The sequence below is a fragment of the Rhinolophus hipposideros genome, assembly GCF_964194185.1.
Source record: "Rhinolophus hipposideros genome assembly, chromosome: 23".
In the NCBI taxonomy this organism is placed as follows: Eukaryota; Metazoa; Chordata; class Mammalia; order Chiroptera; family Rhinolophidae; genus Rhinolophus; species Rhinolophus hipposideros.
The window spans coordinates 42,405,476-42,474,434 of NC_138069.1; the positions used below are offsets into that span (position 1 = coordinate 42,405,476).

Below are 68,959 nucleotides of genomic sequence, written 5' to 3' on the forward strand. Positions count from 1 at the left end.
AAACCAGCTGCCATCTCAGGAAAGGGCATGCATCATTAGTGTGTCACTATTTGAATTGCCACAAACTGAATACTTACATGTACCCAGCACCCAGATCAAGAGATATTTCCAGCTTCCAGAAGCCCCCGTCATGCCCTCCCTGTCCAGTCACTCCTCCCAGAGGGCACCCACTGTCCTGACTCCTGTCCTTAAACCTTGTGAGCACTGAGTCACCCGGGACGCCTCTCTTCTGTCTGCTTCTTGTGCTCAGCATTACGTCCAGGAGACTCACAGTGCTGTGCGTGGCAGCAGCATATTTCGTTGTATGAATGCACCACAGCGTCTCTGTCTGTCCCGCCGGCCACGTGCCTTGGGGGTGTTCTGAGTTTGGGGCTACGATGAATATAAGACGAACGTACATGACCGTTCCTGTACCTGTTTCCTGGTGGACACATGGACCCATTTTTCTGAACTAAATCCCCAGGAGTACAATTGCTAGGTCGTACTTTGAGAAGGTTAGGAAGTTTCTGCTCCTGCCAGCAGCCTATGGCAGCGGCATGTCCCCTGCATGACACACATGTGGTATCAGCAGTCTTTTTCATTTTATCCACCGGTGGGTATGATGTGTTATCTTAGTGCTGTTAAGTTTGCATGTTCCAGATGACCCATGATGATGAGCATGTTTCTCTCTAAAAAGGTTTGGAGGGGTGACCAGTTAGCTCAGTTGGCTAGAGAGTGGTGCTAATAACACCAAGGTTGCCGGTTCCATCCCTGCATAGACACTGTGAGCTGCGCCCTCCTTAAAAAAAAAAAAAAATTGGAGATTTGGGGGGTTCCCTGTTTACAGCACCTGTTCGAGGCTTTTGCTTATTCCCCTCCCTGACCTTCTTACCCAAATGTGACACCAGTCTTCTCTGGTGGAAACAATCCAGAAGGCCATGAAGGAGAAGGCGGCCATCACCAGCTCCCTGCTCCTCGCCACCCACCCCTCCTGTAGCCCGCCAGCATGTCTGGGGTGGAGCTGAGGTATCGTGACCTTCATGCCACAGACATGGTACACCCAGCCCAAGGTCACCAGCTCATGGCCATCCTGTGCTTGCTCTGGGTGGGCCCAGTCCGAGCATTCTATTCATTCGCCTGCCCCCTCCCTACAGCTCTGCAATGTAGGTGAGCCACTGCCCAAGGCCACCAACCCACAACCAGCTCAACCTTGTCCTCGATAGGGGAGAAGACAGAGCCGGACACTCACCTACTTCTGCAGCCCCACTGCTGCCTACTGTGCCGGGAGCCATGATGAACCAGCCTGGCCCTGCCCTCTGGGCTCCCCTGGCCTACAGAGGCAGCAAGTAGTGGGTGGCAAGGAGGGCACCCCCTACCCCCTTCCTAGCCCGACCCTTTGAGGGTCCCGAAGTCCCTCTGACTTGGGGAGGAGTGAGGAAAGAGGCTGTGCAAGTCAGCAGGGCTAGGTTTAGCCAGGCCTGGAATGCCAGGCCAAGGCACGCAGCTTCCAGCCGGGAGAAGCAGACCCTGCGTGGCTGGCTGCGGAGGCTGTCTGAGCAGGTTACGTTTCAAGTTATCGTCCCTCTTGGCCGAGGAGAGCGGGTCCTGCACCCATCCTGGACAGACCAGCCTGGCTCTCCCAGTGGCACGCAACATGCAAACCCCCAGCCCTCCAGGCCTGGCCACCGGCTTGTCACTGTGCCGTGTGATGCTGGGTGAGCCTCCGCCCAGCTGTGGGCCTCGGCTTCCCCTTTGGTAAGGGGGCAGGCGGGGCGGCTTCCAAGGGGTAGGTCCACCCAGGTGGTGCCGTCCACACATGTTGTTACTGACCCCGATGGGCTCAGAGATGCTGAGTCACTTTCCATGGACATCCAGTGCGTGAGTGACAGAACCAAATCCCACTTAACATGGAGCCTGAAAGTGCTTCTGAGAAAGAAAGACAGGGTAAGTCCGGGGAGGACCCTGCATTCCTTCCTGGGACATCCCCATCTGCTCTGGGGCGCTCTTTACTCTGGCTTCACTGAGAGGGCACAGTGTGATTGCCCACCCCCCAGGCCCGGCATTGTGCACTGTGGGCTCGTTGCTCGTCTTTGCCCTGCAGTCTCGTCATTACATGTTCTGGTACACGTGTCCTCAGGCACATCTGTGTGCCCCCTACACTGTCACCCCCAAAGCTATGGGTCTCAGATGACTCAATTAGACAGCCAAAATCATTCCTTAGTGACCCAGGACATGAGGGGACAGGGAGCCCTGGCTGCTGCCCCCCAGCCCTGAGCAGTGGCCAGTGTGCCAGGGAAAACCCCTCCCCACTTGGCCCATCAAACACAAGCCTGCAAGTTGGGTGCCTTCTCTGGGCTTGCATAGGACCAACGTCACCAACTCAGGACTGTCCCCAGTGGACAATGCAGGCTGTTGGGGAGGGGGAGCCCCTGGTGTCCACAGCAGCGGACACAGGGCCAAGCATGGGGGAGATGTCAGGAAGCACTGGTTCCTGGCGAGCCCAGTGGCAGCTGAGATTTCTGGCTGAGGAGGGCCTGGTTACACAGGAACGTGGCCGTGCCAGATAGGGTTTCTACTTGGATGGGCCCCAGGCCCCACAGCCAGAGGAGTGTCCCACATGGAGCCCCATGTGTGCCCCACAGCCAGGCAGAGTGGCTGGGGAGCATGGCTCTGCCACTGCCGGCTGGCCACTCTGAGCCTCAGTTTGCCCATCAGGAACATGGCTGGAGGCCTCAGGAGGCCCCTTCAAGGCACGCTATGGGCCTTGGCCCCTTGCCAGGCCCTGGGCTCCTAGGTTCCAGTCCATTCCAGTAACAGTGTGCTATTAACTGCAAGGCCAAATCTCTCACTCTCACCTGGTCTCAGTTTGCTTGTCTTAGAAATGGGGAGATTCCAGCTCAGCTGGCAGGGATGCAGTGAGCTTTCTGTGCGGTGACATAGGCCTGGCTCTGGTTATAGCAGGCTCGCAGGGACTCTGCCTTCCTTTGTCCTCTCATGGATTGGGGAGGCCATGCTGTGCCCTGAGATGGGTGAGGCAGTGGCCTCCCTGAGTCAGCCGTGCCCCGCCCACCTGCACTTTCCCAATACCTCCCTTCCCCCTTCCCATTCCCCTTTCACTTCCTTGGCTCCTCCGGACCTCCATGCCCCCAACTCTTGCGGTTCTGAACCCCTGGGCCCAGCAGGGATGAGGCCACCCAGCTAGGAGGGTGCTGAGCTCCTCACACTGACCACATCCCTGGGAGCCCACTCGGGGCCTGGGACTTCAGACCCCATGTCACTGCCTGTCCTGGTCCCCTGCATCCAGTCGCCCCTCTGCCCTTTATCATAGCCCAGGCACAGGTGCCTGAGATGCAGGGTCTGTATGGCAGGGCCTCCTATCTCTGAGATTCCTGCTGGCATGTCTGCTGACACCTGGGGTGTCAGGGCCAAAAGCCTCCAAAACCCCACTTGGCCTGAATCTGAAATTGCTGCTGACCTCACCTGACTTCATCCAACCTGTCGCCCTGCTTCTCAGGCTCCTGTGTGGAAAGCCAGAGGAGCCTGGAGTCTGAGGGCTACCTTGACCTCCAGGTGACTTTGGGCAGGTCCCCACCTGCTCTAGGCCAGTTGCTGTGGGCCCAGGTGACAAATGGGCTTCCAGAACCTCCTGGAACCACAATTTTGGGGAGACCTATGAGGCCAGGATGCCTCAGCCTCCCCACACCCCCCAGACTGCTGGGAGGATCTTTAGGCCCCAGGGATATTCTCCTTCCCAGCACTAGGAGTCTGTCTGAGGCACCTCAGTTTTCTCATGTGGAGAATGGGGACAACTAGCCCCCCTAGGAGGAAGGTTGGGGAGAAGAAAGGGCTAAGATGGTGTGTGTGGGGGGAAGCCCAAGACACCTTGTTTTCTATTTCTGAAAAACTCAATCAAATAAGCAAGGCTGGGAATTCCCCAGGAGGATTGGGCATTTCTCTGACTGCCCTGGGGGACTGGAAGAGAGAGGGTAGTTCTTAAGGATTTTTAAAAACTCTCCCAAGAAGTGTCAGCAGTTCTCAGTTTCTCCAGGCAGGGATCCCCCTTTCATAGATGACTCCATCAGGGAGCAGGGAAGGCCCAGGGCAGGCTGGGCCTGAGGGCCCTGGGAGGGGCTCTGGCTAAAGGCCAGGCCTGGGTGGGGACCATGGCCCTGGCTGCTGCCCAGAAGAGCACACAGGGCCCAGCCCCTCGCTCCTGCCTCTGAGCCTCACTTCAGGGGCTGGTCACCTCGGGCTGGTCACCTCGTGGGGGGACCTTCCCTGACTGCCCTTTAAGGAGCTCCCTCCTTCCTAAGGAAACCTGTTGCTTTCCTTCATAGGCCATCAGACTTTGTTCTCTGCTCTCTTGTTTGAGGTGTGTCTCAGGGATCACACCTGCTTTATTCAGGGTGTTACTCAAAACTGTTCAGTGCTGTTGTGCTCTGGAAGCGTGCCTGACTGGTTGGTGCTGGTGCGTAGGATGCAGGAGCAATGTGATCCAGGAGGTTTGGCTCTTGGCTGTGCCCTTGCTGTGTGATCCTGGCTGGGTTGCCTCCCCTCTCTGAGCAGGAAGGCTACAGCTGTTATGGTAGAGGATGGAGGAAGTCATGGCAGGCTTCCTGGAGAGGGCAGCCTGAGAGCTAGCCTTGAAAGCTGAGGTCAAGTTAGGCAGCAGGCAGAGGAATGGCAAGCCCAGGCCCTCCCAGAACCTCAGGAATCCTGAGATCCAAAATTTCCTCTTGAGACCATCCTGGGAGCAGAGGAGGAAGCAAGGGAAAGAAGTGGCAGAAAAGAACAGGCTTGGAGCCTCAGGACCCATTTCATTACTGACTAAGGGCTGGTGGCTGTTCTCTCTGGGCCTCAGGAGATAAGAGCTGGGGTGGGAGGAATTTAGACTTTGGAGCACCCTTTGGACCCAGTCCCTGGGGGCACTTCAGGGGACACTTTACCCAGGGAGGGGCAGTGTGAGGCCTGGTGGGGGAATGGGGGACTGGGCCTAGAGTCCTTCACACCGGACTCTGGGCCTGGGCGTGTCACCAGTCCTGCCTCAGTTTCCTCATCTGTAAAAAGAGTGTGTTTGCTGGAAATGTTTCATCCCCTCATTCAGTTACCCTTCACTGAGCACCTACTGTGTGTGGGGGGGTCTTTCTTCTACCTCTCAGCCCCACCTCAGTTTCTTTCTCTGAAAAATGGAGCTGGGGGTCCCCACCAGGTGGGGCGGCAAAAGGGCTCCAACACAGGACAAGGGGGCTGTTTTCCGGAAGAGGGTGAGGGAGTGGGCCTTTGGAATGGACTGTAAATGTCCCCTGGCCTGGAGGCCTTTGCAGGGTGGGGGAACCACAAAGAAAAAAATCACCAGAAAGGCAGGTGAAGTCCCCATTGGCTGAGCTAGTGTGGGCTGTGTGCCTGCCCCAGTGACAGCTCTGAAACTCCCTGCAAGGGCAAAGTTCCCAAGCGAAGAACCTGTTCACTTCCTCTCCGGCTGGTCTCCTCCCCCTTCCTCTGGCCTACTCCACTTCCTCTTTTCCTCCTCCCCCTTGCTTTTTCTCTGTAGCTTCTCCCCTCCTCCAAGGCTGTGGCCCAGTGCCTACCGCCAAGTACCCTCCATCTGCCTAGAGTCTTTTGTAAGGGCCGAGGAAGGACACCCAGGCACTCACTCATTCAACAAAGCAGGGCCGTGGGGTGGGTATAGTGGATGTGATGGCGACTCTGGAAGGGTTTGCTGAGGATGGACCCCAAGCTCTGTTTTTCAGAGGAAGGAACTGAGGTGGGGCTGAGAAGGGGAAGAAACCGCACACACAGTAGGTGCTCAGTGAGGGGTAACTGAAAGAGGATGAAACATTCTAACAGAGTCTGGTGGGGTAGGCTGAGTTCTAGATGCTGGCCCAGGGCAGTTGCTTTAAGTGTGTGGGGGGAGGGTGCATGTTGCAGATGCTAAAGGGCTCCCACTGAGGAGGGACCTTGGAGGCGGGGCCTTGAAGGGTGCATAGGAGAGCACCAGGAAACGGCTGCTACAGACTGCCAGGATTGTTCCAGTCTCAGGTCAGGTGGGGCTGGTGCTCCAGCCCCTTAGCCAGGCCCTGGTAGAGAAGAGGTGAGGTGGCAGCACAAGTCCTGCTTGGGGACCAGGCCTGCTCTCCACCTCATGTAGCTGCCTGGAGCCACCTCAGAGTCTCCCATCCCATGCCCTGCAGCCCTGGTCCAGCCTACCCAGCACCCCTCCAGGCTCAGCGAACAGTCAGGAGTAGCCTCATCAACAGGCAGCATAAAGGGTCACCCCCTAGTCCCTGAATCATAAGGTTGGCAGGTCCCAAGGTGGCTGGCCAGATGCCCATGACTGAGAGACACGGGCCAGGGACAGAGCAGTCTGGTCCTTGGGAAGCCGGGAGTGGATGGGCTGGGAATGTCCACCCAGGACTGGGGTGGTGACGGGGGAGCTGCAGTGAGTTTCTTGGCAGTTATCTGGGAATGCTAGCATGTGGCTCTGAGCCTGTGGGTTCTGCTATGCACTAGGCGATGGTCACCCTTCCCACCTGGTTGTGGCCTCCACAACCTTCAGAGACCTGCCACCAGCCTCCTAGGCAGTGGGCTGGACCAAGCCACCTCTTCCCTGGACGCACATTCCACTTCCATATATGGACTAATTGGTCACTGGTTTCAACACACTCTCAGTGAGCACCTATTATGTGCTGCAAAGCCCTGGGCAGGCCTGGCTGGAGACAGACCAGTGGTGACAGGTCAGTGCCCCCACCTAAACCGCCTTTCCCATTCTCATTCATGTAACAATACAGCTTCTTGTCACCACCTCTGAGAAGGTGCATGCTCTTCTAGGCGGAGCCACATAGATGTCCCTCTGGGGTCCCACGGCCCCTGGGCTTCCGTCTGCCATGCCCTGAGCACGTTGGCCACCATCTGGATACAGGCTCTGCCTGCCTAACTGGCAGCGCTCAAACCAGGGAACCACCCAGAACAGGACACCCAAGTCTTGCCTAGTATCTGGAATGTCTCAGGGCAGTAAAGAGTGACAAGGAGAGGGTCTCCTCTGAAGCCAGCTGGCCTTCAGCCACTGTCCCTTCTGCCACGCCCCCCAACCCTAACTCATCTCTGGCTCATTGAGTGTCTTTCCCCAGGCTTCGGGGACCTCCAGATGGTCCAGGAGGGCAGTTCAGCTGTGGCTACACATGACAGAGGATGGATGGTGGGCTCTAGAGCTGTGCTGAGCAGACGTGCCTGCCTACCAGTGCCCACCAGTGTCCGGCAGCTGCCCTGGACACAGGCCTAACCTCTAGGCCTGGCCTTGTCTGGGAGTGACCAGGCAGCCCTGAGAGGTAGCCTGGCTCCATGGGAACAAGTTTCTGTGCTCTATAGAACCCACCTCTTCCCAGGCCTGCAGCAGGGAAGCCTTGGAGGCCTTTTCACAGGCAACTAACTCCCAGCCAGCCACTGGCTCCTGGGGGCCTGCCCTGTCCCTGGGGACGGTGGCCCTGAGGCCCTCGTTAGGTAGCTACAAGCCCCCTGCCTCCCCCATGCCATGTCCTATTTCGCAGCTCTAGGTCTCTGGGTAGAAACGATCCCCATTTAGCAAGGTGAGCACCCCGGGCCGAGGTACCCTAACCCAGGCTTTCTGGGTAGTTGAGCCAACGTGGGGAAGAGTGGATGGCGACTCCCTAACCACCCCTCCCCCACAACTGCTCCTTAAGCGTGCGTCCACAGGGACCCTCACATCTACGTTGACTCTCGTGTCCACGGGGGAGCGGGGAGCTCACGGCACATGTGACATCCACACCCGGAGGGTCCCGAGGTGGGGGATACGGAGAGACCCGCAGGCCGAGTCCAGGCCTGGCTACGCGTGGCCGGACGGAGCACTGCCCAGCGGGGCGGTGGCCCACGGCTTGCACCTTTCAACCGCGGGCCCAGCTCCTAAGAGCGGCCAACGCCAAAACTCTCTCCCTCCTCCTCTTCCTCAATCTCGCTCTCGCTCCGAGTCCATCTCTCTCTCTCTTTTTTTTTTTTTTTTTTTTTTTTTTTGCAAAAGGAGGGGAGAGGGGGTGAAAAAATGCTGCACTGTGCGGCGAGGCCGGTGAGTGAGCGGCGCGGGGCCAATCAGCGCTCGCCGTTCCGAAAGTTGCCTTTTATGGCTCGAGCGGCCGCGGCGCCGCCCTATAAAACCCGGCGGCGCGACGCGCAGCCACTGCCGAGTCCGCGTCCACCCGCCAACACAGGCCTCTCGCCTCCGCCGCTCCGCCGCCGCTGCCAGTCTACACACCCTCCAGGTAAGGCCCCGAGCCGGCAGGGCGACCTGACTGGCGCCGGGCCCCGGCCTTCCCGGGGCAGACAGCGCCTGTCGCCACGGCCCCGAGGACAGCCCTGGAGCTTGGGGAGCAGTGGGGCTCGTGAGCGCCCAGCGCGGGGCCGGGCTGCGCCCGCGCCGTGCTCCCAGGGTGCCACCGTCGGGGCCGCGGGCCTTGGTCGGAACGGACGGCTAGCTCCGTTGGGCCACCGGCTGGTAGGGTGGGTGGGTGGGCGCGGCGGGGCCGCTGCCGGGTGGGGGCTGGGGACACCGCTGCTCCTGCGCCTGCGCTGCAGGGCCGGCCGCCGCGGTCGCCGGAAGGGGTGGGTCGCCGCGGCGCGAAGGCGCATGCGTACATTTCTTTGCCGCGCCGGCGGCTCCCGCGGGTGTGGCCTCCGCGCGCCTGGTCGGCCGGCGCTGTTTGAACGGGGTAGGGGCGGGGCCGGCGGCTGGGGCGGGGCTGGAGGCCTGGCTGGGTGCCGCGCGCCGCGGGGCCGCCTCTAACCAGCGTTTGCCTTTTATGGTAATAACGCGGCCGGCCCGGCTTCCTTTGTCCCCAATCTCGGCGCGCGCCGGCGCCCTCTGGCGGCTCGAAGGCGCGTCCTGCCGGAAGTGGGCAGGGCGGGGGCCGCCCCGCCCGGCGCAGGCTCACGGTCCGGCTTTCCCCGCAGCTCGCCATGGATGACGATATCGCTGCGCTCGTGGTCGACAACGGCTCCGGCATGTGCAAGGCCGGCTTCGCGGGCGACGACGCCCCCCGGGCTGTGTTCCCCTCCATCGTGGGGCGCCCCCGGCACCAGGTAGGACGCCAGCCTCGGGTCTGACTTGGCAGGCGGGGATGCGAGCGGGCGGAAGACGACGTCGGCTCCTCCGCAGGGGAGGCCTTCGCTTCGGGCGCTGGGTCGTGCCCGAGCTGAGGGCGCCTTGCTCCTCCCTCCGCAGGGTGTGATGGTGGGCATGGGCCAGAAGGACTCCTACGTGGGCGACGAGGCCCAGAGTAAGAGAGGCATCCTGACCCTGAAGTACCCCATCGAGCACGGTATCGTCACCAACTGGGACGACATGGAGAAGATCTGGCATCACACCTTCTACAACGAGCTGCGTGTGGCGCCCGAGGAGCACCCTGTGCTGTTGACGGAGGCCCCCCTGAACCCCAAGGCCAACCGCGAGAAGATGACCCAGGTCAGTGCCCTCCTGGCCTCCTCGGAAGCCGCCCCGTCTTTTCCGGCCCTCCTGTGCCACGCCTTTTCTCACTTGTTCTTTCTTCTGCCATTCTCCTAGGGGTTTCTTCTCTGACCTGAGTCTCCTTTGGAACTCTGCAGGTTCTATTTGCTTTTTTCCAGCTGGAATCTTTTCCGTGTTTGGCTTTCTGACTAGTTGTTTAAAGTGTCCAGTGCTGTGGGTGTAGGTACTAACACTGGCTCATGTGGCAAAGCCAATGCGGAGGATGTGACGTGGCCTGGGAGTGTGTATTCAGTAGGTGCACAGTAGACCTGAAAATCCCCGTCTTGGGGTCCCCAGCACACTTAGCAGTGTTCCTTGCACTCTGCATGTTCCCAGTTTGGCCTGACTGTCTGACGGCTTCCTGAGTGTGAAGTGGCCCATCTTTCCCTACAGATCATGTTCGAGACCTTCAACACTCCCGCCATGTACGTGGCCATCCAGGCTGTGCTGTCCCTGTACGCCTCTGGCCGCACCACTGGCATTGTGATGGACTCCGGTGATGGGGTCACCCACACTGTGCCCATCTACGAGGGGTACGCCCTCCCCCACGCCATCCTGCGTCTGGACCTGGCTGGCCGGGACCTGACCGACTACCTCATGAAGATCCTCACAGAGCGTGGCTACAGCTTCACCACCACGGCTGAGCGGGAAATTGTGCGTGACATCAAGGAGAAGCTGTGCTATGTCGCCCTGGACTTCGAGCAGGAGATGGCCACAGCGGCCTCCAGCTCTTCTCTGGAGAAGAGCTACGAGTTGCCTGATGGCCAGGTCATCACCATTGGCAATGAGCGGTTCCGCTGCCCTGAGGCGCTTTTCCAGCCTTCCTTCCTGGGTGAGTAAGGCTTTGACCTTGCCACCACACAGTGGTCACTTTTGTGGCCACACTGGAAGCTAAATCTGGCCTCTGTTCCCCTCAGGCATGGAATCCTGTGGCATCCATGAAACTACCTTCAATTCCATCATGAAGTGTGATGTCGACATCCGCAAAGACCTCTATGCCAACACAGTGCTGTCTGGTGGGACCACCATGTACCCAGGTATCGCCGACAGGATGCAGAAGGAGATTACCGCCTTGGCTCCCAGCACGATGAAGATTAAGGTGAGTGTCCGCCTAGCCTGTGCTGGCCTGGTCACATGGACCGTTAGAGAGCCCCCATTCGGAGTTTACTGTAGGATGCATCCACCTGTGGTTGTCAAGGCAACAACCTTCCTGGGGTAACGCTCAGCCCTTGGGGCTGTTCCATCAGGTCCTTATGCTAACTGTCCTGTTCTCTCCCAGATCATTGCGCCCCCTGAGCGCAAGTACTCAGTGTGGATCGGTGGCTCTATCCTGGCCTCGCTGTCCACCTTCCAGCAGATGTGGATCAGCAAGCAGGAGTACGACGAGTCCGGCCCCTCCATCGTGCACCGCAAATGCTTCTAGGCGGACTGTTACTTAGTTGGTTACACCTTTTCTTGACAACCTAACTTGCGCAGAAAACGAGATGAGATTGGCATGGCTTTATTTGTTTTTTTGTTTTGTTTTTTTTTTTGATTTTTTTTTTTTTTTTTTTTTTTTTTTTGGCGCTTGACTCAGGATTTAAAAACTGGAACGGTGAAGGTGACAGCAGTCGGTTGGAACGAGCATCCCCAAAGTTCTGCAATGTGGCTGAGAACTTTGATTGTACATTGTTCTTTTTTTTAATAGTCATTCCAAATACCGTAAGACGCATTGTTACAGGAAGTCCCTTGCCTGCCCAAAAGCCGCCCCACTTCTCCCTAAGAAGGGCCAGTCCTTGCCCGAGTCCATACCGGGAGGGTGATAGCATTGCTTTTGTGTAAATTATGTAATCCAAATTTTTTTAATCTTCGCCTTAATACTTGTTCTTTTTGTTTTGTTTTATTTGAATGGTCAGGCATCATGGCCTCCCTTTTTGTCCCCCAACTTGATGTATGAAGGCTTTTGGTCTCCCTGGGAGTGGGTTGAGGTGTGGAAGCAGCCAGGGCTTACCTGTACACTGACTTGAGACCAGTTCAATAAAGTGCACACCATAAAGAAACATGTGGCTTCATGGCGTGGATGGGTTTGGGGCAACAGTGCAGCTGGGAGAAGGGTGGGGCTGTGGGTGCCCAGCCATCCCCATCAGCAAGTGGGGGTTGAGGTGTTCTTAACCCTGACATTGAACAGTGAGGACTCGTGGGAAGAATTCAGGATCCTGGCCTCAAGACCTACTTGAATTACCTGGCCTGGCCCTTGCACTTGTCCTCCAGTATCTATTTTCTTCTTGGTGGGTTCTGAGGTCCAGATGTTTTAAGAGGGAGGAGACTGGGCTGTTAGGAGTCAGGTGTCCAGGTAGCACCGCATGGGATTGAGCACCTTTGTACCAGCTGTCAGTGGGGACTCTGCTCCCTCATAGGGTCTGAGCTTGGTGTCTTGGGTTGGGAGGTGCCTGAGGTTACACAGTCCGTGGACTTGGGGGCGCAGGTTGACAGGGTCCCAATCCTACCAGCTCACCTGCAGTGATAACTCCCTGCACAGCGAAAAAGGGACTTCTCTAGGGATCTGTAGCCTGGCACCCTGTGTCCAGGGCTAGCGGTGAGGAGATGTCAGGTTTTCAGAGATGGCTCTTTGGCTCTGGGGAGTTTGGGTTCTGCTTGTGACTCCAGGGTGAGTCCTTTTGCATCATCCAGTGCAGACTTATCCTAGTTCTGAGACCTTAACATCCACCTCCAGCTGCTGCTGCTGCCAGCAAAGAATAAGGGAGAAAAAGCAGGTGAGCCCCGCCCCTCCACCCCATGAGTGATCTTGCCCCATTTCTCCAGAGGGAGTGAGGTAGAGAAACGATCTCCAAGCCAATCCAGATTTGAGGCTTGACTCCAGGACTGGAGGGACTTTTACTTAGTGCAATGTGATAGTCCGTGGTGGTGGGAGGAAGACTGTTCTAAGACCTGGTGATGGCTTCTAAAACCAGGCTTCCAAAACCAAACAGGAGCCTCTAGTCCCCTAGTTCACCCAGGCAGGCTTTCCTAGTTTGGTACCTAAAACACCGCAGCAGATACAAAGTGAGTTCTCCAAAATGGGTCTGGTTCCCGTGGGCCCAGTGGTAGGAGCCCAGAGCACCCAGGATACTCTCTGGCTCTGTCCCCCAACCCCATGCATTCTTAGACGCCCCAGAAGCAGGGTCTGTGAAAGGTAGTCTCCTGGGCCAGTTGCAGCTCTTTGGGCCAATTCAGCGGTAGTAGTGCGCCCTGGGCTCTGTGCTACAAGTAAGTTTCTACCTTGGGCCACTTACTCATTCCGCGGACATTTTTTCATTGAGGGCCCAGTATTTCTGAGCCTGAGGCTACTGAGAAGGCCTGGACACAGACCCTCCCCTGGAGGAGCTGTCAGTCTGGAAAGCGAGACTTCCTTGTTCCAACCACAGTACCAGGCGTGGTGCCAGGGACGGGTGCAGTGGAGAAAAAAGCCAGTGTTTCCTGCCCTCATGAGGTGCCCAGTTTAATGAGGGGAGACATAATAAATATGTAGGCAAAGAAATGAACATACAATTACCAGTTTGATAATGAAGAGTGCAGCAGCGGCTCTGGGAGAGAAAGAAGGATCATGGTGATAGGATGGTCATTGTGTCAATTGTGACTCACGGGCATAGACATAATCAAGTTGTACCTCAACAAAGTGGGGAAAAAATTGAAAAGCAATCATTTTGCCTTTTTTGAACAAAGGAAAGGTAATGGATCATAAATCCAGATGACTGGTGAGTGGGGAGCCGTCACCCTCACAGGCTTCCTGTGGGAAGGATGCCTGAGTTGGCACAAGAGGCCAGGTGGATTAGTGGGCACGTGTGTCTCAGACAGAGGTCTGGATTGACTGGAGACAGAGGCTCAGGGACTGAGGACACAACCCTCAGAGAAGAATGGGAGGGTGGTTGGGGACAGACACCTCGGGAAGTCAAGTCACTGGAAAATGGGACGAAGGGTGGTCCCATTAACAACGAAGGGTGGTTGTGAGCAGGTGCTCCATCGATCTTTTCTTTTGAAAAGCTCCGGAGGTGCAGCTGAGACGCACATTTGAATTTGAGTCCTTTATGCCCACTCCTTCCCTTCCAGGTCTGCAGCTGGGCTGACCACCTACCTGATGCCTGGCTTGGAGCAAAGGCCCAGCATCACCCCTATTCAAGCCAGGCTACTAGAGACTGACTCTCTCTCTTAGCACACATTTTACAGGTTAGGAAAATGAGGCTCAGAGAGGACAGGTGGCTGCTCTGGGTCATACACTTTATAAGAGAGAAAGCTGGACTTTGACACTAACTCCTATCAAGTATGATCACTGCCTGCTTCAAAGCCTTCCCGGACAGATCAACAGACCAGATACACCAAGGTTTACGTCTACATGACTGTTCTGTTTTATAGAAATGTGGACTCGCCTTCTAAACACTGCAGCTTCCTCTGCCCTGTGTTGGTAACCTCTTTCTCAGGTGGCTAGCTCCCCCATGAGGCAGCTCTGATCACCTCAGGTGCACCTTTGCACCTTGTTTTTCCCTTTTTTTTTTTTTTTTTTTAAAGAAACAACTTAGGAATTCTTTTTTATTTTTCAATTGGGGAATATTGGGGAACAGTGTGTTTCTTTCCAGGGCCCCTCAGCTCCAAGTCGTTGTCCTTCAATCTAGTTGTGGAGGGCGCAGCTCAGCTCCAAGTCCAGTCGCCGTTTTCAATCTTAGTTGCAGGGCGTGCAGCCCACCATTCCTTGCACCCATTGAACTGGCAACCTTGTTGAGAGCTCGGTTAAGCCATCAGCCCCCTCAAGGTGCACCTTTCTAATGAGCTGAGACCCTTCTTGCTGGATTCTGTCTCTGCAAAGCAGCCCTGCCTGGACAGAACTGCACCCCAACAAGCCTCTCCGAGTGGAGGGGAGTCCTGGCTAGGCCCAGGGTCATTCCCTACATCCTGACACTTTCCTAGAGCCTGGCGGTGAGGACTCAGGGAGGCTGTTCGTGATCACACTGATGCAGGGCAGTCATCTTTCTAGTGGGGCAACTGAGGCTTGGAGGGTAAGACAGCTCCCGAGGCTTCAGGATTTGGACACATGTTCTGGTTTGGAATCACCCGAGGGAGATAGGGTCTGGAATCAGAGACCGCTGCCAGGGGCTGGTGCTTCCTTCACTCATTCATCATTCAGCTTGTATTTTGAGCAGCCACACAGTGGCCGGGGGTACGGCAGTAACATGGAGACATTGTCCCTGCCCTCATGGAGCTTCACTCTTGCTGCACTGTCCCCATGGGGGGCCACTAGCTACATGTGGCTTTTTAAATTAATTAATTAACAGGTGAGTTTAGTGAGCAAGCGGGAACCCTTAGGAGGTGCTCTCAGGCTCCCAACAGGCCTTAGCGGGGCCTTATGGGCGGCGCCACACCCAACATGGCGGCCGCTCCGGGCAAGCCCGCGAGCGAGCGGAAACGCGTGTCGGAGGGCGCCGGAAGTTCCGGGAGGCCCCGCCCCCTGCCGGGGTCTCTGTGGAGCCGCGGACGCGCTGGCTTTGAGCATCCCTGGCGGGCTAGGCGGGGGACCCTGGCGCCGCGGCTCCCGCGCCCGCGGCTCTGCCCTCCGTGGACATGGCCAGCTCCGGAGAGGTACGGCCGGCGCCTCTGTCCGCTCTCCTACCTGCCCGGCGACCCCGGCCCCGCTTTCTTTCCCATCCCGACTCTGGTCCTCCTGCGTCCTTTTCACGCCACCTCCTACCCACTCCGTCCTTCCGGCCCCGCGTGGCCCTTCCCACCCCGACCCTGGCAGCGCCGGCCTTGGTGTGTCCTGGTCCGACCCTGGCCTTGGCCTGGCCCTGTCGGTCGTATCACGACCCTGGCCGGCCGCGCCCCCCTGCCCCCACCCGCCTCCACCCCGACCTCTGGAGGCACCAGCTCCCTCCGCGTTCGGTTTTCCATGCCTTTCCCAGCCGCACGTTCCAGGTCGCCAGAGGTCTTCCCCGCCTCTCCGCCTCTAGTTCCCAGGCCCCTCTCGGCCCCCAGGCCCTTTTCCCTGTGCCTCTGAGGCGGTGCCGCGCTGTGACCACTTCACAGCCCATCCTCTGTCTCTGGGCCTGCTTGTGGTGTGTCTTGGGGGGTAGTGGAGCAAAAGATATTTCACCGGGGGGACTTAGGACTTCCCCTGGAATTCCTTCCCCAGCCTCCCCAAACCTGGGCTCCATAGAGAATCCCACCCGCTCCCTGTAAAGGAGGACAAGGTATTCTCTCTGCAGACCAGGGTATGGGGGAGTCTGGTCTCCGACTGGTTTCTTCGCTGTCGTTGCTTCCCGCATACCTTTATGGGTACCTGTGTTTATATCTGGCATCCAGGACCCAGAGCCTGGCCGAGCGGCTTGCTGGTAGCTGGGGAACAGGAATGGATGGAATGTGGGTATGTGGAAGGTGGCTGGGGTTGCTGACAGCGCCTCTTCATTCAAAGTGAGTTTGGCTCAGAAGTGGCCCCTGTGGCTCCTGGATTGAGGGAGAGGTTGTGGGACCCACCTGTTGACGGGTGGTAGGGTGGAAGGGCCCGAAAGGCACAGCTCCCCTGAGGAAGAGCCTGGCTACCTTAGCGGATTCTGGTTGAGTGTACTGGGGCGAGCAGTCTGGTACCCTGGTCTTATGGGGTCCTGGCACAAGGGCCCCCCTGCTCCTTGAAGCACATGTTGGGAACCTGGCCAGTGAGGCCTCTTCTTGCATTGTGGGCATCTCTTGGGTTGAGAGGAGAGAGGGGAGTCTTTTTCCCCCCTGGCTGTGGAGATCAAGGTCCCTTTTTTCAGGATGGTCTTTTTTTTTTTTTTATTGATGGAGATATAGTTCACATACTATAAAAATCACACTTTTAGAGTGTACAATTCAGTGGTTTTAAAAAATATATATTCACAAGGTTGTGCAGTCATCCCCACTATCTGATTCCAGAATGGGGTAATCTGATTTTGAAAGTCATTGCTGGCTTCAAAATGCAGGTACCCAGGACTCCTCCCAGAGTTTCTGAGGAGTAGGGCTCCGTTTTTAAGAGCATTTCAAATGATTCTGAAGCAGATGGTCCATTGACTCACATGGTTCAGTGCCTTTCTCTTGGGCATTAAAAAGTGATCCCTGTTCATGAGCCATTCCTGGCCTAGTGAGGAGATAAGCAAGCAAGCAAACCATCGCAGTTCATCTGATGAGATTGGGGTCTGGAGGGGGGAGTGAGTTGTGTGTGTGTGTTTTGGGGGGTGGATGCCGGGAGGGCTTCACTGGGGAGGGAGCATTTGAACTGAAGTTCTGAGAGTAGCAGTTTCCCTTGGGTGGTGGCATGTCTGGTGGAGGGAACAGCTTTTGCAAAGGTTTGGAGGATTGAATGCTGTGTATTAGGGGACATTCCAGAAGATGCCAACTAGACAAGCAAAGACCTAAGAGGAAGTAAAGAGTGGAGTGTAAAAAGACTGGAGACCTTAAAATTGTGTCCTTTCAGATTGTTCCTGTGATTTAAAAAATTTTTATAATGTGAAATTCCACACACTCACAAAAGAATGATGTCATGAGCCTCTGTGTGCCCACTGCCCAGTTTCATAGTTGTGAACACGTGATCAATCTTGTTTCCTCTGTTTCTCCCATTCCCCCTCCCCCCCCATTATTTAGATCACATCCCAGAATCTCATCTGTTCATTCATGAATCCTGTGACTACTTTGGGTGCCTGACTGGTAAACAGTCAGATGGTAAACATCTGGGAGGGGATCTTTATTGGGCAGGTACTGAGGTTTCAGTATTTAATTTTGCTTAACTTAAAAAAAAAAAGTGGGGGGGTGGGAGATGAAGGTAAGGGGGATCAAATATATGGTGATGGAAGGAGAACTGACTGGGTGGTGAACGCACAGTGGGATTTATAGATGATGCAATACAGAATTGTACACCTGAAATCTATGTAATTTTACTAACAGTTGTCACGCCAATAAATTAAAAAAAAATTAGCCACCCAAGGAATTTAAAAAAAAAAGTGAAATATTACACATTCTGAAAAGTACATAAAACACAGAGTTTAATGAATAGCTAAACTCTTTAAACCCTTTCCAGTTATCGTTATCTGGTTCCCACATGTGCCTGATAAAGATCACCTGACTCCAGGAAGTGCCTGGCGGTGATCTTTCAGGAAGCCCATCAGCCCATTTCTGGTGGTGGAGGGAAGGGCAGGTTCGACTCAGCCCTGCCCTAGGTATTACTTGCCTCTGACCTTGGGCTACTTTTTAAAGATGGAGAATGGATTTGCCTCTGTTTCCCCAGTAGCTGAGAACACATTGTCTTCAGTGGCGGAGGGAAGCAAGTGTAAGTGTATTTTGGTGTGTGTGGAGGTGGGCATTCCTTGGGCCACATTTTTGTGTCACAAAGGAAGACACTTGGAGGTCTCCCCACTCCCTCCTGGAGGTCACCTCTGGTTTGCTGTTGCCTCTCCAAAGCTGCCGCCTTTCCTGGGGGAACCACGCACTGACTTACACATGATGGGAACCTTGTCTCAGGAAGCCTTCATTCCAGGAAAAAGACTCAGCGGTTGCAAACTCAACTGCTGCCTCCCAGTGTCGTACCAATATGACCTGCTGCCTGGGCAGCTACTCCTCTAGGCCCACCCTAGCATTAGGGGCACAGCATGATGAGAAAGCCATCTTAGGGGGTGCTGAGGCTGGATAGAGGGAACCAGTCTCAATTATTGACTTTTTAAAAAAAATTCTTGTAATTTCTAGGTGGTTTTAAGAAATTAAGCATTAGTAGTGTGACTGGAAATTATATGATTTGGAATTTTCTGTAGCGTTTTGCCCTATATTTTCACTTTGAGAAGGCATTTACTTTGGTAAATATGCAGATTGGGGATCAAGAGGGGTAAGCCTCAGGCCCCTCCCTCTTGTCCCCAGGCCCTCTCCAGTGCCAGAGCCCTGTTTGCCAAGCGTGCCTGCTAAGGATTATCTCTGTTGGATCCTCTCCCGGGGATGGAGTCCCTAGGTCTAGGGTAGGGTCTGGGAATCAGATTTTCAGCAGGTGCCTGGGTGATCCCAGGTGATTGGTCTGGGAAATTTCTAAGTAAGGTCATTTATGACCTGAAACACTGGACCCAGAATACAGTGACCCAGGGCTGCTGTGAACTTGGGTCTGCTGGCTGTCTTCTGCCCTTGTAAATGGTGGGAATAGGAAGACAGAATTTGGGGCTGGTCAAATAGAAAGGGGAGTGAAGGCACGTCTGGCCTGGCTGCTGCCTCTTATGAAGAAGGGAATGTGGGAAGGGCTGGTCCTGGTGAGCGGGTGGGAATATTCATGGGAACCCTTTCCCAGCCTGGCAAGGGCTTAGCCGGATGCAGAGCCTGTCAGGACAGGGTAGAGAGGTGTCATAGTCAGAGTTCCTGGGAACTCTGCAGTGCCTGCGTGGGGGTGAGGCAGGCTCTTCCTGCCCAGACTTCACAGTTGCCATGGCAGCAGAAGGGCTTTCCAAACCTCAGTGCTTCTATCCATGAAAAATATGGATGGAAAGATGCACGCTGGAGGAGGAGGGGCGTATAGGCAGAATCAGCGGAAAAGGCAGTAGCAGTAATTCTGTGTCCTCTGCTGGGAGGAGAGGTCAAGGAGATGGCCCCTCTGTGAGGACCTTTCAGGAGGACCCCTTTGGGATGCGACGGGAGGTACAGGTGTTGGGATTACTCCCCCCCCCCCCCGCCAGGAACTCCCCTTAGAGCATCCGAATTCCCTTGGCCTTGATTTGGGGATTTCGTGTCACACTAACCGAGGTTGAGCCCCTCTCCCTCTTGGTTGGACCAGTAGGACGGAAGGCCCACATTAGGGAGGAAAACCTTTTGCAGCTGTCTACAAAAGCAACATGAAATGTGTGGACACCTCATTGGAAACGGCAACACGGATTTATAACCAGATGTGTCATAAATGGAGATAAATTGTGCACTCCCTATTATTTATTACTAATCTTAAGATTTAAAAATGCCACTGGTCTAGTCGGTACTGTTCATTATTTGTAAGGATTTTAGAGTTTCTTTCTCAGTGGCGGTTCTTCTCGTTTTACTTGCCCTTAATGACAGTGCAGAAAAGAGCTACCGTCCAACAGCGTTCTGAGGGTTGATAGGCAGTGACTCGTTTGTCCACTCTGTGAGGTGAAGACCCTGTCACTGTCCCCAGTTAGTGTTGTTTCTTGATAGAACTCTCCTACCCAAGGGTTGTAAGAATACAGCTTGACATTTGGGTTAGAAAGGGGTCGGGGTAGCAGCTTTCACAAACGGAGAAAACGGAGAACCTCGGCTAATGGTTCATAAGTTGAGTGTGAAACATGCCAGACTTGACCAGAGACCATGAGCAGGAAGGAAATCTCTTAAATGTCAAAAAAATTTGAAATTTCATTTAGAATCCTTTGCTTTTGGAGAGAGATCCTGGTGTGCAGATTGAAAAGGGGCTTTTGAAGAATGTCATGGGTTCTTGCTCTGTAGTTAAGGTTTTTGGTAAAAGCACCTTCTGACCCCTGGACTGTGGTGAGGGCTTTTCTTGGCGTTCTCTGTCTGGGGAGGCTGGGCTGAGGGCCGCCCTTGGGGATCCCATCGGAATTTGGTGCCCCCCTGTTTTCAGGACATGCCTAGTGATGGCGACGTACCCCCTGCCGCGCTCGCAGTGGCAGGCGGTGCCCACCTGCTGGGCTTCTCCGATGAGATCCTCCTGCACATCCTGACCCACGTCCCCAGCACAGACTTGGTTCTGAACGTCCGGCGCACCTGCCGGAAGCTCGCAGAGCTGTGTCTGGACAAGAGCCTCACCCACACTGTGCTGCTGCAGAAGGACTACGAGGTGAGGGCGCGTTGGGGGCTGGCACTCGTGTGTGGGGGCAGGAGATGGGACCCCAGGACGCCCGTCTGCACAGGGGGCCCTGTGCAGCTGATGGCCAAGGAGGTGGGCGGGCACTCGGAGTCTTGACAGGGTCAGGCTCCAAGGTACATTACGTGACAGAAGCTAGGGGCCGAAAATACAGGCAGCGGCCACCTCACTTTTGGATAGTCCCCACGCGTGGAGTGGCCAGGTCCCATGATAGGTGTGGGACTTTCCGGTAAAGTTACACATCCGCTCTCCAGTGGCACGGGGTTGGGGCAGGGCACCATCCGACACCCCCAGCAGTGTCCGTGGGTTCTGATTGCTCTGCATCCTCGTCAACACTTGGTCTTGTCAGACTTTTAAGTTTTAGCCATTTTTGTGGACGGGACGTGGTAACTCACTGTGGTTTTAACTTGCGTTTCTGTGACGAAGGCTGCTGTCGATTATGTTTCATTACGTGTACGGGCCATTTGTACATCTTCTTTTCAGAAGTGGCTGTGCACGGCTTTTGCCCATTTATGATGGCCTCCCTTTTTCTTAGTGAGTCACAGAAGCTGCGAGAACATGCTGTCTCCTCCCGGTGGGGGCATGGGAGGCACCGGTCGGGCTTCCTGCCCATGAGGGCTCTTTCCTGTGGAGGGAGGGCCAGGTGCTCCAGCTCGGGCTGCAGCACAGGTGACTTGTGGGTTTCGACTGTGTGTGGCCCTCGCCTGCACAGTTCCAGGTGTGAACATTTACCTTAGAGAAATGGTCACGTGCCCGAACGTCACGGACGTGGATGCCCGATGCCGTGGGGTCCGAGGGCCTTGGCTCGCAACACAGCACGGTGTCCAGCTGTTGGCGACCGTCCGCTGGGCCCCTGAGAGGCCACGCCGGGTTTCTGAGGAATATTTAATGCTGTGAAAACGCATGTGTTATGAAGGAAAGCAGCAGCCAGAACAAGCTTCCAGGGCATGATTCCACTGTGTGATTGAAGAGCCCCCACAGAACATGAAATACGCCACCTCGTCCATTGAGTGTACAGTTCCGCAGCGTGACGTGTGAGCACAGTACCGTGCAGTCAGCACCACTATTTGCAAACCTTTTTCACCACCCTGAACGGACACCCTGCGGCCATTTAAGCACTAATTTCCCATTCCTCTTTTCCCCAACCCCTGGTAATCTCCGTTCTGTTTTCCGTTTGTGATGTTACCTTTTCTAGGTATTTCATACAAGTGGAACCCTACAATATGTGATCTTTTGTGACTGGCTGTTTTCACTTAACATTATGTCCCCAAGGTTCATCTCTGTTGTAGCATGTGACAGTTTCCTTCCTTTCTGTGGCTGAATAGTATTCCGTTGTATAGATGGACCCCATTTTGTTCATTATTTGTCCGCTGACAGACACTTGGCGATTGTGAACAGTGCTGCTGTGAATATGGGGATGCGAGTATCTGTTTGAGACCCGGTTTTCAGGTCCCTTGGGTGCACACCTAGGAGTGCAGTTACTGGGTTGTCACATGGTCACTCTGTGTTTTAGCATACTTTCCACAGCGCCACACTGTTTTGCATGCCACCCAGCTGGGGACTCTTGCCTGCAGGCTGAAGGTAAGCGTGTGGGGAGGGAAAGGAGGCAGAGCTCCTCTCCCTGCAGTGTCCCTCCTCAGCTGGAGGAGGGGCCTCCCAGGCCCTCAGGCTCCCTGACTGTCCGGGGTGAGGGCGACCTGAGGGGAGAAGGTGCCTGCAGCCCCTTGCCTTGCTCTCCCCACCCCACCCTGTCCTGCAGGTGAGCGAGGATAAGGTGAGGCAGCTGGTAAAGGCGATCGGCCGGGAGATCCAGCAGCTGAGCCTGGCCGGCTGCTACTGGCTGCCGGGCGCCACCATCGAGCACGTGGCCCGCTGCCACAGCCTGGTGAAGGTGAACCTCTCGGGGTGCCCCCTGACCTCCCTGCGCCTCTCCAAGATGCTGTCGGCCCTGCAGCACCTGCGCTCGCTGGCTATCGACGTGAGCCCCGGCTTTGATGCCAGCCAGCTGAGCGGTGAGTGCAAGGCCACGCTGAGCCGTGTGCAGGAGCTCAAGCAGACGCTGTTCACGCCCTCCTACGGCGTCGTGCCCTGCTGCACCAGCCTCGAGAAGCTGCTGCTCTACTTTGAGATCCTGGACCGCACACGCGAGGGCGCCATCCTGTCCGGCCAGCTCATGGTGGGCCAGAGCAACGTGCCCCACTACCAGCACCTGCGCGTCTTCTACGCCCGCCTGGCTCCTGGCTACATCAACCAGGAGGTGGTGCGGCTGTACCTGGCGGTGCTCAGCGACCGCACGCCCGAGAACCTGCACGCCTTCCTCATCTCTGTCCCCGGCAGCTTTGCGGAGAGCGGGGCAACCAAGAACCTCCTGGACTCCATGGCCCGCAACGTGGCTCTGGATGCCCTGCAGTTGCCCAAGTCCTGGCTCAACGGCTCGTCTCTGCTGCAGCACATGAAGTTCAACAACCCCTTCTACTTCAGCTTCAGCCGCTGCGCCCTGTCCGGCGGCCACCTGATCCAGCGCGTCATTGACGGGGGGAAGGACCTCCGCAGCCTGGCCAGCCTGAACCTCAGCGGCTGCGTCCACTGCCTGTCCCCAGACTCCCTGCTGCGCAAGGCAGAGGACGACATCGATAGCAGCATCCTGGAGACGCTGGTGACGGCCTGCAGCCACCTGCGGCACCTCAACCTCTCAGCTGCCCACCACCACAGCGCCGAGGGCCCGGGCAGGCACCTGTGCCAGCTGCTGGCCCGGCTGCGCCACCTGCGCTCCCTTTCCCTGCCCGTCTGTGCCATCGCTGACTCGGCGCCACGTGCCGACCGTGCACCCGCCCAGCCCGCCATGCACGCCGTGCCCTGCGGCTTTGGCAAGAAGGTCCGAGTTGGCGTGCAGGCGTGTCCCAGCCCCTTCTCGGGGCAGGCGGGCCCTCAGCCTTCCTCTGTGTTCTGGTCTCTGCTGAAGGACGTGCCCTTCCTGGAACGCCTCGAGCTGATCGGGTCCAACTTCTCCTCCGCCATGCCGCGCAACGAGCCCGCCATCCGCAACTCTCTGCCTCCCTGCAGCCGGGCACAGAGCGTCGGGGACTCGGAGGTGGCTGCCATCGGCCAGCTGGCCTTCCTGCGGCACCTGACGCTGGCCCAGCTGCCCAGCATTCTGACGGGCTCCGGGCTGGTCAGCATTGGCCTACAGTGCCAGCAGCTCCAGTCCCTGTCGCTGGCCAACCTGGGCATGATGGGGAAGGTGGTCTACATGTCTGCCCTCTCGGACATGCTGAAGCATTGCAAGCGGCTGAAGGACCTCAGGTGAGGGCGCCCTGGCCACTCCTCCGGCCTCGCCTGGCCCTTTGCAGGTCTTTGCGGCACTGGAAGTGAGTAGTGCGGCCTCTCTTTGGCAAGTGTTGACATCCCTGCTGTGTGCGTGCCCAGATGAACCAGATGAGGCCTGCCCTCCAGGGGCTGAGAGTCTTGGCGTGGGGGCTTGACAAGGGACTTTGCAGTGACAGGGTTCAGGGAGGTGTGGTCGGCAGTGCCTGGGGAGGGTGTGCAGGAGGCCATGATGTCTGAGATCGCCCACCGTCCTCATTTTTGTGGCTGTGTGAGTGATTGCACCATACGGTACGATGTGCTGCTTACGTAATCTTTAGCCAGCAGAGGGAGGGACCCGGTTTCCAGGCATCCCACCGGGACTGGAGGGGCCAGGATGGAAGAGGTAGAGTGCTGGGCCCAGAGTGGGGACCGCACACTACTGAGAGGTGACGGCGGCTTGGGGCAGAATGGTAGAGCTGATCCGAGAGTGGGAGGAGGCAGAACCCACCCCAGGCTGATGACATGCGGCCATTGGCATGATGTGGGTCCCACAAAATCATGCTGTGGAGTGAAGAGTATTCTTGTGAGGGCCCAGCTTTTAAAAGGTAGGTCTTCGTTAACTGGAGACGTATTTGAGCATCTTGACAGATCTGATCTTAAAATATTGCAGCATTTCCCAGAAATTACCCAAATGTAGTGGAGGCAGCAGACCTGAGCCCTACGAGGGCTTTGGGTTTGGGGAGGAGGTGGTGACGGGCTGAAGTCAGTTAGCTGGCTGGTCTCCCCTGAGAGGCCGGTGCTGGAAGGGCACTGAGACTTGTGTGTCATTATCCCCACAATGCTTAGCGCTCACTTTGTGCCATCACTGAGGGCCAGAGCCAACCAAGGGCTTTCCGGCGCTGTCTGGGTAAATCCCCACAGCAGCCATGAGTCAGGGCCTGTCATCATTCCCGTTTCACAGACGACGCCGTGGAGGCTCAGGGGAGGAGCTAAGGTCCACCCAGGTCAGTCTACTCCAGGGCTTGACCTTCGCCCTGAACCATGAAAATGCAGAACTCCGCTCTTCCCCTCGGAAGGCATCGCATGACAGGAAATGAACCAGATTTGAGCTGGAGCCCTCAGAGTTCTTTGCTGCTCAGAGCTCCTCTGCCAGGCCGCATGCCGCCCTCCCTCCACTGCCCATGCGGGCACAGCAGGCACCACCCTAGCCTTCCAGTGGCAGAGCAGGTTGCATGAGCATCAGGGTTTTCCTGCCGTGTTGGGTCAACAGGCCCTGGGTTTGCAGCTTCGGTTCTCAGCCTAAGCGTCCGCAGAGCCCCGTGTCTGGAGGGGGCCATTACTTATGCTGTGTCCTGTGCACCCCAAGTACACTTGCTCTGAGAACCGGAATGCCGTTTTCAGATTCCCCTGGTTTAGAAATCTGAGTCAAAGTTAACTTAATGCAAGTTGTGAGCCCCGTTTGTTGAATAGCCATGTGTATTGTAGCTGTGTGTACCCACAAATACGGGTACTGGGTGTGGCCTCCCAGCCACTCTCGGATCTTGCTGGGAGGGGCTGTAAGATGAGACAGTGAAGCACCGTGCAGGGCCTGATAGTTCAGCTGGTTAGAGCACTGAGCTCTTAACAACAAAGTTGCTGGTTCAATTCCCACATGGACCAGTGAACTGCACCCTCCACAACTAGATTGAAAACAACGGCTTGGAGCTGAACCACCGGCTGGTTGCTCAGTGGTTAGAGCATGTGTAGGAGTGCTCATGACACCAAGGTCTCCGGTTTGAGGCCCACATGGGCCAGTGAGCTGTGCCCTCCAGAACTAGATTGAAAACGACAACTTGACTTGGGGCTGAGCTGTGCCCCCCACAACTAGATGAAAAACGACTTGACATCCTGGAAAAATGCACTGTTCCCCAATATTCCCCAATTAAAAAAAAAGCAAAACTGTGCAGGCAGAGTTGCCGATCCCATCCCAGGGCCCTTTGGGGCCCTCATCCTGCTCCAGGTGCAGGGGTGTCCAGATGGGCTGCTGGACTCCTGGCCGCTGGCTTCCCAGGGCCCAGCAGGGCTGAGGACTGCAGACTGGACCCTTGCTTCCTGACTTTGCCTTATGTCCCTCTCCCTGTTCACCTCTGCCTCATGGTCCAAATCAGGTCCTGTACGTTAATTTCTCTGGCCAGGTTGGGATGGGGCATCACCTGCCTGCCTGGAGTGGAGGAGGGGCTCTGCCCACAGCAGTCAGCCCCTCCCACTCCCTCTGAATGCCAGGCCTGGCCTCCCCTTTGAGAACCTTTCTGACTTGGGAGGAGCGCAGGTGCCTGCCTTCTCACCCATCTCTGTCAGAGCCTCCAAGAATCGACTCCCACTCTTCTCACTGCTTCCTCTCTATACAGAGCCTCCTCCCACCTTTCTCTTCCTGTGCCTTCACTGTCACCTCACTGGCCTTCCCAGAAGGAGCGGTGATTGTGTGGTCAGTGGGCCATGTGTAACTGGAAGCTTAGATGCATCCAGAATAGGTTTACCAAATAAAATACTGCCACTCCTATCGTGTCTCTCTATTGGAGTCTTGTGATCAGGAATTGAATATTTCTTAATTTGGGGAGCCTGAGTGAACATTTTTTTTATTGGGGAATATTGGGGAACAGTGTGTTTCTCCAGGGCCCATCAGCTCCAAGTCGTCCTTCAATCTGGAGGGCGCAGCTCAGCTCCAAGTCCAATCTCCATTTTCAGTCTTTAGTTGCAGAGGGCACAGCCCACCATCGCATGTGGGAATTGAACCGGCGACCTTGTTGAGAGCTCGTGCTCTAACCAACTGAGCCATCCGGCCATCCCCCAGTGAACATTTGAGTTCTAATTTAACTGAACTCAGAGCCACGGTGTTTCTGGATTTTTGGATCTGTCATTTTTGCCAACCTGTTAAACTTTGAACTGCAGTCAAACCATTTGGTCATCATTGGGGAGACTGATAAAAACAGAAATCAATGAAAGTAAAGTAATGCAGTCACATAGTCTAAAAAGTCAGAGTATGGGGTCATCAAAATGGCGGCGTGAGGTTATGCGAGCATGTGAGGTGATTCGTATGCTTCTACTCACTGGAAAAGATTGTGTAAGTTTGGTGATAATATTTCTTTCACTATTTGGAAGACTACATTGATAAAATCAAATTTGGTGTAAAAAAAAAAAAGTCAGAGTACTCCAAGGTGGGCCTTGGAACCCGCCCCTCTCCCCTCGCCTGCCTCGGGGCCAGAGCATTTACTGAATGTCGGCTGCCTGCTCCCCGGGCTGCAGGCCTGGCTCATCACACCAGGCACGTCAGTGCCCTTCAGAGGGGAGTGGGCGTGGCAGCTGAGCTTGTCCTGTGTCCTCGAGCCTCACCTCCCGTCACCCTGCTCAGGGCCCTGTCCCTGGTCCCCTGCCTCCAGGGTAGAGGGAGGTCCCACTGGACAGGACCCGACCCCCCCACCCCAGCAGAGGCCCTGGAGTCAAGACGGCCTGGGCAGGCCTAGGCTTTGTGTGCCCCGCTCCCTCACCTGGAAAGTGGGGCTGTTATGACTACAGGAGCTGGTACTTACAAGGCACTAGGACAGAGCTTGGCACCTGTCATACACATTCTAGTTCTTTATTCACCCAACAAATGTTTGAGCACCTGTGAAGCCAGGTACTGTTTTAGGGCCTGGGACACTGAACAAAACAGATTCCTGTCTTTGGGGATTACGTTCTAGTGGGGAAACAGACCAGCAGTGAACATAAGAAATGAAATGTATGGCGTGTCAGAGGGTAACAAGAGCTGGAAGAAAGGGCAGAGCAGGGTGAGATGCCGGGCGCAGGGCTGGCGTTGGGGTAGATCTCATGGAGAAGGTAAGATTTGAGCAAAGAATTCACGGAGTTGAGTTAGCAGAGCAGAACGGGGGGAAGACCGTTCGGGCCCTCGCAGGCAGGTGGAGCTGCACTGGCCGGCACGGTGCCCACGAGCCACAGGGCAGCTTCCATGTAAATGAAGTGAAATCCAGCATCAGTTCCTTAGCGGCATCGACCATGTCTCAGGTGCTCGGTAACTGCCTGCGCGAGTGGCCGCCATGTAGGACAGGGCACATGTGGAACGTTCCATTTGCATAGGAAGCTTCGCTGGACAGAGCTGAGTTAGCGCCAGGGCCGAGGCAGGGGTGCTGGCGTCTTCCAGGGGCAGCAGGGAGCCTGTGAGGCTGGAATGGTACTTTGGAGGGGAGACAAAGGGCAGGTCACACTGCTGTGTTGAAAAAGACTGAGGTAGGGGTGAGGACAAAAGCGGGGTGACCGGAAATGGCGGGATTCTGACTTTACAGAGAATTTGCTGATTGATGGGATGCACGGGGTGGCTGGGTGGGGTCAGCGTGGGTCAACAGCTGAACCGTAGGAGCTGGTTTCGCTGAGAGGAGGAAGGCCGGGTGGAGTGGCTGTGCACGCATACACGTGAGTTTGAGGTGCCCTGGACCCCGGTAGAGGAGCCACCTCCTAGCCAACACGTGGGCCTGGAGACACGACGGACTGGGGACAAGATTTAGGCAGGAGGAGGGGGAAGAATCAGCACAGGTGACTGAGCAGGAGCCAAAGGAAAAGAGGAGCAGGTGTTCCAGAAGAGATGGTAGTGGCTGCTGGTTGGTACACGTGTTGGCTGCCATGTGCTATTCCTGTGCTTACAGGTATTGACCCCTCTTCACCAACCCCAGTAGTGTAGATTTCATTGACCCATTTTGCAGATGAGGAAAGTGAGGCCCAGAGGTTAATGACCTGGCCCACATGACAGTTGGGAGTATTCCCTGCCTCATGGGCCACTGGGCATTGAACAGGGTAATGTAGCAGCATTTAGTGGTCACCAAGTAGTTTCTGGGGCCGGGACGTGATCCTGGTGGCTAGGGTCTTGCCCAGGAGTTGGGCTCTGCACGCAGCCTAAGTTATGAGGCTGGAAGGCCTGCGGGACACGGATAAATGGGTTTTGTAGGCTGGCCCAAGAATCTGACCGCAGCTCATAATGGTCTCTATGCACGCCGGCCGCTGAGAACCACGTCTGATCGGTGCCAGTACTGCCTGTTCAGAACAAACACTGGTCTCTAGAACGCAGCCAAGTGGCCCCGTTCTTCTGGATCCCTGCCTTGTGTGTGCGTGTGTGTGGCAGGGCCTGGAGTGAAAGGAGCAGGTGGTGCTGTCTGCGTGGGCAGGAGTTGCAGAAAAGAGTTGGTTTCCACACTCAGGAGAGGCTGGCACGTGGGCAGCTCCTGCACTTCCGGTGGGATGTCCCTGAGATGGCAGCCCTGGGGATCCCAGGCTGGCCAGCCACTGCCACCGCTGTTCGCACCCACAAGGCCCTGAATTTTGAGCTTTGTGCCAGCCAGAGCCTCAGGCTGGGAGCTGTCTCTGTGCAGCCAGGGCCGCTCCTGTGGGGAGGTGGTATGGGGACACGTCCTGCTGGGGCTTTGCCCGCTCCAGATTCAAGGCACACCTCGGCAGTGAGAGGATTACAAGTTGGACAGAGAAGGGCACCTTCTTTCCTGAGACTGATTAAGCCCTGCCTTCTGGAGGGGGAGGGAGGAGCCTTACCCTGAGTCACCCTGAGCTGCCGGTCACCTCGGAACCAGGGCAGCGTCTGGGCGGAAGCGAGATGGCCTTTTGGAGCCAAGCCCTGGAGGCTGTCCCAAGATCGTCCCAGAGGCCTGGGTGAAAAAGTGAGGCCCTGAGAGGTAGGTGGGTAAATGAGAGGAGCAGCCTCAAGCCCCTACCTATGCTCTCAGAGCCTCAGGGAGACCAAGCCATCTCTTAGGGAGTGGGCTTTGGAGGCCAGATCTTTACTGGTTGGGAGGTTGGGGCCTGGCTGGGAGGGAGAAGGGCACGCGCCACCCCCCCTGCCCCCAAGGCGAAGCCAAACACGGGGAGACCGTTTTCGCATTCCTTACCCTACCTACAGATCCCGACGGTCTGTTCTGCCAGCCCCCGACTTGGACAAGCAGAGGGGAGGTGAGGTTGTGCCAGCGCCACCTGCCCAGACAGCTGGTGGAGTGGACAGGACAGTCCCGCCAGGCCCGCCCCGTCCCGGACACCTGTGACAGGTGGCTTCCTTCAGGGTGGGGGAATCTGGAAGTGGCTGGCCGGTTGGAAACATGTTCCAAAGTGTACGTACGCAAGGTGCTTGCTCGCCCTCTGCCTACTCGGCGTGTCACCCAGGAGGCTGGCAGGTCCTTGGTAGGTAGCGCAGACCTGTATCGCCACCTAGCGACCGAGGCGCCGCAGGCCTGTCCCTGCTGCTCGTGTCACAGCCTCCTCATTGTGACTTTGCAGCTCAGCAGCCCTGTTTCTGGACTTTTTGCCCCCCTCCAATTTTTCCACTTTTCAAGTCTGTAAAGGGGTGCTTATACTAGGATTTTTTTAAAAAATTGTTTTTAAAAGGGTGAGATGGTGTTTAATCATTTTCTTGAGCAAAATGAAAAACTGCCCAGCCATAGTGGGGAGGACATGTGCTTCCTGTCTGTGCCCTTATCCCTGCTTGGGGTGGATTGGAGCCCTACACGGCCGCCTTCGCCTCTCAGACACTGCTCTGCACTCATGACTGAACCCCCGGTTCTTTCAGGATGAAACTCATTCGGTGGAGTCCACTGAGGCTCGTGCTGCGTGTGACATGGGGCAGTGGCTGCCTGTCCCCTCTGACGGCTGTGGCTGCTCGGGCAGTGCTTTCCCAGTGTTTGTGCCCAGACATCCCTGCTGGGGGGCTTCCTCCCTGCGTGCCCGTGCTATTGGTGGGAAGTGAACGTGAGGCTTTTCAAAATTGCACCCCAGAAGGAGCCGCGTTTCCCCCACAATGTTGTTAGCATCAGGATACATTTCGTTAAAATAAAATTCAAACGCAGTCTCACTGGCCGCATTTCGGTGACTGGCTCCCGGACGGAGGACTCAGAATAGACAGTCTGGGAGCTTCTGTTGGCTGACTGCTCTCGACAATCAGCATCTTTTTCCCTCACACGCCTGATTTTAAAGTCCCTTCTCTTGTCCTGTAACTGATTAGTGTCCCCGGGTGTCAGGGCGATGGAGACTGGAGAACAAGGCCCAGTCTTGTTTGGGGTTGGGGGCTGGGGGGCTCCTGTTGATTGCCCCTTCCCCTCGTCCTGGTTGGGTCAGCCTCTCTCAGGGTGTCACTGTGTTGAGCACTTGGGCTCCACCTGGGGACTCATGGGGTCCTGGAAGAGGACACTGGCCCCAGGGTAGACCTGCTGCCTTTTGGGGGTAGGTGTGGGCATTCCTTGCTCACTCTAGAAGCTTCTCTTCTTTTATGGTGAGAGTCCACAGCCACAAACCACCTTCTCAGGGTCATCCCAGAAAGTCACCAACCTGGCCTTGTCAGTTTACGGTGAGAAACGGGCCTCGCGGGGTTCCCTGCAGGTCTCGCACGCAGACAGAGGTCTTGCTGGCTGCCCTGGTACACCTGGGTGTGTGCGTCTGCTCCGTGGGCAGGGCCGTGGCCCAGAGAGACCCATGGGCCCAGGTCTGACGCAGTGTTTCCACAGGGAGTGATTTGCATAGTACCTGGGCCTTGGGGAGTGGGGTGGCTAGATAGATTTGCTTGGCTAGACAGGGAGAGACTCGGAGCGTCACAGGAAGAGAACAGCATCACCCCAGCCAGCACGTGGCAGTGTCCCCACAGCTGGGCTGCAGCCTGGTCTCAGGGCCTGGTTGCTTGCTAGGGAAGGCGGGTCCCCGCTGTGCTTGGGCGCCCTGGACCACGAAGCCCCCCTCACTACGCACCGTCGCATTGCCCATGAGCAGCAAGGCGCAGGACTCACGCTGCCCTCTCTCTGCAGGCTGGAGCAGCCCTACTTCAGCGCCAATGCCCAGTTCTTCCAGGCGTTGAGCCAGTGCTCCGCGCTTCAGCGGCTGTGCCTCGTCTCTCGCAGCGGTACCCTGCAGCCCGAGGCTGTGCTGGGCTTCATGGCCCGCTGCCTGCATGTCGTTGTGTGCCACATGTTCACCGGGGAGTCCCTCGCCACCTGCAAGAGCCTGCAGCAGTCCCTCCTCCGAAGGTGAGTGGGCGCGGGCCCGGTGGCGCTGGGGGTGGCCGAGGCCTCGGCAGTGGCACCGTCCCCAACGAGGTCCTGGGTGCTGTTTCTCTCTCAGGCTTCGTTGAATGCCCGACAGTTATTTCTTGGAATTGAAAACTGCTGGGCAGAGAAGGAGTGAGAACACAGGGTTGGTTTCCATTCACAGCACGAGCTCATCCCCCTGGGAGTTCTCTCTGTGCCATGTGGTCAACTTTCTGTGCAGTTGAAGCCCCCTTACCCCTGAGTACAAAAGTATTTTCATCTTCCCGTTTCCCATAACATGACCTCGTGTCCCCGCAGCGTGGTCATCGAAATGAGGGGTGAACGATGCCGTACGGTGAGTCCACCTGGGACCTGGGAATTTCACCGTTTCCTCTCTTGTCCTGTTCAGGATTCGATGCAGAACGCTTGTTGGGCTCAGCTGTCGGGTCTCTTTAGCCTACAGTTTGTGACTGTCTCGGTCTTTCCTGGTTTTTTGGGACCTTGACACTTTTGGAGAGCCTCGGCTGGGTATTTGATACCCAGCGCCTCAGCTTGGCTTTGTCTGATGTTCTTTTTGGCCGGCAAACCCGAGGTGACACTGTGTGCTTCTCAGTGTAGCACGTCAGAGACATGGTGTCCCCATGTCTCAGTGCTGGTGAGGTGAACCTTGATCGCTTGGTTAAGGTGGTGTCTGCCAGGTGTTTCCTGTAAAGGCACTGTTGCTCCCTTTCTGATTAATAAATGTGGGGAGATTCTTTGAGAGTCTTCAGATACCCTGTTTCTCAGACTTTGCCCACTAATTGTAGCATCGATTGGTAGAGCTAATAACAGTGTATACTTTGATGTTTGCCCAGTGATGGTTTCCTGCTTCCTTCATCCCTTCTACGTTTGTTACTGGGAACTTCACTGGAAGAAAGACCTGTGCCTTCTCCCATTTATTTCTGTATTCATTCAGTTATTTACTTACATCAGTGTGGGCTCATGGATGTTTGTTTTATTCAATGGGTTCATGTTGTCACTCAGATTGTTGCAGATCCGGCCAGGAGGGTCTTCCTTCAGATGGGGTCCTGTACCTTTCGACATGCCCCTTCCTTTTCTGAGCACTTCTGTACTTTGTCACTTCAGGACATTCCAGGCTCATCTTGTGTGTTTCCTATTCCAGCCCTGGGGTCAACCATTTCTGTAAGGAGCTCTGGTTCCTTGTATGAAAGAGTAGTATTTAGAAACCAATGTCATGGCATGAAGTGTGCTCATTGCTACTGGGGTGTCATCACCTCTAGGCCCTCTCCTGGATGGAGTAGGAAACTGATCTGTGTATGCCACACACACTCACCCACACACGCCTTTATTTATTTCCGTATTATCCGTTTTCCTTTATGTTGAAAACCAGTTCACACTGACACCTCTGATTCCAACCCGGCATCACAGCGTTCCTTGTGGCCTGTCCCTTTCTGACTTGTAACTTCTCCCTCCAGCAGCGAACAGCCCGCTGTCTTTATCCACAGTCTGTTCGCTGATTTGTTCAGTCCTGGCAGACGCGTGAGCACTTCCGGAATTCCTAACTCCCTGCCCTGTGAGAGACAGACCTGCCTTGTGGAGGACAGTGTTTGTGCACGTGCTTCGTCCTAGCTTCGCGCTGTCCAGGCAGAACTCCGCTCTCCCGAGTGGGCAGAGTTGTTCCCTCCCGCCTCCTTCAGTGTAGTCCTGTCACGCAGTCAGGCAAGACACTTGCTGTGTAACATTCCGTTTTGCGTTCACCCCACGTCCTGATTGGTTTGTTTCTTTGGTTTTTGGTTTTGTTTCGGTGTGCGAAGCTTTGCTGTGGTACTCAGTCAGCTCTGTAAAAGGGGGTGCCTGGCGAAGTCCTCCCCTATCCCTCCTGCCGTCCCACCTCTCTCCCCACCTCATAGCACCCACCCCAGAGTCACCTGTTTCACCATTCTCTGTTATCCTTTGGACACGGCCTCACTTCACTGCCTCCCACAAATCGTAGGCAAAACCGAGCTCACCATCTGCTGCTGCAGAGACAGTAAACACATACTTGACCAAAGTTATCTGGCAACTTGTTCAGTTAATACACAAGTGGCATCTGTGTCTGCAGGAGGTCTGAACCTGGAACCGCTGCGTGTGCTGTGTATGCCTTTTGCACAGAGGAGCACGTACGTGAATATTTTCTCCTATCCCCCTCCTCATATGCGCTTTGCTTATTCACCTAATATGTCATGGATACCATTCCTTAGCAGTTCATAGAGCTTTTGCTCATTCTTTTTACAGCTCTGCATTGTTTTTTTATTGTGATACAATGCATATAACAAAATTTACCATCTTAACTGTTTTTAAGTGTGCAGTGGCATTCAGTGCATTCACACTGGTGTGCAGCCATCCCCACCGTCTGTCTCCAGAACTTTCTCATCTTCCCAAACTGAGACTCTGTCCCCATTAAATACTCATCCCCACCGCCTCGGCCAGCCCCTTGGAACCTCTATTCCACTTTCTAGTTCTATGAATTGGTGCAAAGGTCTTTGAATTCTAACATTTTTGTGCCCTTGCACTTTTAGATTTAGGAGCAGTGGTTACTTGGCGATAGATTTACAGACAACCCTCCCTCCCAGGGCAGCATTTCCCCTCCTTGTCCCCTGTCGAGGCCTTTGTGGAAAGTGCGCATTCTCTGCCTGCACTTCTTGGAAACCGGGGCCCAGCTTCCCCTGGTGAGGGTGGCCTTCCTGGAGTTGGACTCTAGGTGAGCACCAGAATTTGAATGCAGGTCAAGAGGAATGCTTCCTGGGAAGACTAGTACCCGAGCAGGTTCAGGAGTGGTGTTTAGGTACCTCTCCTGAGGACTTGCCACGGTGCCCCCTGGTGGAGGTTTGAGTGGATGCCCTCGTTCCAGCCTCCCGAGCGGGTCACAGCTTCCTCCCCCAGCTTTCTGTGTCTCTGCTGCTGGGGGAGGTGACGAGGAGGCCCCAGCTGTTCCCAAAATTTGGAGGAGAGCCACTAGCCAGGAGGTCTCCAGAATCATGGCCCCGGCACAGCCGGCGTGCTGCATGTTGGTCTGTTGTCTTTGTGGTTTGCTGCTGAATTTCCCAGAAGAAATCCTAGCTAAGGTTTTCCCCTCCCCTCCCTGGTTGTAAAAATAATGTGTCTATAATATTTCTAAAAATTTAGACTATGCACTGAGCTATTTTTAAGTGAAAGCTCGCCATGGCTCCACCAGGCAGAGGTCACTGTGGCCCCAGGCCGGGCTGGAACTGTCATATGGTTGCAAGGTGTGGTCCTTTGATTTAACACCACATCGTGGATTTGTTTGGTGTCAGGAAGTTAAAGCTGCAAATGGTGTTTTTAATGCTGTTTGGTATCCATTATGTGGCCATCATGCTGGTTCCCATAGCCGGCCTCGCTGACTCTGGGTCAGTGACTTTCCTTCACGTTAGACCTTGGTCTTCCAGCTGTGGAACCTGGACAGAGGCTGGGTGTCGGGAGGCACACCTGCTGCTCACATCGTGTCCGCGCCCCTCGGCCGCCTGTTCTGTGCGATGGAGCCAATGCCCGCTGGGGGGCCCAGTTTTCAGGGGACTGTGGGAAGGGGGGTGCAGGACAGGTGGTGTGGCCAGTCCACCTTTCTGCCCGCTGGGCTGGTGGCTGGCGTAGGAGACAAAGGCTGTCTTTTTCGAGTGTGGCAATGAAATGCCATCATGCTCAGTTCTGCTGCTGGGAAGAGCGTTGGTTCTTCGTCACCATACGGCCCATTCAGTAGGACCCTGATTCATGGGGCTCCAGCTTTGGGGGGCTGACAGTTCCCTGGGGGAGTGTTCTGTTCAAGGAGCCGGGCAGCTCCCTCCTGTGGTCGAGGACCTGGGCTCTGAGACCCTGTGGGATTCTGCCACATCCCCCCTGAGGGGGACTTCCTGCAGGGATGGGGACCAGACTTGGTCGTTGCTGGTTGTCGCATAGTCTGTGCACATGGGAATCTTCTCCAAAGTGGAGAACATCCGAAGTCACTAAGCAGTTCAGGGAGCTGTGCTTGTGATAAGAGGGTCCGAACATCTCCCTCCGCTCACGGGCATTGCTCGCTGATGACGCTGCTTTGTCCTTGTGGCCCAGAATCCTTCTCAACACCGAGCTCTCGGCCAGTCGATCGGACTGGGCACTAGATGCCAGTCCCTGCCCCAGGCTTCTCTTTCTCACTCTTAGTCTACAAGGTCCCTATTTGTCACACCTCTCCTTGCCTGCAGCCTGCTGCTGTTCTTGTGGCCTGTCCTCATGGCCCGCTCGAGTACGGCCCCCTCACACCCCCCCATGGGCTGTGAGTTCCCTCCTCCATCCTCCTGGACTGCACACCACCTGTCCCTTTCTTAGGGCACATAGCACTTTCCCCCGATGTGGTGCTCTCTGCATCCCCCTGCAGATACTGAGGGTTTTGAGGGCTGGCACACAATAGCTCTTCCTTACTTGTCTCTATAACCTGAGCACAAAACAGGCCCAGGGCTGGGTTGCTGGCGGCCCCGGTAGGTGCTGGTCACGGCTGATACTTGGAGGGCTGTCGATTGCTGACGCTTGGCATATGTGAGACCAGGTTACCCGATGTTGGCCCTGGGTAAGTGGATGTCCTGGGTGGAAGCTGCACCAGTGTCTCTGTCCTGAGTCCCAGCGCCTGGCACAAACCCAGGCCCATGGCAGGGCCCCACTGAGCACCTGGTGCTGCCTGAGGGGCACTGGGGGTGCTCTCTGGCCCATGGTGCCGAGAGCCCCGCGTGATCCCAGTGTGGCCCCCTTGTGTGCTGCCAGCCCCTGCTCTGGGCCCCACCCTGGTTTCGGGGCGGGGGAGCCAGGCTAGCTTCTCTGCACCGAGCACTCCCTCTGTGCTAGCACTGTGTACTGCCTCCGTCGTTCAGACATTGCGAAAGCCCTGTGAGGTACGTGCCCTTTCCCCAGTGTACAGATGGGAAAACCGAGGCTCCGAGAGGCAGTGAGTAGTGCAGCCAGGACCCGAGCACTAGAAGGACGGGCATTTATGTCCAGAGGGAGTAGGGCACCCACACCCTCCAGGGGCTATGCTGGGCGCTGCACGGGGCCCCAGCCCTCACGTCCTGACAGGCCCACAAGCTGCAGAATCTTCCATGCTCACCAGAGCTATGTTCAGACCCAGGTATGCTGAAGCCTATCTCCTCCAGCCTTGCTGCCGGCGGCAGGGCTAAGATGCAGCACGAGTCAGAAGGAAAGGCCCGTTGGCGTACATCTGGTGGCCTCTGCTGCCCAGTCCACAGGTCCGGGCCATCCAGCGTGGCCTGCAGAAGCCTTTCCTGGCTGGGGGACAGTGCAGCGTGGCTCGGGCAGCTGGGGCCCTTACGAAGGACCTGTGGCCCCTGCTTAAGGCCTTGCTGCTGTGCCATGGGGTTCCAGCTGCTTTTCTGCGAGGTCCCAGCAGATGGCGCCATGGCTCACGGTAACCAGTGCTTAACCACAGAGCAACTAGGTTGTCTTCTCCGGGACTGCGGGCCACCAAATGGAAAACAGGAGAAGGAAGAAGCTGGAGTTTGTCATCTCTTCTTCTGATGACTTTCTTTTTTCTCACCCTTTTCCCTGCTTCAAGCTCAGAGAATTACTGAGTGGGAGGAAGCAGCGCCAGACGGCCACTCACCTGCCCGCTCACCTGCCTGCTGTTGAGGTGTCACCTAGTTCTCTGTGACTCAACCCGTGGGACTGATGTCACGTCTGCAGTCCTGTCACTGGCAAAAGTCGCTTCTTTTCATGTCTGACCTACGTGTGGCCATGTCCCAGCATCCTAGTGGGTGTCGTTGCCGTCATCTCTCCTCGGGGCTGTGCCCTTTGCACGTTTGGCACCGGGACCTGGGTTTGAGTCTCTGCCTCTCGTGTAGCTCTGGTCTCAGGTGGCTGCTTCCTCGGATGTCAGGTCGCCTGGCGGTGGGAGGTGCGTGTCCAGCACCAAGCACAGCTCCCTGACTGACGTTCATGCTCTTTGTTTATCTCCCATGTCTTGACTTTGCTCTTTCACGTTTAAAATTTAAAATTCTGGACCTTTCTCTGACCTCTCGTGGCAGGCAGCCTTCACCAGGTTTGGGGGCGGCTTCTTTCTGCGTCTTCCCCCACTTCGGGCCCTTCTGGTGGCCCTGGTGCTGGGTTTGGATTGAGAGTTTGGGCAGTGCCACGGAGAGCAGTGACTCCTGTGGGCGCTGGAGACTCCACACCCCACGTTCATTGGGTTGGAGTGTTTGCCCACACCTGCCTCCTGGCCTCGGGAACAACCTGCCCAGTGGCCAGAGCCAGCCTCTCCGTTTCATTCCCTGTCTCCTGGAAACCGAGTCATCCTGTTCCAGCCAAGTTAATAGCACACAGCCCCCCTGCTGGGCCTGCCCACCGAGGGGCTGGGTGGCCTCTGTCACGGGACTGCTCTTTGATTCTTCTTCTCCGTGCTGTGCCCTGAGCCACCCTTCCACTGTCCACTTTCCCCCAGACATTGCCCTGGCGAAGAGAGCCCTCCTGAGGGCATTTCACAGCTTTTCCAGTTTCCTTTGACTCACCCCCTCCTGAAAGCTTCCTGCAAGGCCTACTGGCATCTGGGGTTGGGTGAGGGCAGTGTCAGCACGCCAGTTCTCACTCGATCTCCTACATGGAGTGACAGCAGTTAGCTTTGGTCCGTGTGGCGTCCTGCTGAGGTCAGACCCACCTTATGCCCTCAGATGGCATGACCCGAGTTCACATTCTGGCCTCTTCACCTACTGGTTCTGTGACTGAGCAGGTCACTTCCCTCTCGGAGCCAAGTTTCTACAACTCTGCTGTAGCCTTCTGGTGGTGGCATCACCACCGGCTGTCTGTGCCCATCCTGGTGAACGATGCATGGGGCCCCTCGACGCTACACCCGCCCTGATGAACCATGCGTGGTGTCTCCCAGCAACTGTGTTGTGGTAGTGCCTTCTCCCCACTTTGCAGATGAGGCAGCCCAGCTTTGTGAGGTGTGTGGATTGCCGTAGTTGTCCTACAAGTAAGTAACCGAGCAGGCATTGGATGCCGGTGTGGCCGCCCACCACCCCTGCTGCCTCCTGACATAGCCCCCAGTGCCCTGTCCCAGTGGCAGAGGCCCTGACTTGAGGCAAGCGGATGGTAGGACAGAAGAGGCTTGTCCCTGACATTTCTCTGCCTGTGGCTGGAGCCGTCTGAGGTGAGGGTGTGCTGGTTCTGAACATGAGCACATCCCGGGGTCCCCCCCAGGGGGCCCTTGTCCCTCCTGGTTGCTGACCGCTGTCAGTCTGTCAGCCTGAGGGGCTTCGGGTCTGCGCGTGACAACCTCTTTTCTCGGGAACGTCTCTGCAGGCAGGTTCTGCTCTTCTTTTTAAAATTTTTATTGTGGTAAAACACTTACAATATAGTAGTTATCTTTTAACCATTCGTAAAAGTTTAACTCAGTGGCTTTAAATGTTTTGTGCCCATCACCACAATCCACACCCAAAACCTCTTTGTCCCCAAAACAAACTCCACGTGCATTAAACAATACGTCCCCTTGTCCCCCCCGCCCCCCCCAGTCCCCACAGCCACCCTCCTGCTTTCTGTCTCTACAAACTTGACTCCTCTAGGGACCTCTCAGAAGTGGATCCACACAGTGTTTGTCCTGTTGTGACTGGCTTATCTCACTTAGCGTAAATCCTCAAGGTCCATCCATGCTGTAGCGAGCGTCACAATGTCCTTTTCTTATGGTTGAATAATATTTCATTATCTGGATAGACTGATTTTGTTTGTCCATTCATCTGTTGATGGATACTTACTATTTTTAGTTTATTTTCTGTGAGTGAACTTGAATATCTGCATGTTTTCAAAGTTTATAAAAAATGAGAAACTAGGAGGAAAAAGATCTGTGAGTCATATCACAGGCAAAGGTCTGATTCTGTCAACAGCCTCCAGCTCAGTGAGGACAAGGCCAGCGCACCATTCAGAGCAGGCAGAGGGTCCGAGGGCGCCATATGGGGGCTCCAGGGGACTCCCAGCCCCAGGAGAAAACACTCAGCCTCACCCATAAGAAAAACGTGGCTCACACTTCACTGAGACTCCACTGAGAACGATTCTGTTCCTGGGACATTCACAAGCAGGTGCTGGTCCACTCGGGCAGAAGTTGCGTGACTGCCTTTGGGGACAGTGAGTGGGGGCTGCCTGAGGGGCTCCTGGGTGCGGCTGGTGTCTGTCTAGCGGTGGGTGCTAGACAGTGGTGTGCTAGACACTGGTGTGCTCCGTCTGTGACATTCACTGCTCACGTCACACTTCAGTGTGGGGTCAACGGCAGCACCCCATCTGGCAAAAATCACTCCGTGTAGTGGCAGGAAGGGACAGGCCCGGTCGTCCACGGTGGGTGGGCTACCTCTGTGGAGCTGAGCCAGCCACCTTTGACCCACACGTGTCCAGCCTCCAGGATCTGGCTCTCCACACAGGCGTGTCCACGTGGTTTGTACAGTTAGTTCTGCATGGCTGTGATGTTGGTTTTAGCAAAAGAGAGAAAACCACCCAGACGTCCATCAGCAGGAGACTGGGAAGGAAATCACGAAGCATCCAGTCAGTGAGATGATACGAGGAAGCTCTTGATGTCTTCCACGGGGGTGTCTTTCAAGTGTGGAAAAGCAAGGTGTGTTTAAAACAAAGTGGGGCTGTAATACATTTCTTTGCTTTTATCTGCATGAAGGGTTTCTGGAAGGAGCTGAGAAATCTGTTGCCCCTTTTGGGGAGGGAAAGAGAAGGAAGCCAAGGGATACCCCAGACCGACTCCTCTGTGTCCTAGTTTGTTTGGGAAGCGTGCTTATTGGTCAGGCCTTTCCAGTCCCAAAGCCTCTCACTCACCTTACCGGTGGATTTATAATCTTGTCTCTCCAAGTGGGACCTGGGGACTGTGCAACGGCCGACACCGAGCATTTCAGAGCCCGGGTCCTTCCCGCCCCTGTCCCCTGTGCGAGGCCCTGCGGGCTGTGAGGGCGGATTGTGGGGCAGAAGCTGGGCCGGCTGAATCCAGCGTGGCTCTGGGTACCCCCAGGTCAGCGTCGGAGTTCTGTGAACCTTTGGTGGATGTTCCCGCGTCAGCTCCAGGTTGGCTGTCATTCTCGGCCCCGTCTCCTTTGTGTCTCTTGAGCATGGTTGTTGCAGTGCGGGTGGCTTTTACAAAATATCTTGTTACTTTGGCTTTTCTATAAGACCTTTGTTTTGGGGGAAGAGGCTGTCAACTTCAATTTTGTTTCTAGTTTCTCAGGCAAAGAAAAACCCCCAGCAGGTGTTTCTTAGGTAAAAAAAATCTTTTCCTGAAATGCTCAGAGGGGCATTGGATAGGTGAGTCTTTAAATGCCCTTGGTGTGTGTTTAAGGGCCTCGGGTAGGACTTTTTCTTTAGTGCAGTGCATCCCTTCCGGCCATTGCAAATGGCAGAGAGTTGGTCTAACTTGTCTTAAGCTGTCTTTTTGAAAGCCCTGAGTGAATGCCCTGAGACCCGACTTGAGGGGCCAGCCTTTCTGTCCAGATGCACGGTGACTACGTGGGGATTCGTTCCTCATGATCTCCTCTCACCTCTCGCTGTCACCTCTTGCTGCCTCATGTGGGAGCCAGGTGGCCGAGTGTGCGGCTGCTGGGTTTCAGAACGAGTGAGCAGACCCTGTGCCCACGTGGGCTTTGTGCCTGGTCTCTGTCGGTCTTGCCTCTTTGGCCCCTAGGTGACAGCCCCTGTAAGCACAGTCCCAGAGAGGCCAGGGCTCTAACCCTCTGCTGCAGGACACGTGTCCCAAACCAGTGCCGCCGCCCACGACATCACGGGGCATAGTCGAGGGCAGAGCCAGGCCGGGGGAGTACACCAAGGGGCCACTGTGGGCGCTGCACGCCAGCGCCTGGAGGCCGCCCTGTCACTGCACAGGCCGGGCCTTTGTCCTGGTGACTCCAGGCCAGAGGCTGTTAGTGATGCCATTAGCCCATCAGCGGAGAGATCCCAAGGGGTGACGTGTCCTGCCATCACTCATAGCCCAGCCTGGCTTCTAAATGCGGATAGCTGGAAGGAGTTTTGTTTTATTTCATCACATTTATGTACTTAAACCTCTGAATATATTTCAATCACACAGAAGCACAGAACATTATAACACACATGCGGGTTACACAGCAGAATACAGGCGGCTCATGGCCCACAGGCGCCCGGCCTGGCCATGAGCACGCCTCCACCATGGGCCCTGCCCTCCTCCAGGGAGCCCCACACCTGCGCTTGGGAGGGAGGGACTTTTTTCTCTGCTTTTTCCGTCTTCCCCACTTTCTTGTTACTGACTCCAGCCTTCGCTCTGGGTAGGGCCCACCTCCGTGTGGGGACAGTGATGGTCCAGCGAGAGTGTGGCAGCACCGGGCGGGGCTTTACAAAGAAAGACGCCTGCGTGTGCTGGCTGGAGCGCTGTCCTGGCCCAGGGTAATCCAGGTGCAAACTGAAGGGAAAGCCTTGAGGAGGAAGTGGGATTACTTCTGGTGGCGGCACCTCCACCTGCTGCCCGGGCCCTTCTGTGCAGCCTCCAGGTGCTGTTCCGGGGCCACCTGGGCAGCTGCAGCCGCCTGGGGCTGGTGGAGGAGCAGACCTGCAGCCGTCGCATTCCTGGCTTTGCTGAGAAATCCGTCCCCTTCAGCACATTGACAGCAGCTTGTTAAGCCTGGGGAGGGAAGGAGGGAGGGAGGCGCCTTTGCACGCACACCCCACATCTGAGAATATTTTGTTTCAAGTCAAGTCGGTGGCGCGGCGGGTGTGCAGGCAGGGACTTGCCTGTGAGGTTCACGGTCACAGGCATCGCTGCCGCGAGCAGAACACTGCGCACAGACTGGAGGCATGTTTCCTCAGCACCTTTATTGCCAAAACATCAAGTTTTATGAGCGCCTTTCTGGCATCTACTTTGCATGTGTCGTTAATCCAGTGCTGGGGCCACAGCGAGAGGCTGCGACGGGGTTTCCTCCTTCCTGTAAGCAGGCGCTGCATGGGGGCACTTGCTTTAGTTTTGGCAGATGCCTGGGTTCCCTATTGTGTGGCACCTTCACGCCTCTTGCCCGCCAAGAGCGATGGGACAGACGTTTCTCCAATGAACAGTCGCTCTGGGTTCTGGACACCTTCTGTTTCGCTCTGTGGGGACCACTGCGTGCCCCCCTGTCCTCGAGCTCCTGGGGAGGTAGTTGGTTTTGTCTCATGGCCACCACATGGGGTGGGCCTGTCCCCTTCTGGCCAGGGAGGGAGGGGCCTCATTCTGCTTCTGACTGGCTTAGGGACCTACTGTGGCCTCATCACCTTCCCAACCCCACTTCCTCAGGGAAGAGGGTGGTCACTGCCGGCCTGCTTTGTGGTGTCTCAGGGAGGGTGACGTGAGGTAATGTCTCTCTGCGCCTAGCGCAGTGTCTGGCCCGCAGACCCTGTGGAAACTGCACACTCAAGCTTCGTGTCCACTGCACGGAGGGGGACTCTGTGGGTGTGTTGGTGGGGAGGTAATCCGACAGCCGTTTGTCACATGTTCAGATGACGGCTCCTGTCCCCCGGCAGCTGCCTGGGTTTTCTTTCCTGGCAGAGTCGCTGCCTCACCTGACTTGGGAGTTTGTACCTCTCCTGAGTGGCCTGTGGGTGTGCAGGTTTGGCCCTGTCCCTTTTCTACACCCCCTGCAGGTGCTATGCTTGGTTCTGCAGCTCCCTGGTATCCCTCTATCCGGGGACATCCCGCCCTCCCACTGCCCAGGAACGCCGGGGCTGTTCTGATAGGGCCTCTCTCCTGCTTCAGGCGTGCTGCCTTGGTCTCCATTCCTCTGCCTGGCACCCTGTGGGTGCCTCCTCTGTGTCTGGACAGAAGCTTGACAGCCCCCAACCCCAGTAGGAAGACGCTGGAGCCCACAGCCCATGCAGTGCCCTCCCCCCTTGGGTGGCCCTCCGGGCCCTGCTAATGGCTTTGCCTCTGGTTCAGTTTCCAGGCCGAGCGGCCCGCGCTGAACGTTGTCATCTTCCCTCTGCTGCACGAGGGCCTGACCGATGTCATCCGGGACGTCCCCATGGTACACCTGGACGAGATCACCTTATTTAAAAGCAGAGTGGCCGAGGAGCCGCCAAACCTGTGGTGGTGACAGGGACAGCTAGCCTGGGCGAAGCTGCTTCCATCGCCCGAGCCTTCCCACCCGCCGTCTGTCGTCTCCGTGGCCGAGGAAGCAGGACTGCCTGGACGGGCATGTGGCCTCTGGCCGCAGTGTCACTGATGCACGTTGCGTGTCCCCAGACCCCTGGGGAGCCTGCTGGACACCGGGCCCCTGGCTGAGGAAGGGAGCCCTCTTCCCCGGCCATCCTGCACACCCATCCTTTCCCCGGGGCTTCCGATGCTTCCTCTTGCCTTTTCCTGTGAGGACTCATCTCCCTGTGAAGTTTGGGTTGAGATGGAGTGAAGCGCATAGGCGGGAAGAACCTGCTGTTGGCCACTCAGGCCCACAGCCGTGGGCGTCCTTCACCTGAGACACGGAACATGCCTGCTGACTTCTTGGGGCCCTGACCAGGTCCCCAGGGCGCCGCACGGCCCCAGTGCTGCTCCCCTCGCTTCAACCCCCAGGTGTGTCCCTCTGCTCATGTGTTCCTGGTCACCTGTCACCGGGCTACATGAGGGGTGGCCTGGGGCCCAGTGCTGGGGGTGACCGTGTGTGTGTGTGGACACACTCACCCTGTGAGTGTTCACACTGCCGTCCTCGATGGCCAGGCCAGTGACCGGGGGCCCGGTGGCCCCTCCTTGGATCGGCTTTGAGTGTGATGCAGTGAGGTGCTGCAGCTCGGGGCTCTCCTTCTCAGAGAGACACGTTTTCACCCAGTTATGTCTCCGGTGTGTTTATAGCCAGGTGATGTCAGACCAGGCAGGGCCAGTGTGGGCAGGGACCCCTGGGGCGGGGGCTGCCAGGATGGGTAGTCGGCTTCGGAGGCTGGAGCCCCCCTGGAAGATCTATATTTCTGGGGAAATACAGAAGCACAAGGCTTCATTAGAAAAACTTGAAAGGAGGTTTAAGGCTGAGTAGTGATCAGATTACCCCATTTCAGATAGCTTTATTTAGCACTTTAAAAAAGTTCACAGCTATTCCAAAAATGAGGACCAACCTCCAGTGTCCAGGGCCTCCCCGTGTGCCCAGCTGCCACCTCTGCCTTCTCCACTGCAAGACCCTCCCCAGACCTGGCATCCATGGCTGGGGGCTGCGACACTCAGGGGACACGGGGCGGCTTCTGGCCAGTGTGCCTCAGTTTCCACAGGGCTGCCCCCCCAGGACCTCATGCCTGCCTCCCTCTCCCTCTGGGCTGGGGGTGCAGAGCCCACCAGGCCCTGCTCACACTGCTGCTGCCCATGCTCTGTGGCCTCCAGCCTGGCCATCTTTCTACTCTGTTTCCATGGTGACAGTCACCCCCATTCTCTGTAGCGTGTCCTGCAGTTTACCTGCTATGAAAGGACCAGGAACTTGGCCCCTGGGCATTCCTTTGCCTGCCCTTCCCTGGGTTCTTGAGGGGCCAACAGTTCAGCAGCCCTCACCCCACCAGGCGGAGGGATCCAGGAAGCCTTTCAACGGTGGCCACAGGACATGGGCACTCCCAGCCTGGGGACGCAGGGCCTCCCTGTGCTCTCATCTTCTTCCTTAGCGCCCAGCAACTCCGGTTTTGCGCCGCGTCCCCTGACGAGTGGACGGTGTTTGCACAGGGGAGCTGGGCTGATCATGCCTCCCCTCCACCCTGCTGTTCTTGCCACGGGTACAGTCATCTCTCTGCCCCCGTCCTGGGCTGCAGCTGGTAGCGCTCTGCCTCCAGGCCAGTGCCCCCACCAGACTCCCGCCTTCACCTTCGCCTGAGAGCCACAACCTAGATCCGTCTCTTCTGACCTCACAGGCACAGGAAAGGTTGCCCTGGGCTCCAGAAGTAGGGCCAAGGTCCCTGATAGGGCCACACAGCTGTAGGCGAGGGTCTGAGAGGTGTGGGAGGGCCCCCCTCCCAGATTTCTGGGCATTTCTTTCAGATGGCGCCTAGAGACCACGAGGCGAGGGTGATCAGGAAGGGTGGTATGGGACTGACCACTTCTTGTCCTCAAAGCAAGGGTGTGGCTGGTCACAGCTTGACAGGCAAGGGGGACACAGCCCAGGACGGAGGCAGGTGGCCTGGCCAACTCCAGGACCCTCATGGACCAGGCCCGGCCCACCCCCTGGACCCTGGATGGCTCTAGGTGCCCTTCTCCTTTTATCCAGAGCAACCTGGGCTCAGGTACAGGCGTTACCTTCTCACCGGGGATTTGTGCAGAGGCTGTGGTTGTGTTTTCTCGCTCTCGCCTGGATGGCTGTTGTCATGAGCAAGCAGTTTTACCCAGTACCATCATTTGTGCCAATAAACAGCTGGGAGGGGCCATTCATGGGAGGCTGGGGCGCAAGCTGCCTTGGGAAGCAGCCCCCAAACAGTAGACCTTGTATTCTATGTCCCCTGCAACCATCCTTTTACTTAGAGCAAGAATTTCCGCTGCTTCTACACCCAAGACAGGACTCACCAGATGTTAATAATGTGCTTATTCTCGCTAAGTGCTATTTTGGCACCAGTGTTAATTGCAATTTATATTCTGCAGCATTTTACGCTGGGAAAAGAACCCACCCTAATGGTCCCCAATTGGCAGAACAGGGCTGTTAAGCGGCAGACCATATGCTGCCTGCTGAGAGGGGGCTGGTCAGCACTGGCGCCTGTGTGTGTACACGTGTGTGCGTGCATGTGCATGGTGTGCTTGTATGTCTCTACACATGTATGTGTGCATGCTGTGTGTGTGTGTGGACGCAGACGTGTGTGCGTGAGGGGCCCTGGGGGAGAGGGAGTAAGCAAGGAGGGATCAGGGCATTTATCCCTTGTTCCAAGGGACCCCTGCGCTCCCTGGCCGCCCCTCCCTCCTGGGCTGTCCACCAGGCCATGCATGTCTGCGGGTGCCACCAGGGAGGCACTTGAGCCTGAGGGAAGCAGAGACCACAGGCTCCCTCCCTGCTCTCAGTGGCTTTGCTCATTTTCACTGCAAGTATTTCTGTTCCAAGCCCAAGGAGGCTGCATGGGGAACACGGAGGGATTTTATCCCCGTCTCCACCAGGCCCCTGAGGCCACCGTGTGTGTCGGCGGTGGGAAGGTGCTCTCTGCTCAGGCCCGGGATTGCAGCCCAGGACAGGCCCCAGTTGTGGGCTCGGCGCTGGGCGAAACTCCCTTAATTGCCCCCTGTGCCGGGACCCAGAGCTGCAGGGGACAGAAGCTTGGTGGAGGCCTGGGCTGGGAAAGCCATGATGGAGAGCGGGGCTACAGGAGGGTCTGAAAGCAACATGCTGCGCCCTGATTGCGCCGGTGCCCCGTTGCAGGAGGGACCCTGCCCCACGGGTACCTGCAGGGCCTCTGGTTGGTGCTGGGCAGCAGCGGCCTCCCACTTCGTCTCGTACTCGTTACCTGCTTCGTTAGGATTTGAAAATTGTGGAGACCTTGTGAGAAAATAATAAATTACTACATGACGGTGATGAGTGTGGCGGTTGGCAGTGGGTCCCAGCGGTTGCAGCCATAAAGCCCGAGGTGAGAGAGACGTGGGACAGGGAGGGGGACGTGGGTGCCCGTGTTCTTGTGGCCTCACCCTGAGTCCGCCCAGCCCCTTTGACAGGAAAGGCACAGGATTGTGTGGGAGGGGCTCAGGTACTGCTTGTGATTGTCACTGGTCCCATGTACACTGGGGGCGCAGGATTCTAATTACCAGTGTCCAAGAGACTGCTGGGCTTGGTGAACAAATTCCCACAAAAGTTAAAAAAACCCCGAAATGTGGGTTTGACACCAGCCAACCAATGTCATCTAAATGACCCCACTTTCTAAAGCTCTTTCCAGAACCACTGAAGCACGGGGCTTTTTGTGAATATCACAGCGTCAGGGCACCTGCCGTGCCCCGTTTCAGGACTGGCCCACCTAGGGATGCGGTGACCACGGGCTGCTTGTGGGCTGTGTCCAGGGCCTGGCTGAGCGGGTTGGGGCAGCAGCTGCTGCTGTGCTGAAGCTGGCAAGGGAGTGACTTTCTGTGGAACCCTGGCAGGGCGGGGCGGGGCGGAGGTCCCCCACTGTGCCCACCATGGGGGGCGTAGGGTGTGAGGAGGTGATCAGGGACCGGCGGTGGGTGTGGACACGTGACACGCCCTGCTGCGGTGCTGTTTCTAGCCCCAGCACCCTCTGTCCCTCTGACCATTGCCCATCTGCATGTGACTGGAGACAATCAAGCTCACCATGTTTGTAAGGCCGCGGGGGTGAATTGGCCAGGGATCTTATGGTGTGTGTGTGACCTAGGTGCTAAATGACCGAATACGTGTCACCTGCCTTTGATGACAGACCTTGTCCATCTGGTGATGCCCACTCCTGAATTTTGTGTTCAAACTACATTTTGAATGGGTATTTTCATGTAAATTTGTGGCATGTGAAAAGTTTCAAATAAAGTCGACTTGATTTAGAAAACCAGGTCGCTGTGTGGTCCTTCCAGTGGGGACACTCCCGACCTTTCCCCTGGGACCCCCTCCCGAGTCCCGGACAGGGCAGATGCACTGTGGTCACCCACTGCTGTGCCTTGTGGAGGACATGCTGTGCTTGGCTGGGGCGTGGGTACCTGGGTGGACCTGAGACCCAAAGAGGGGACCAGACGCTGCCTGGGACCACCTGTAGGGGACTGCGGAGGCAGAGGGGTGAGGAGGCAAGGCCAGGCCTGGGCTCTCCGCACAGACTGCATGTGGCCTGGCACACCCGGGCACCGCTAGTGCCTAGTGACTGGCTGAAGGCAGGCAGGGCCCGAGGCGGCGTCGGCATTATGCGAGGGCCGTGGGCACCGAGTCAGTTTTGTTTTCATTTAATACCTCTCTCTCTCTTTTAATTGTGGTCACAGACACATACAAAATTTACTGTCTGAACCATTTGTAAGTGTCCTGTTCAGTGGCACTCACACTGGTGTGCAGTCGTCACAACCATCCGTGTTCAGAACGTTTCCATCTTCCCTAACTGACACTCTGTCCCCAGTAAACACGCCCAGCCCCTCCCCTAGCCCCTGGCACCCACGCTTCTACTTTCTGTCTCTAACAATTGGACTCGTCTGGGAAGCTCAGATAAGCGGAATCCTGCATCATTTGTCCTTTTCTGACTGGCTTATTGGCAGCATCAGTTTGAGGCAGGAACTTCCTTCTCTAGACCCGGGGCTTGAGGAAGGGGCTCTGGCCATAGCACAGAGGGGGATGGGAGGCGGTGCGTGAGGCAGGGAGACCAGGGCAGGTGGGGAGGTGTCCAGGGAAGAGTGGGGACCTGGACTTGGGGGCGGCCAGGGGAGAAGGTGGGCTCCAGGAATGCTGCAGGACAGGACGGGGACCGTCAGGTGGACACAGGAGGTGATGCCTGCCCAGCTCCTGGGGTGGTCCTCAAGGTGAGAGCCACCTGAAGCTTCCTGGTTGTACCTGAGCCAGGCACCCATGCTGGGCATGTATCCACGGACTCCCCATGACGGCTCACTTCTGGCCTGGAGCCAGGAGAACACTGAGGGGCAGTCCTCCGGGGTCAGCACTGACCTTCCCCCTGGGCAGGACTGACCCTCTGCACTGCTGAGGCCAAGCTGGACAGCAGGGAGAAGTTAGACGGGGCTGTGGGTGCAGCCTTTACTTCAGACACAGGTGTGACTTGGTCATGAGGGCGACAGGTAAGTGGGAGGAGCAGCTGAGGCTGACAAACGCGGAACGTGCCACCTGTGCGGTACAGCAAATCAGCCAACAGCGGGGTGTGGAAGAGCCCTTTGGAGAGGCTCACGGCTTCCATGGGCAGGTGTGTGGACAGGGCACAGCACGATGCCTTGCCTCTGTTCATGGTGTCTCGAGCCTCTGCCGGGGGTTGGAATCTTCTGGAAGCATCTGTACTCAAGTGTCTGGTAGTGGATGCTGGCCGTCAACATGGCCCTCAGCTGGGCCTGTGGCTGGAACGCCTGTGCGTGGCTTCTCTGTGTGGTCTGTCCATGTGGGTAGTTGGGCTTCCTCACAGCATGGCAGCTGGGTCCCAGGGAGACCCAGAGGGTGTGCCCTAGCCTTGGACATGCCCATTATACACTGTTGACCGAGGCAGTCACAGAGGGCAGGGGACACAGACCCCCACCTGTCAGGAGTCATACTGAGGTCTCGTTGCAGGTGAAACAGGAGGTTTAGCAAGTACGTCCTGGTGCGGACAGCCGCCGAGTAAGGCCGGGGCTGTTGGTCTCGCCCTGCCAGCTCAGCCCGAGTGTGTGAAGGAGCCTGGCCTGAGTCAATAGGCTGAGCCTCAAAAAAGTCACACTGACCCCAAGTAAAGCCATTCTTTGAAGCAAAGATGAAAAAGCCAGGAGCCGTGCATTGTGAGGGTTTGCTGGAAGCCTGGGCGTCAAGGCTGGAGGAGGGACAGACGGCAAGAGCCAAAAGCTCTGTCACCAGGAGCTTTGCACAGGATTTATTTATTGTCAGTGTTTCCCTTTCCTGATGGCAGAGGACCGCACTGTGGAGTCCTGACCTTTCAGAGCTGGAGGGACTGAGGCCCGAGGGACTGCGCACCAGTTAGTTAGTTAGTTAGTTAGTTAGTTAGTTAGTTAGTTAGTTAGTTGTGCGTCTCGACCACAGAGCCCAGGCCTGAAGACAGCCGGGCTCATGGACAGCGCGTCCCCTCCACGTTTCTGTCAGATCCCTGGCCGGAGCCCCATGGAGAAGTTGCTAGATGTGTTTGGCCTCTCCTCCCCCACTTTCGAGGCAGCACACAGTGCAGCCAGTGAGAGTTGGTCAAAAGGAGGACAGACCACCTGCCCCTTGAGGGAGGAGCAGGAGGGTCCTACAAAAGTCAGCCCTCAGCCTGGGAGTCCCACGGTTTGCTCGGCCCCCTGCAGGCCTGCGACGGGGGTGGGGGAGAAGGAGCAGGGGCCAGGGCTGGCCCTCTCAGGTACTAGATGCCCACCTGAGCCAAGTTCTAGGCTGAGGTGAATGCCACACAGGAGGGGACAGGGCTGAGAGAGGGGAAAGGGCCACAGTCTGGCTGGGGATCAGCATGTGGAAAGGCCAGGTCCCTCTTCTCAGATGGGCCTTTCTCTCCAAAATGGCCCGACACCTCTTGTGTGGCGTCTCTCGCCTTTGTGCCCCCATGGAAGGCCGGCATCCTCTGCTTCAGGATTGGTGATGCTGAGGCACGTGACTGAGTCCGGCCCTTCCTGGTGGTTTCTGCTTCATTGCTCAGCATCACAGTTGTCACAGGGCCACTGGCCTTGGCTCCTGCGGCTGCTCTGGGCCGATCACGGGCCTCCTCTCTCCTGGGGGACGGGATGGCTGGATGGGTGTGCGAGCGCACAGCCAGCACAGATGGGGCGCCAGGGCCTAGCTGTCCCTCAGCAGCTGCTGGTGGCCTGGGCTCTAAGCCAAACCTGCAGGGAGGGCCTGTCCGTGGAGAGCTGGGTGCCACCGCTGCCCCTCCAAAGACATGCTGTCAGTCACGCTCAGGGGCCTCCAAACTCACAACACACATGCCCAGAATTCACACGTATTCACGTGTGCCTGCACACTCATTCACACCTGCATACTTGGATTCAGACACCCTCACACACTTGTGTATATACACACCTGACATTCAGTCACGTGCACTCACATAGCCCCACACACTCATTTACACTCACACCTGCACGCTCACACGCTCATACTCATCACAGGCTTTCACAGTCTCACCCATTCTCACCAGCACGTGAAAGGATTCACACGTTCACGGTACAGCCACGCGCTGCCACTCACACGTGGACACCACATACGTTCTCATCCATACTCACGCTCACACACAGGCATTCATACGCACCTGCTCGCACAGGCACGCACACGTTCACAGTCACACATTGGCTCACACAGCCACATGGACATTCTCACAAGAGGCCCGCACACATTCACACTCATGCAGACACACTCGCTCACACTCACACGTGCACGCACCACTCGCACACGCTCATGCAGTACACTCACCGGATTCCCATACTCATCGCCCATTGCTCTCTCGCATGTCCGAGAGCTATTCCTCTAGTCACACTCGTACGCGTTTGCACACTAATGTAACAGGCACACGCTTACGCAAAGGGACCGAATTAATTTTACCCTCCAGGGAGCTTACACAACCAACTCACTGACAGGTAAACTTTTCCGTTATGTTCGTCCCCGGGGATCTGGAAACCAGACCCCGAGAATCCCGGGCAGAAGAAATCCCCCACATCCTCACCAGCCAGAGAACCTCTGCGGGCGTTTCACGTGTGTCCTTCGAGTCCTCGCGTCATGCTTTTACAAGACTTGTGTAGCTGTGATCATTCAACTTAGGGGCCTGGTTTACAGCCACCACAATGAAAGCACCTTCCACACTCATTTTAATGATGTGGCTTTGCTGTCATCTGCCCGCTGGCCACCCCTGCTGTCAGACAATTAGGTTGTCTCTGATTAGTTATTCTTCCAGGAAGGCTGCTCCAAACATCCATGTGTTGGAGTGTTTTTCTATATTTAGAATTATTTCTTTGGGAGAGACTCGTTTGTGAAATGTCTGGTCTAAGGATGGAGTTTTGAGGCTGGGGTGGATGAGCTTTCAGGAGTTTGTAGGGCTGAGTGACATCGCGGGCGTGGGCGCAGCCTCTTTTGGTAGGATGGGCTGGCCCACATCTTCGTCCCTGGCTTCAGAACGCAGAGGTCACCTCCCAACTGCAGACTTACTTCCCTGCTTTCAAATGTACTAGTTGCCCAGGACATAAAAGATTATTAAATCTATAAATTATCAAATACAGGTAAACTGAAATTCATCAACTTCAGATTATGTCAATCCTACCCAGTGGTGAGACCCCACGGTCCCCAAGTTTGTGTCCCAGGGACAGCGATCTCTAGCTGGCTGTGCCATGAGAGGACTGTGGTCTCAGGCAGAGCCCGGACACCTCCCTCCCACACACCTCTTACGCGGGCCTCGGGCCTGGGTCCTGGCGGTGTCACACCAGGCCATCTGAGGAGGTAGGATAGGGTCCCCAAAGATGTCCACACCCTAACCCCACCTCCCACGACCAGCTTACATGGCAAAGGGGAATTAAGTTTGCTAACCAACAGACTTTGAGATGGGCAGGTTATCATTGTGGGCCGTGTGTAATCACGAGGGGCCTTGAAAATAGCAGAGGGAACAGGAGAGAGGGAAGCACAGATGGCCGCGTCAGGACTCAGCCCAGCGTTGTTAGAGGAAGGGGCCATTAGCCAAGGAACGTGGGTGCCTCTAGAAGCTGGAAAGGGCAAGGAAACGGATTCTCCCTGGAGCCCAGATGATACCTGATTTTAGCCCTGAGAGACTCACGTCAGATTTCTGGTGTCCAGAACTGTGACGAATGAACCTGTGTTGTTTGAAGCCACTAAATTGTGGTAATTGACATACTATTAGCAATTGGAAACGAATGTACCGGCAGAGGCTCCTCTGCCTCTCCCATCCTTCCCTCACTCTAGCCCTCCAGCAAAGTGAGGGAGAACAATAGCTGGGCACGAAAGAATGACCAGAAGGAAACAGCCACCATTTTTCTCCTGAATGGAAGGTTTTCTGGTGACTTCTTTTTCTCTTCTGTTTTTTCCCCAGATTTTCTACAATAGGCATGGATGAACTAATTCTGAGATGTAAACAAAACAAAACACATATAAAAATAAAATGAATAGAATAACTTCATTGAAAACACATGATAGTGTGGAACTGGGAATAAGACCAGACCACGTCCATAGCTAGTAAAACAAAACGTCCTGGCTGTCTTGATCCCCAAGGCAAGTTGCAGGACTCATACAAGACATGGTGACCTGTTTTGATGAGGAAAAACATCCCATCAGGATAAGTTTGTGCACTGGCCGGCCATTATCGGAGGGGGGTGTCTTGGAGGAAGCGGGCTTCCAGCATGAGGCTGGATGCAGGCTCTTGGGAGCCGGCGAGGGGCAAAGTTTGGGCTGTTCAGACCCATGCTGGGGTGGAGACGGCCCTCTTTAAATTGGGATGAAGAGAGCCCAGAGCCAGACCTTGGGTGGGTCCAGGCGCCCCACCCCCACCCCCGGTATAGGAAATGGGGAGCCAGAAAAAAAGCCCTGAGCTTCGTGAGAGGCTCAGATCTCCTCCACCGACAGCCATGGCCTGCCCACTGGCCACCCGCCCCAGGCCCCATGCCAGTGGACACTCAGTGCATCTCCAAGGCACAAAGCAGCCCTCCCATGCCTGGCAAGGAGTGGGAGGCCTGCATTTCTTCTAACCTCTGTTTTAAAAAAATAAAACCCCAATATAAAAAAATCACACAAAACAAACCATTTGATGAGTTATTGTAAAATATTGAGAAGCAGATTTTGCCACTCACCTTCGATCCTGTGATGACTGCCTCCCCCGCTCCCTCCTGAAGTAGCCAGTCCCCCGCCCGTCCAAGTGACAACTGCGCTGTGCTGCTTTACCCACCATTCCCTATGCTGCTGCCACTCGGTCTTGCGCGTTTTAGTTTGCTGTATCTTTTTTTCCCCCCAGATCTCTCTCTCTCAATCTTTATTCTCAGTTCCTTTCTGTTAATCATAGTTTGCTGCATCTTTTAAGCCTTGTTCAGCGGTTCCTGCCCATCCCTTTCTTTTTTGTTGGCCTGAGGAATTGCCCATGTCTGGAGTCTGCTGATTGCATCCCGTGATGCCATCCAACACGTCTGTATTCCCGGTAAATTGGCAGCTGGATGCAGAGGTTTGGGTTCAATCCTTGGGTTCAGTTGGACCTTTGGGTTCAATTTTTAAACATTATTCTTTTTTTTTTTAACTGATTTTGTTTTAAGTGTAATTTTTGGGATAGGAGTACATTCGTGTGATTCAACAATGAAGAAGTATCAGCAGATTCCTAGTAAGAAGTCCCTTTGTTACTTCTCTCCTGTCCCTCACCCTCCTGGGTCACCTGCTGTTCCTACCAAAATTCAGGGATTCAGTCATTTTTCTTGAATAAACAATTTCTAGTTGCTGCAAGCTTCTGATTAGTTTCCAGAGTTCTGAAAAAATCTGATTCTGACCATTTTTGCCAGTTTTTCCCGTTGCTTTTCTGGAAGGGTGAATTTTCAAAGGTTTTTCCTCAGCTACTTTTGTCCCTCCCACCTCTTCAGTCCATTTTGACAACTGTGTAATATTCCACTGGATGGATGGACGACGACTTATTAGCCTACCCCTGTGCTTGGACACTGAGATTGTCCTCAATCTTTTGTGATTACATACAACACTGCAAATGAATAACTTGAATATCTGTCATTTTGCACAAGTGCAAGTGTCCATAAAATAAATTTCTAGAAGTGGAATTGCTGGGCCAAAGGCTCCATGCATTTGTAATTTTGATAGATGCTGCCCGGATTGTCTTCCGTGGTGGCCGGTGGGACCAATTTACGGCCCACGAACAAGGTACAAGAGTATCTGTTTCCCAGTCTTGCCAATAGAGGGTGTTCTCTAACTTTTGTATTTTGCCAATTTGATGGGTGAAAAATAGTATCTCAGTATAATTTTACCAAGCATTTATTTTATGAGTAAAGTTGAGCATCTTTTTATATATTTAAAAGTCATGAGGATTTTCCTTTTTCTGTTTTTTTTTAATTGATTTCCAGGCTCTTTCAATATTAGTGTGACGAGGGCCTTTATTTTTATGTAAGTAAATGTGTGCTTCCCCACCTTTCTTATATACCTTGCTCCCAAAGGACCTGGAGACCTCGGACATCACAGATTCTTTTAGCTCCACACAGGCAGCTCTGCCCTTGGGGGGAAGCCAGGGCCCTGGGCCCTCCTGGGGGCCTTGGGTGTCTGATGAGTCAGGCTCGGGACACACACGGGTACCAGTGGTCTCCTGTCGGTTGGATACGCTTTGCCCTGCGCTAGGGTTGCCCTTCTCCTCCTGTGACTTTAGCAGTCTTTACTGTGTCCCTCCAAATCCAGAGGACTTTGATGGTAGCCTTCCAGGAGCTCTCTCTCCCCTTTGTCCCGGGCCTTCCAAACAGAACGCCCTTCTGTGTGCATTACTTCTGCACCTTGTTAGACTTTCACCGCTAATTTCCGTTATCCTACTAAATTTGGCTTTCCAATCATTTTTTTTCCTAGTAAAATAATTATCCTCATTTGAAAAACATAGAGAATATAGATAAACAATTATCCTCATTTGAAAAACATAGAGAATATAGATAAACAAAAGGAAAAATAGTTTAGTCTCAATACTCCAGAGTGTATCTTTGGACTTCTTTCTGTGTGTGTGGATATAATGAAAAATTAAAATGAGATATGCCCTACAAGCAACTTTGCCCAGTGCCCTTTATGTTTTGTTTATGTGGGGCATGTGTTTCTGCCTCACACACTTTTCTACACCATGATTTGTGACAGCTTTAATGTTTCATGAGTTGTTTAACTGATCCCCAGTGGTTGGACATTTAGGTGGTTTCTAGCTTTTTTCTTTTATAAACAGAGTGGCAGCAAGTGTTCTTAAAAACTTAATATTTGTGCATCATTTTTCCTTCAGAACAGAAAGCATTCTTAGAAATAAAATGTCAAGCTCCAGAGTTCTGTAGGGTTTGAAGTGTCAGTGCACACTGGTGTGTCACCCCCAGAAAGAACAGGCACCGTCCCCCAGTAGTGAATAGGAGCATGGCTTCGTGTCAGGTGGTCCCATTGGCTCATCTGTTCCCTCCCCCATGGTCAGATTGCCCCAGGGAAGGTGCTGACCAGTCTTTCCTGTCCCAGTGCCCAGGCTGGGCATGGGCTGAGGCTGGTCACTGAATGTTTGGGGACATGGAATCAATCAAAGAGGGAGCGAGGGGAGAGTCCCTTCAAGCTAATTTGGCTCATATCAGTCTCCGTGCAACACTCGTGTCTGGAAAAACAAATCTGATGCTAGGGATTTTTGTTCCTAAAATGGGTTTAAAATTCTAAATGTTAAAACCAACCAACCAACAACAATGACAGCAAACCACGGAAGCAGGAATGCAGCTGCTCTTATACACATGGCCCGTCTTTACACGATGGTGGGTTGTTCTGGGCGAGGGCAGGCCTGGTGCAGGGCCAGGTGAGGCCACTGGGCAGGCAGTAGGTTCTCTAGGCCCCTGACCCATCCCAGGCCCCTCTCCTTAGCTTTCAGTCTCAGTTCGTTCTTCTGTGTCTCCCAGGCCCGGCGTACAGTAGGTCCTGAGTAATTGTGTGCAGTTGGAACTGGTAAAGTTGTACTGTGAGCATGTTACGTGTGTTTGCTCTCCTCAGAATGACTCAGAGCCAAGTGCTGTGATGCCCGTTAGAGATGGGGAAACCAAGGCCCACACCAGGCCAGCCGGGCTGGGGGCTCACATGTCCAGCCCACAGGTCCTGCTGAGGCCGTGCACTGGTCAGCACACAAAGGGCCCCTTCCTTGAACCCCTCCTGGAGCCCTAGCCAGGCTCTGCTTTCCACCTCCCACTGACTGCGCCCAACTCAGGAGGTGGGGACAGATGCCAGAAGAAAGGTGGGTGGAGGACAAAAGCAGAAGGGGCGATTTATGACATAAACATACCACTTGTGTGTAGAAGAAAAATATTTTCTTTGAACAAACAAGACTCTTAGCCCAGTTTCCCAGAAGCCCTATTATCTCAGAATAGTGCTGCTTCCAAAGAAGAAAAAGAAAATACGGTGAGGGAAAAAGGGAGAAGAAAAAGCCTTTGTGGAGGAAGGGGGGCCGGTTGCAGCCAGCAGAGACAGGGCTCGTGGGATGATAGGTCGGGTGCCTCAGCCATCAGATTGGGCCAGACCCTACTGTCAGGACTTCAAACCCCTTACAAACACATTTGCTGATGGGGGTCAGGGTAGGGACCCCCATATGACACTGAGTGCCCTTCAGGTTAGGATTTGTTTGGGATGATGGTAAAACTAAATGGTTTTGGCCTCTCCTGCTTTTTGGGCCCAGCTGTACATTTGATCAAGCAACTTCTATGCCCTCGTGCCAGTTGTTTAGCGGACCAGACCTGGACCGAGGCAGAGCCCGGGGGCCCACCTCTGCAGACCTGTCTCCAGGACATCCATCAGCAGCCCCTAGGAAAAGCCTGGCCCCGCGTTGGTCTCCCACGTCAGACATGCATTTGCTCATGAATGCTGTCAAAGTGTCTGCCCGCCCACCTCAAGCGGTCAGTGCTGGCATTTCTGTTCCGTTGAGATGTTTCACTATTTCTGCACAGGCTGGCTCTCCTCTTCTGCTCCCTGTCCCTCTTGGGCCCCACATCCTTAGGGGTGAAACTCCTCTACAATGAGAAAGGCCTTGGGGAGCTCTGGGCCTGCTCATGCCTGGCTGTCCTGTTGGGGGGCAGTGGGGATGTCCTGGAAATGCTGGGCATTTCTCCCAGGGGGCTCTCTGCTGTGTTGCCCGGCAACTGGCTGCTCCTTATCAGCTCTCAGACAAGCTCCAGCCAAATTCTGAAATGGCCCCACCTGTTTTTCAGTTTGTGGTTTAGGTTTTTTAATTTTATTTTAGGAAGTGAAATGAACAACACTCATTCTGGAAGGGGAAGATAAGGCTCGGATCCACCGGAGCGATGTCTGCTGGAAAGAAATCTCTTTTAACTTGTGGGCAATTTTCCAGTGCAGCTCAGTGGTGCGGAAGCTGGCGGCACACTCGCTGAGGGAATTGGATGGTGGGCTGTGGGCGCGGGCCAGCCCGGCGCAGAGGCTGGGGTGGCATTCTGCCGGGATGTGGCCTGGAGAGCTGGTGAACAAGGGGCCTGACCCCATCCCGGGCCAGCCACCGATGCCTCCCATCCTGCCACTTGAGGCATCGCAGGCCTTTGCTATCCAAGGGCTAAATTTCCCAGGCCAGTGTCAAACCAAGCTTGATCCTCCCCGAAGCTGGAGAGGCATCCCTTGCCTTATTGCCACCTGAAACTGTTCTGTCTGGCTTCTGAGGGGACCTCACTGCTACCCTGAGTCTCGGGGGGAACTCTATTCCACCTCCTGCATCACAATGTGTACGGGAGCAAATAACAGATAACCTAGCTCAAAACAGTTGAACAACAGAGGGGATTTATTGTACTGAAGAAATGGTATGGGTGGACTTCAGGTCAGGATCAATCCAGCAGCTCAGTGTCTCTACGGGCTCAGTTTGGAATAGTCACTGGCCAACTGGGCTACGGGATTCCTTGTTGATTCTCACCCCTGAAGCAATCGCTATGACCGAGAGATGAGCACACCCTGATTTGCTTAGACCAGCCAGGGCCCACCCAAAACATGGGGCTATTACAGATTGGGGGTGGGACAGATTGGATTTTGAGGAGCACACAGCATCCCCTAAATCCTTTCCTGATACACAAGTGTAAGGACTATTGTGGGTCCTCGTCAACCTGCAAGTCTGTGTGTTCTTCGAGGGGACGACTCTTGTTCAGTGCTCGGTGCCCTTCCCTCCCCATCTCACGCCCTCCCCTCTGTATGCTCTCCTTTGCCGGGCCTGTCTCCTTTCACGTCTTCTGATACTCTGTACTCCAGCACAAGCCTTTGCACAGGCTGTTCCCTCTCCTGGAATGCTGGAGAAAGAGCGCGAGAGAGAGACAGACAGACACAGAGAGACAGAGAACGAGACAGAGAGAAATGAGATTAACAGGTTAATGGTGTGGAGAGAGGGGGAAGAGGAGCCAACAGGGAAAGAGGTGAGAAGGGGTGCCTGGGAGGCCAGGTTAGGCTGCTGGCCAGGGCGCAGAGCCTCTCCCAGCCTGACCTGTGGCCGCTGTTAACACGCCATGGCCGTGGCTGACTTGCCCAAGCTCCCCTGATATTCTCAGTGCCTGTTTGGATGGGGAGGACCAGCAGGTACTCAGTGCTGCCATCTGAATGATGGTTGGGGCTAGTCTGTGTCGAGGTGGGGGGTGGGGGAGGAGGGCAAAGTCTAGCCCCTCCCTTCCATCCATGGACCAGCCTTCCCTTTGGGGCCAAGTGAAATGGAGGCTTTCGGGACTTTCAGGGCATTAGGCTGCCGGGTGTGAGCTGGGGACAGTTGCTGGGCCAGACCTGGAGGGAGCTGGGCTGCAGCAGTGCGCCATTGTACCCAGGGTGTGATGGGTGTCAGAGGAAGGACTGGTGTCCCCTCGGCCACCAGGGTCTGGCCAGGCATTGCCAAGTTGTTGGAATCAGAAGAGGGCAGATGGGGAGCTGAGGCCCTGGAGGCGGGGCCAGCCCAAGACCCTGGGGCTCCTGAGCGCGGCCCCTTCCCTGCAGCCACCTAAGGCCCACTACCCTCTCCTGAGGGCCCAATGGGGGAGGTGGTTCAATGTCTATAACCAGCCCCCGCCACTCTGAGGAGCCATGTCAGGGGGTCTCCAGAAAGGTCTCTTACTCTCCCTATTTTTGTGTATTGAGGTCCAGTGCAAGGCTTCAGGGACGGTGGGCCTGGTCAAAACTGCCGGGCATGTGTCCAGCTGTGTCTAGCTGGATTGAGTCTCCCTGTCATCCCATGAGATGTGGGCACCAGTCTCAGGGAGACCCCTGGAGCAGGGGGAGGGGCCTGGAGGAGGCAGCACCTCAGCTGGAAAGGGGTGAGAGGGCCTCCCACTGCTCAGCCCAGGCACAGCAGGGCTCTACAATCATGGCAGTGCCGTGGGGGCGCCGTGGTGGTGGGGACAGTCCCCAGGTGACCGCACGGCCTGGGAGGTCACAGCTGGTGGGATGTTCTAGAAGGGTTTGCTGGAGACAGAGGAAGCTGGGAAAAGCATGCTCAGAGCCCCCAGGTGGGACTGGCAGGCCATGTGGCCTGGCCTGAGGGAGGGTCTGGGCCTTTCCCTGTAGGGCGCATGCAGGGTGCTGAACAGGGCCACAGGGAAGCTGGGGCCAGGGCTGGGCTGTGACAGCTTCCCAGGTGAGGGGTGTCAGCCACCCCAGTGAGAGGTGACAGCTGTTTGGGTGAGGAGTGTCAGCTGCCCAGGGGAGGGGTGATGGGCTCATGTCAGGGCATAGAAGAGATGGAGTGAAGTGGTAACAAGACAGAGGTGTGAAGGAGGGGGGGACCCAGAGGAGCTGGGGTGGGTGGGAGGACCCCCACCTTCTGGGCATTCAAGTGGGTGGCAGGGGTCACTGTGCCTGAGATGGGAACCCTGGAAGCCTGGGGTTTGATGAGGATTCAGCTGGGGCTTCTGACTAGGGGCCCGTGGTAAGGACTGGGGGCTGGGGAGGCATCAGACAGGGGGTGCAGGAGCGGGAGGTGGCTTGAATAGGAGACACAGGTGTTGGGTGTGGGGTGAGGACAGATGAGGCAGGCGGGCATGGGGGCACAGGGTTTAATGGGAGTATGGGAGCTGTTCCCAGAAGCGGCCTGTTGCTGGTGGGCCCATGTATCCACATCCCCATCTGCCCCAGGTGACCCCCACCCCAGCTGCCTCTTGCTAGGGGGCTGCTAGGTCCACCCAGGTTGCTATGGTGATGGGATGCGTGGCCAGCAGGTGTCAGCAGAGCCTGAAGAACCTATAAGAGCAGGTGTGGCTGGGTGGGGGCCACCCACAGCCCCTCTTCTGGGCCCTCCTCCTGCTGTGCCATGAGGGACCCTCTTCAACCCTGCTAGGCCCAGCAGGGCCCTCAGAGCCTGGGGCAGCTGCCCCACCATTGCTATGAGGTGCACAACCAGGGTAGCAGGACCCTGGAGTGAGCCTGTGGGGGGATCCTGGAGGAGTTTCTCCCCGTGGTAGGCCAATGAGAAGCCGGCTCTGCCACTGAGGCACCTGGGGCAGACACCACTCTCTCTGAGCCTCAGTTTCCCCACCTGAGTGCCACAGAGGGTGCTCGAAGGCTTGTCTGGAACAGGGGCCCCGTGAGAGGTCGTGCCCTTGTTTCCGCCTCAGGCTGGAAGTATCTCTGGTCAGGCTTTGCCACAGGAAGCAAGGCACACACACTCCTACACATGCACGTGGACGGCCCACACAGAGGCACAGTGTGCATTTCACTCCACGCTGCCCTGAACCACTAATCCCATCACACAGAATGGTCCCGCAGGCCCCAGGAGGCAGGAGCCCCCTGCTGTGCCCCTCTCTGAGCCTCAGGTGGGTTCCTGGCCCAGAGGCTCTGTGAGAGGGACCCTAGGAACCCCCCCCTTCCCCTATCTGGGCCACAGGACTCAGGCCATGTGACTGAGAGATGGGGAAACTGAGGCGGGCTGGCCTCAGGTGAGAGGTGGAGGGAGCAGCCAGGGAGCGAGTCCGTGCAGGAATGAGTTGAATCCACAGGGCTCTCTCTCCTCCTCCCTGAATATTGCCAGTGCTGGGAAATGTTGAATCCTGCTCTTTCCTAAACAAAGTCTCCACTGCCTCCATTCGCTTATTTCTGCAGAAGTAAATTGATGAGGCTGCGGAGGAGCCAGGTTTGGGTGGGTAGGGGCTTCCCCCAAGTCCCTGCGCCTGTCCAGGTGGGTGCACCTAGCCTGGTGGCCTCCATGGCCCCTGGGGCCCACCTGGAGCAAGGAGGCCCAGGCTCACGCTCAGTGGTTCAACTTCTAGATCTCCAGCCTTGGAGGATGGAGAGCGTCCTCCCTCCGCTGCCACATGGAAGGGCTGACAGCCTCGGGCCCCAGGCTTCTGCCTGTCACCTGCCTGGAGCGGGCCTCCCCCCAGCCGCACCCTGCTCCCTGCGTGTGCCCCTCTAGGCCTACTTTTCCTCCCAAGGACTCCCTGGCCATGGGGGCACAGGGCATCCAAGTGGGCAGGAGTCAAGATTGTAGATCTTGTAGATCTTTGAACCCTCCTGTTATTTGTTCCCTTGACCTCATCAAGATCACAAATCAAGTGGCGGGCAGGAGTCTACGCCAGAGCCCTGCCCGTTCTGTGCCCAGCTCCCAACAGAGGACTAGCCATGTGCATGTCTCTCTGCGGGTGTCGGCCTCTCAAGGGCACAGACCGTGTCTCTAAGACTATATTTGCCTGATTATAAAAGCAATTGTTTTCACTGTAGAAATGTGGGAAAACATAGAAATAAGAAAGGGGACAGACATCACTACACCCACCTCTGCTCTGCTTCTGGGCACGTCCTCCTAGGCTCGTTCTGGGAGGCCCTGGATGGTGGATGGGGCCATGGTGTGGGGTGAGGTGGGTGGATGGATGCCTGTGGCCTTCTCTCAAGGTCTCCTCCCCCACTCCTGATCCCTTTAGTTGTCCAAGGATGCTCCTACAAAGCTGGGCTGAAGCAGTGGAGTTTCTCCTCTCTACCTTCAGCAAGTTGAAACATGCAGCGATTGGAGGCAGCCCCGCCATAAAGCTCCACATTGGGGCAAATATGTCTCAGGGAAGGCTGAGAGAGAGAAGGAGACTCAGAGGCTCTCATCTGTCTCCTGCCAGGGATGGGGGGCGGTCTGAGGCAGGTGTCCTGGGGCCCTGTGGCTCCACCCAATTAAGGAAGTGCTTGCAGTCCAGGCCAGAGGCAGAAAAGACTGGTCCACCCCTCCATCATCCATCCATCATCCACCCATCCACCCATCCAACTGACATCTACTGTCTTAGGGCAGAGACTGAGGCAGGGCTTTTTGTTTCTTTAATATTTTTTGGGGGGGGGAAGGGGAACAGGATTTTATTGGGGAACAGTGTGTATTTCTTTTTATTGGGGAACAGTAGTGTGTTTTTCCCAGGACTCATCAGCTCCATCCAAGTTAAGTTGTCTTTTCAATCCTAGTTGTGGAGGGTGCTGTTCAGCTCCATGTTGTCGAGGGTGCAGCCCACCATCCCTTGCGGGAGTCGAACTGGCAACCTTGTGGTTGAGAGGACACGCTCCAACCAACTGAGCCATCCGGGAGCTCTGCGGCAGCTCAGCTCAAGGTGCCGTGTTCAATCTTAGTTGCAGGGGCGCTGCCCACCATCCCTTACGGGTCTTGAGGAGTCGAACCAGCAACCTTCTGGTTGAGAGCCCATGCTCCAACCAACTGAGCCATCTGGCCACCGGGAAGCTGAGCGGCAGCTCATTGACTCATTCTAGTTGTGGACGGTGCAGTTCGCTGGTCCATGTGGGAATCGAACCTGCAGTCTTGTTGCCCAGAGCTTGCGCTCTAACCAACTGAGCCACCCGTCTGCCCTGCGGCAGGGCTTTTGTGCAAGGGCTCCAGTGAGGGTGAGCTGTCAGGTAAAGCCTGCAGGGAATGAGGGAAGCAGGACAGGGCAGGGGGAAAGCTCAGTAGAATGTGACTTTGTCTGGAGCTGTCTGTCTTCAGCTCAGAGCTTTGTAGCGTGAATAGCACCCAGAATCGTCACTGCCTTGAGGCTGGGGGCCAGCCTTTTGAAACCCTGTATTCATCCACCATGGGTTGTCGGAGTTTCCTGGGGCCGCTGTAACAAAGTGCCACAAACAGAGTGGCTCAACACAACAGAAATTTGTCTGTCAGTTCTGGAGCTAGAAGTCTGAAATCAAGGTGCCAGCAGCTCCCTCTGAAACCCGTCAAGGAGAACCCTTCCTGCGTCTCTCCCAGCGTCTGCTTGTGGCCAGCATCCTTGGCTTTCCTTGGCTTGCAGCTCCATCTCTCATTGTCACCTGGCTTCTTCCTCTTCTCATGAGGACACAGTCATATTGGATTAGGGTTCATCCTAGTGACCTCATCTTAACTTCATTCCTCTGCGATACTCCTATTTCCAAATAAGGTCACATCCACAGGTATCCTGGGTTAGGAATTCTGCATGTGTTTTGCTGGGGGGGGCTCACGATTCAACCCACAACATTGGCTCTGGGCTGCCGCAGCTCACGGGTGGAGCGGTGGAGCGTAGGGCTGTGTAACCTTTCAGGAAAGCCAGCTCCCCTCCGCCGAGGGCAATTTTTGGAGAAGGGGCAGCTGTGAGGTATTAGCTGCCAAAACTCACAGAAGCAAGAGAAGGTGCAGCTGTTGGCAAGGGCTTTTGGGAGGGACACCAACCATATCTGTCACACCAGGGGGCTGAGTTGGCTCATGTCACCGAGAGGAATGAGCAGGCCCTCACAGAGGGGACCTTCTAAAGGAAGGGTGTAGGGTAGACCTGCCAACAACATGCTGGTTGCAGAGTGCCAGTGAACTGGGCCGTGGATGGAAAGGCACTGGGTGGTGGTGGGCAGGGTGCTATGTAGGAGTGGGTGGTCCACAAAGCCCCCCCAGGGAGGGGATCAGGCAGGCCCACCGCCTGTCCCTCTCTGAGCTATTTCCTCTGCAGCAGAGTGGAGGGACCACAGTGTGACATCAGTCCCCTGGGAACACACAGAAGGGACAGCTCTGGGCCAGGAGGCCAGGAGCCCCCTACTGGGCAGGCAGCGCAGCTTGGTGCTCTGGAAAGGCGGTTTGTTTTTGGAAATGGGGCTCCTGTTATTTGTTCCCAGAATACCCTAGGGAGGCCCCCTCCCGGCCAGGCTCTGGCTGGGGAAAGGGGCTCAGTGGGGATCCTGGGGAGGCCTAGACTCAGGGCGCCACCTCCTGCCCACCGGGCCCAGGGAACCTGCAGCCTCCCCTCTCTACCCTTGCCCCACCGCCACCATCTCAGAACCCCCGCGGGCAGGAACCCACTGCAGAGTCCATTGCCCCAAGTTCATTAGAGGAAAATCAGGAAGGACAGAGAATGACAGGAAAAAAAGAAAAAACCTTCAACAAACCACGAACCATCTCTCCTCCCCCAACACTCTGCCCTAAAAGTCTGGGCGTTCTCTTCCAGACTTTCCTTGGGTGAGAAAAATGAAATTCAGTTCAAAAGAGTGTTTATGGAAAACAGATTCTGTGCCCAGTGCTGGCTGAGCCAGGGACGCTTAGCCCTCTGGAGTCCGTGGCTGGGATAGGAGGTGGCACTGGGACCCCTTCCCCATGTCCTCTCACTGGTCGCAGGAGTGGGCCCCAGGGTTGGGTTTGAAATGTATTCTCCCCCACCATGGAGGCCAGAAGTACGAGGCTAAGGGTTGGCTCTTCCTGGAGGGTCTGAGGGAGCCATGTGCTCCAGGCCTCTCCCACCTCTGGTGGCGGCTGGCAATCCTTGGTGTTTCTTGGCTTGAGGATGTCTCCCTCCAATCTCTGCCTCTGTCTTCACACACGCCTTGTGTGTGTGTGTGGGGGGGGGGGGGTCTGGTCTCATAAGGATACTCATTGGATGTAAGACCCACTGTAATCCAGGATGATCTCATCTTGAGAGCCTTACCTTAATCACACCTGCCAAGATCCTGTTTCCAAACAGGGTCACATTCTGAGGTTCTAGGTGGACATATCTTTTTGGGAGACACCACTCAACCCACTACACCCGTTGGCTATGGGTGGCAGGGGGCTAAGAGGTTGCCAGGACATGAGATGGTCAGTGAGAAAAGTGGGACAGTCTTGGGCCAGCGGGACCAGTTGGTGACACCGGTATTGAGTGGGGGGGTCTTTAATTTTAGGTCTTATATAATCAGCGGTGGGCTCCTCTAGGGTGCTGCACCACTCACCTGCCGGAGTCGAGGGCGCCCCATGCCCTGCCTGTAGGCTGGGAAGCCAGTGGGGACGTGGGAGCACAGACATGGGGCATGGCGGCCCTGGGCACAGAGTGGGCACACGTCCATCGTTCCTGTGGGCACCGTGGGAGATGCCTGGGGCCTTAGGGGACCTCCTACCCAGGGCTAAAGACGCTCTTAATTAAAATGGGAAGCTGGCATCACCTCGGGCCAGGAGCTGGCCTCTACCTTGGCAAGTCGGCTGGTTTTAAGTCCCCAGAAGGGATCAGTCTCCAGGGACAACCTGGTTCCAGGAGGAAAAGAACCGAATTAAACTCCCCATGGTGCCCTTGCCAGGCAGCTGGGTTCCTGCAGGAACAAGCCTGTGGGACAGGCCAGGCGTGAGGGTCAGTCTGCCCTCCGGGGGCTCCCGGAGGAAAACACAAGGTAGGGGCTGCACAGCCAACAGGGCAGGGGATGGACACCATATCTGGAAGCTGTGTCCCTGTCCTGGGCAGGAGGTGGCGTGTGGGGAGCATTCAAGGTGCAGGGTGGGGCTTCCATAGAGACACCTGCCCCCTGACCTGCAGACCATGACGCAGTGAGGGAGGGACACGGGAGTGTGGGGCTGACTCTGGGGTTTCCTTTATTCCCTGGGGGCTCTCCTTCTCTTCTCCATTTTACAGACAGGGCCACTGAGGCCCAGGGATGTAGCGTGACCTGCCCTAGGCGAAGCAGTGACTTAAGCGAGACCCGTGCCGCCCGCAGCCCTGGCACCACATGGCTCTTCACCCAGCCGGAACTTTAGGCCCCAGGGTGGAGCTGAGGGTGGAATGTCAGGCATGAGGGGGCAGCTGGAAGGCATTTTTAGAGGGGAAGGAGGAGGAGACATTGGTGCCGCCCAGGGCAGCAGGCCCTTCTGCCCACCCTGGCCCTGTCGTCAGCCCGCTGGGCCCCCACCTTACTTCTGCCTGGCGCCCGCTCCTTTATCTGCCGGCCCCTCCAGCAGGAGGCCTTTCTCCCAGGCCGAGGAGGCCCTTTGAATCCTCTGGTTTTCAATCTGGGAGGCTGTGTTTTAAGCTGCAGAATTCTGAACCTTGTTCAGTCTGGTCTCTGCTCCTCTGGGTGGGGGTGGGGTAGGAGTGAGGCCACACAGACCTGGGTCTGCCCATCAAGCTGCTTCCTCCCCGCGAGGCTCAGTCCTTCATCCCAGAACTGGCCAGCTGTGGGCCCTGGGAGGGGAGTGGCTGGGGGCGGGGGGAGGTATTTGATGAGCCTCACAGGGTCCACGGCCTGCTGGAGCCTGCATGCAGGAGGAGCCCAGTGTGTGTCTGTTTCCGTCCTGGCTCATGCCACCCTCTTAAGCTCTCACTGTCCCCCAATTCCCAATATGCTCTGAGAGAAGGTTGAGGGAGGGAAGGGCCAACTGATGGCTGAGAGGCTGGTGTGGGTCACATCTCCCCACTGAATTACCTCATTTCAGCCACATTTCCTGCAGGTCCCCTATGGGACATTGCCTCTCGAGGTGGTAGTATCTTCAGCCCATTTTACAGGAATGGAAACCAAGTCCCAAGGGAGCCATGACAGGCCCAGTGCTCCTCTTGCAGGCCTGCTGTTGTTTGCAGGGACTGCTTGGCGACTGTGGCCAATTGAATTGTCCAAAGGTAGCCGCAGCTGCAGCAATTCTTCAGGTCCAGGGCTGGGCCATGACCGGAGGAGAGAGTCATGGAGTCTACCTGTGACTGGTGTACACGTAGCCCTCCCACCCCCACCCAGTGTTAGATATTGTGGTTTTAACTTGGGCTCCTGAGAGGCAGGCTCTGGGAGTGGGACATGAGGCAGGAATGAAAGGAGCCCAGAAAAGGTGTGGTAATGATCCGGTGATCACTGGGCAACTAGAACTCAAGCCCACTGGGGCCCAAGGGAGACAGCGAAGAGCGCACAGCTCTAGTTCTGCCACCAAAGGGCCAGGGGGCTGAGGAATTGACCCACTAACTCCAAACAGTTGAGGGCTGCCCCTGCGGGGTGTTAATGCCCACCCACCTTGAGAGTGACATTCAGGCTCTGGGTGCTGAGAAAGCCCTCAGATAAAGAAGTACTCATGCTGGCCATCGGCAGTCAGCTGGGCCACGCACGCTGAAATGATGAAGACGAAGGGGTATGGGGCAGAATGTTGGGAGCTTTAGGATCACTTTTATGACTGTGAGGCAGTGGCCCAGGGACGAGTCTGAAAATCTGAGGTGACTAAGCGGCGGAGTTACTCTGTCTCAGTTCCTGGCCCAGGCTTCTAGCTGTGTGAGGACCATCAGTACCATTTTTTGCTCAAGACATTGTTAGTCAAGTTTTCTGTTACTTGTAGCTGAAGGCATCCCAAGGGATGAGGAGCTCAGAGAGAGCACAGCCCTGCTGTCACCCGATCTTGGACTTCTGGTCTCTAGGCTGTTGTTTTTAGCCGCCCAGCGTGCGGGACTTGGTTGCCCCAGGACACGAACCCAGCTGTGGAGGGTGGGCCAGGTTAGGGCTGCTCTGGAGCCTGGGGCAACCTCCCCGGGCTTCCTGGGGGAGGTGGGTGTGTGTGCACAGGCCCGTCTGCGTGCCTGGGTCTCCGCTGTGCTTTGCGAAGGCTCTGGTTCTCGGCACAGGTGTTTACCGACATCAAGGCAGCCTGAGAAGAGCCAGGCGGACGGGGCTGCACTGCAGACATAATTAAGGCCTGGTGGCTGCTATTTTAAACCAGGGCCTCTGGCCAGCCTGTCTTGGCCCCTCTACCCTACGTCTGAGACACTGTGGGCTGGGCGGGTATTTGGTGTGGCAGCAGTCGGCATGCGTGTGGAGAGAGTCCAGAGGTGGTAAGTTGCCCACATACCCCCTGGCTCCTGCTGAGGCC

The 68,959-nt window shown here is 56.0% G+C and overlaps 2 protein-coding genes across 3 annotated transcripts; both read left to right on the top strand.

Moving 5' to 3' along the window:
• The first annotated feature begins 8,144 nt into the window (after window positions 1-8,144).
• ACTB (actin beta) lies at window positions 8,145-11,529 on the top strand. The gene is made up of 6 exons (XM_081036279.1): window positions 8,145-8,249; window positions 8,938-9,066; window positions 9,209-9,448; window positions 9,884-10,322; window positions 10,408-10,589; window positions 10,770-11,529. Exons 2-6 carry the CDS (start codon window positions 8,944-8,946, stop codon window positions 10,911-10,913), a joined length of 1,128 nt encoding a protein of 375 aa, XP_080892405.1. The 5' UTR covers window positions 8,145-8,249; window positions 8,938-8,943; the 3' UTR covers window positions 10,914-11,529.
• Window positions 11,530-14,959: 3,430 nt separating this feature from the next.
• On the top strand, window positions 14,960-48,142 carry FBXL18 (F-box and leucine rich repeat protein 18). Of its 2 annotated transcripts, XM_081036033.1 has the most exons (5): window positions 14,960-15,097; window positions 20,079-20,294; window positions 22,081-23,624; window positions 31,445-31,663; window positions 43,608-48,142. In XM_081036033.1, the coding sequence occupies exons 1-5, from the start codon at window positions 15,080-15,082 to the stop codon at window positions 43,762-43,764; spliced, it is 2,154 nt and encodes a 717-aa protein (XP_080892159.1). In that variant the 5' UTR covers window positions 14,960-15,079; the 3' UTR covers window positions 43,765-48,142. The 2 variants fall into 2 exon arrangements, with proteins under 2 accessions (XP_080892159.1, XP_080892160.1); XM_081036034.1 differs by lacking the exon at window positions 20,079-20,294 and having other exon boundaries at window positions 15,056-15,097.
• The last annotated feature ends 20,817 nt before the right edge of the window (window positions 48,143-68,959 follow it).

What these genes read in the sequence shown, in the direction of transcription:
- ACTB (XM_081036279.1), top strand. Translation starts at nt 8,944, where the DNA reads ATGGATGACGATATCGCTGCGCTCGTGGTCGACAACGGCTCCGGCATG. An exon ending in TGGGGCGCCCCCGGCACCAG is followed by an intron (nt 9,067 to 9,208) that starts GTAGGACGCCAG and finishes CTCCCTCCGCAG; the next exon opens with GGTGTGATGGTGGGCATGGG. An exon ending in ACCGCGAGAAGATGACCCAG is followed by an intron (nt 9,449 to 9,883) that starts GTCAGTGCCCTC and finishes CTTTCCCTACAG; the next exon opens with ATCATGTTCGAGACCTTCAA.
- FBXL18 (XM_081036033.1), top strand. An exon ending in TGCTGCAGAAGGACTACGAG is followed by an intron (nt 20,295 to 22,080) that starts GTGAGGGCGCGT and finishes CCTGTCCTGCAG; the next exon opens with GTGAGCGAGGATAAGGTGAG. An exon ending in AAGCGGCTGAAGGACCTCAG is followed by an intron (nt 23,625 to 31,444) that starts GTGAGGGCGCCC and finishes CTCTCTCTGCAG; the next exon opens with GCTGGAGCAGCCCTACTTCA.